Below are 72,089 nucleotides of genomic sequence, written 5' to 3'. Positions count from 1 at the left end.
TACCTCAGGCTTCCCTGGTGATTCAGTGGTAAAAAATTCACCTGCAATGCAGGAGGCTTGCAGGAGATGAGGGTTCAATCCCTGGGTCAGGAATATACCCTGGAGGAGGAAATGGCAACCCACTGCAGTATTCTTGCCTGGAAAATTCCAAGGACAGAGGAGCCTGGTGGGCTACAGTCCATTGGGTTGTAAAGAATTGAACATGCCTGAGTGACTAAGCATACACAGTTTTCTACTTCAGAGTTTGGGGAAATGACTGACAATAAAACCTGATTTAGAACTTCATTCTTGATAGATTTTTAAAATAGTTTATTAAGACTGAAGATTTTAATGGAGGGTGATAGTTAAAGGACAAGAGTCTCAAAATCAAAAAGTCAGACTGATTTCAAATCTGGCTCCAACTGTAAGCTATGTGATAGCAGGTCATTTACCATCTCTGAGCCTCTGTTTCCTTGGTTGTGAACACAGATGACATGAATATCAACATCAGGTAACACATGTCAAAAATAGACAAGCCCTAGTACACTATAAAAACTAAGTAAATGTACTTGCTATTATTATTAAAAATAAAAGTATTTCATTAGAAAATCTTTGCCATTTTTCTTAATGTCAATCTTTTCCCCATTCTTACAACTTGTCAAATTCGAATTATTAAATTCAACTAGCCTTTAAAAAACGGAGAAGGCAATGGCAACCCACTCCAGTACTCTTGCTTGGAAAATCCCATGGATGGAGGAGCCTGGTAGGCTGCAGTCCATGGGGTCGCTAAGAGTTGGACACGACTGAGCGACTTCACTTTCACTTTTCACTTTCCTGCATTGGAGAAGGAAATGGCAACCCACTCCAGTGTTCTTGCCTGGAGAATCCCAGGGACAGGGGAGCCTAATGGGCTGCCGTCTATGGGGTCGCACAGAGTCGGACATGACTGAAGCGACTTAGCAGCTTAGCAGCAGCAGCCTTTAATTTGTGTGAAAAGATTATTTGCCTTTTAAATTTCCCAATTTCCTGGACTCACTTCTCACTGGCTAGAAAAATATTTCTTTGGCTTCCAAACCAAGAAAGTAAATGTTTTACTAATATGTGTCGAAAGAATCTAACGTGCACCAAGATTGTCTTCAAATATATACCTCATTCATTTATATTTCTTGTAAAGTTGTCCTTCACGTGTTCTCTCCCAGCACCTAGAGTGTAGCTTTACCACTGTAGTTATCTCTTGCTTTGAAATTGTCTGAAACAAAATTTTTAATTATCTGCCTCCCTGTAAAGTTCTTAGTGTCAGTGACTATGAATCCCCAGCCTGCAGTCCAGTGCCTCATAGGTACTGAATCATGGCCACATGAGCCACAGCAAGGGATTTCAACCTAATCCAAAACATAGTCAAGAGCTCCATATTATGGCTAGTAATAGAAGAGAGGTGGTAAAGATCCCTGTCCTGGGACAGGTTGGTTCCTTTGGGGACCATATCTGAGCTGAAGAGAAGCAATGAGGAAGTTTATTAGGAAGTGCTCTTGGAATCAGTGCCTGTCCGAGGGAAATAAAAGAACAAAGCTGGGCAGAGTGAGACGTTGGGCTGTGAAACAGTCTCAACTTTGGCTGACCCTACAGTGAGCTCTGAACTGGGACAACCCTTGGGAGATGTCCCAAGTTTTGAGTGAGAGAGCAAGGTTTTATATCCCTATGTGCATCTTGGGAACATAGGTCTTGTCAGCCCAGGTAATCTCCCAAAGAGACCTGACAGCTGAGACCACGACAACACCCCCAGCGCCTAAGAGAACTCTGGATGGCAGTCACAGTGGCCACCCCAACCCCTATCCACTGCTTAGTAGCAAGCTATTTGAATTCTCGCAGCCTGTGCTGACCCTGGATAGTCAACTGCCTTCATTTATTGGTTGAGTAAAATATCTATGGAAATTCTTGCAGGTGCCAGGCAAAGAAACATTAATTAAGTCACAGACCCTTTCCTCTAGATGTACATAGACTGAAACAGAAGACAGGCAAGTAGAGAGAAATTTTTGCCTCCCCACTCTCAGTGACAAGCAAGCAATTTTCATAAAAGAAGCTTTGAAAGATTCTCCTAGTAGCCACAGTTACCTGCCTTCCATTCATTTCTCTGCTTTTCTTAACTCTCTTCTCCAACTTATAATAAAGTTTTGAGAGTTTATAAAAAAGCAGGCTGGTGGACTGAAAATTAAGAAATCACCAATAATCTTGGAACAAGTAATACAGGCTACTACTGTTGACAAGAGTGATTTAGCAAAAGAGAGGCAACAACAGCCCTACTTAACAGCTTCTATAAAAGACCTCAGTCACATTGTAGATGTGGTATTAGAGTCAACAGCTGGGGAGTTACGGCACCCAGCTCTGAAATTTGAATATTGATTCATATGCTTTCCCCAGTGGTCCATTGATTAGGACTAAGTGCTTTCACTGCCAAGGGTCTGGGTTCAATCCCTGGTCCAGGAACTAAGATCCCACAAACCACATGACATGGCAAAAAATACTCAAAAGATGATTTGTTATGTTATCTGTTTGTTGTGAAGGGGCTTCCCTCATAGCTCAGTCAGTAAAGAGTCTGCCTGCAATGTGGGAGACTGGGGTTTGATCCCTGGGTTGGGAAGATCCCCTGGAGAAGGAAATGGCAACCCACTCCAGTATTCTTGTCTGGAGAATCCCACGAGGAGTCTGGCGGGCTACAGTCCATGGGGTTGCAGAGAGTCAGACACAACTTAGAAACTGAGCACATAGCCACATCCTCTCTACACATACTTACTTCTTTCTTAGTGGCTGGTTTGTCTTCTGACAGTGTTTTATGTGTTTAAGACTCATTACTAACATCTATAAAATATGATGGTACTATATTGAATTTAACATTAACAGTTCAATTAAGTTAAAAGATTGACTATGTTGCATGTAGATATAATATGTATTTTATTATAATTAAACCAAGTAGGACCAAAATAGTGGGTGAAGAAATATACATTTATACTAAACATAAAAAGCAATTTTGCCATCTCTATATTGGACATTCTTAGAGACCTCTGAACTTCATGCAAGTTACGTAAAGTTTGATTTTTGAAACAAAAGAGGTTAAAATTTCCCTACTTTTACATGTGGTCATTGCTTGCTAGCTCAGTCTTCTAGTTTTTCGGTTCTTATCTATTTCGTGGGTTTTGATAAATAGATTTTTAAATAAAAATTATTATTTTGTTCAAAACAATGTACAGTAATTTTGAAAATCCAAGCAATATAGAAAATCACAACAAAGATAAAAAATATGCTCACTACAAATCATGTTAAGTAGGTACTTTTAATGAAGTAAAATTATTAACCAAATCCAAACATTTATGTCAAGCACCTAACATGTTGAGTACCACACTAAGTATTCAGGGGATGCAGACAAAGAATAGTCTTTGCCCTCCTGAAATGGGTGGGTTATGGGTAGGTCTACCAATAGCTTACAATGAGGTATCTGACAATTTACATACCAGTAAAGAAAGAGTTGGCATTGGCTATTTTCTGTTTCCTAAATTAATGCTTGCATTAATGCATAACCATACTATTGACCTTTGGAAATAAGAAAATGTTTTCTGATAGTCATACCAAACATCCTAATAAGATATCTGGCTCTGCCCCTTCATTTCATCCCATTATTAGTGCCTGAATGATTCTAATTTGAAATATTATTTCAAAGATCTAAAAATAAGATGTTAAAGGACATATACAGCATAAAGAAGCTGAGGTTACTTGCATATAAGATAGAATGATACATTTTATATTTAAAATTTTTAAATGGACCTAAAAGGACAATATGGTTTTTTTAAGTGTGAGTCTGTTCTATAATTTGGTAGACTTTTGGCATTTATGCTGACCTAAAGGTTAATCTAGACCACGGGTTTTTTAGTTTAAAATTCACAGATGAGGGTCCCTGCCTGTACTTCAGGGATTCATCAACTTCTGGAAATTAGATGAAATATAGTGTTTAGGTTCATTCTTTAATGGTGAAGACACAGTGATTCTAACAGATTCTCAAAGTCATTTTGAACCCAACACATTTAAGAGACACTGGTTTCTATTTCAACTCCTCATTTTAAGTGATGAGCATGCTAAGTTCCAGAAATGGCTGAGGGAGTTGCTGGGGACCACAGCTAATTAGCAGCTGCCCAGGAATAGAGCACACACCTTCATTAGGACATCAGTCCAGCTCCCACATTCCCTGCGCACAATAGATAGATTGTATTCGTCCTAAAATGGGATCTGGAGTCCTTCTTTCCACCAAAAAAAAAGGAGCATTGAAGTTACAAAATGAGATCTTAGGAGAAATGTCATCGGGTCATTCAAGGGAGATCATCAAATAAAATTTAAGCCCTGGACTCAAGCAACAGATGTCCTTTTAGCAGACACCAAACATTTGAGAACTGATATTCCCTATTACCATTCAGTTTCCACTGTTCCCTGTAAAGTGTCCTTTTCCATCTCTCTTCCTCTTGTTTTACAATTGTCCTTAGTTTATATTCCATTGCATCTCTTAATAAGCTTTCTCCTTCGACTTTCAGAATTCATTTTTTGCCTTCTGTCCTCTCTGCTACATTCATATCTCTCAGCTTCTTCTCTTATGAAATGTATGGCCCCACGTGTGCCATCTTCTGGGCCTTCACAGGAAAAGACCTGATCTGGGGCACAGGAAAGATGCAGGGGTCGAGCCAGCGGCATGAGTCTGCTTGTGTGTCTAGCAGACGAGAAGTGTCAGTCACCCTTCCCTGCACTCCCTAGGCATGCTTGCTGCAGCCTCCTCCCTGACCTGAGAACCGGTCCCTCAAAGGGCAGCAAGCCCTGCAAAACACGATGGCACTTTGTAGGGACAAAGTATCCGAAAGGGAAAATCGATTGCCATGTTTCTCCTCTCCTAGTTTTCTGGGTAATAAAATCATGGTCAAGCACAACTAAGAGCAGGAAATGAGAGAGACTTGCTTTCAAGCTCCTCACACCAGCTTCTTCGATCTTTTCCAGTTGGCTCATGTGTTACCCACAGAAGAGAACTTCCTGCTGCTTTTCCGATGCCAGCAGCTAAAGTCCTGTGAGGAATTCATGAAGGTATAGGAAACCTTTGTCACTGAGTGATATCTTCAGATATCTGAAAGTGGGGGAATTGTGACCTTTTCTAATGTGTTTGGTCTTCCTTATCCAAAATTACTTACAGACATGGAGAAAATATGATACTGATCACAGTGGCTTCATAGAAACTGAGGAGCTTAAGGTAAGCAAAGAAAAATGTGTACATTTTTCCCTTTCAAATGCAATTATGAGTTTTGTGGGTTTTTAAAAAAAAAAACTTCCCACAAAAGAAACTAACGTTAAGCAATGGCACATTTTCATCCACTCTTCCACGTGGTTAATAAAGTACCACATCAAAAAAGAGACTTCAAGTACCTTTTGAAATTCTGTTCAGCAGCTGGCATTTTCTGTGGTGTGTACCAATTGTTAATAAGGGATAGATAGATGATAGATAGATATATAATGGTACACTAAGCCAAATAAGTCAGATTATTTTCATTAAAATTTGACATTTTACCTTATAAATTAAACAACTATATAGATTTCCCTTTAAAGATAAAGAAACAACTATTGGACACCAGTTGTATGCCAGGCACTTTATACACATCTTATTTAACCTTTATGTGAGTTCTGTGGGATTAATGTTACTGCAGTAAGGAAAAAAGTGAAGAGAAGTTAAGTGATGAACTGAAGTCTACACGGAAACAGGACATTGAGCTGTGATCTCTGAACTAGTTTGCTTCCAAGACTCCAGGCTTACAAAGTCCTAATATAATCAAACTTCTGAAAAACTGTAACTTTGGAAATGAATTTATCAATTCGTATCTCAGAAGCGTACATAGGAGCTGGTAGGAGAGGAGGAAGATAGGAAGGAAAAGGTAAAGAGATCTGAAATCAAGTCTTGTCTATGGACAAATGTCTTTATCATTCTGCCTCACTTTTTCATTCTTTATATGAGGGTAATAACACCTACCTTTCAATTTATTGTGAGGCTCAAGTAAGATGTTGCATCTGAGAGGTTTTGTGAAATACAGGTACAATATAAATTATATTATTCATGAACTCAATAATTTACTAGCCTTTCAGAAATACAAAACCATCTCTCATTTTTTTAAATTGACCTCAACACTTCTCAGTTTGAAAGACTCTATTTTCTCTATCTTTAGGATATAGAGTAACTAGAAGGGAAACAAATTAATAATTAATGAGCACCTGCTATGTGGCAGGCATAATACTAGATGCTTAACATGTATTTTAACATTTAATCCTCAAATAAAATTTGCAGGGGAGGTATTATAATTCCCATTATACAAACAAACACACTGAAATTGAGAGAAATTAGATAATTTCTCAAGAGTACTCAGCTGCTCGGGAAGAGAACCTGGCTTTGGCCACAGAATATCTGATAATAGCAATGATTTTCTTTCCCACAACATCAAAAGTTTTCAGCTTTAGTCACTAAGAGTTACCTCTTCTGCTGTTCTGTAGGGAAACAGGAATATCAAACATAGTTTCCCGGTCGTAATTGAACATCGTCTGAGTTACGCGTATTTGTATAATGGAGGGCTTCCCAGGTGGCACTCGTGGTAAGGAACCTGCCTGCCAGTGCAGGAGGCTCAAGAGATGTGGGTTCAGTACCTGGGTTGGGAGGACCCCCTGGAGGCGGCCACAGCAACCCACTCCAGTATTCTTGTCTGGAGAATTCCATGGACAGAGGAGCCTGGCAGGTTACAGTCCATAGGGTCACAAAGGCTGAAGCTACTTAGCACACATGTATAATTGCAAAATCGTTAAAGCACGTGGGACTAACAACACTTAGAAATGTAAACATTTTTCACGTGAAATCAACAAAAACTATATTTTTCACAAATTTGTAATTCAGCAACCCACAAGGTGACAGTTAAATTATTGTGTTTTTATTCTACTGGACCAAAAAAATTCTTTTAAAAATCATTTCAAGTTTATAAAGAAACTTTAGCTCATTTCCAATACTGACCTTCTTTGTTCTAAATTTTATTCTCAGAAGAGATTCTAAATAGAAGTACTTCTGTCTGGGGAATTTTGAAGATAAGTTGGCATTCTTTTTTAATGGATCTTTCAAGAAAGCTAATTTTAAGATTCCATAATGGAGTAAAACATTGCTTGCTCTCAGACATGACTTTGAATCTCAGCGTCCTGAAGTTTCTCCCAGGCTATTTTTGTGACCACCATTTTAGTCTCTGATGAGGATTTTTAACCCAATTAGTCTCTGACAAAAGCCTCATATGGTTCAAAAATAAAATTCATCCCCAACATTTAACTTTGAATTTTTCATGCTTCACTTTGAATTTTAAGTGGAATGTTTGAAGTGAAAATAAAATTATGAAACCAAGAAAAAAGTCTCCATTGAAAATAATGAAGTTAAATCATCCCAGCAGAACTAGAAAATTTGGGAGGGAGATATATGACAGCAAAGCTGAAGAAACCCAATCCTTCAATAATGTCTTAACATATCAGCTCAGTTTTCCATAATTGCAGTAATTCATTTTTCTGAACAAATAAAGAAGTTGCAAATGAACAGCACTAGACAAAGTGAAAAACTATTATATTCTTAAGTACTTACATTGTCATTTATATGGCAAGGTTTTGAAAGCTTTTATTTGATTTATTTCTGTGGTAGAAAAATTAAAATCACTCCTAAACTTCAACTGTCAAATTAATAATGATCTTTTTTTTCATCCTTCCCATATTAATTTCTACTTTGGTGTGATTCATATCCTTCAAGAATTAGGTAACGCCTGCAGCCAACTATTTTAGTTTGAACAGTCAGGTGAAACATTCTAACCAAGGTGCTTTGGACTGCATCAAACCTAAAAGTTAACCCAGTCTCTAGTGAAATGTGCTTCATACTGGCTATACACTGATATGGAAATACAGATTGTAAGGGCAGAAAATGCACTTGAAATTAAGGGTAGATCTCCACCTTGTATACTAATAATCATTCACATACCTCAAAAAGGTATAAGGGGGTCCATTCTGTTTCTTGGGATTCCCAAGTGGCTCATAAGCAAAGAACCTGCCTGCCAATGCAGGAGACATTAGAGACGCAGGACCGATCCCTGGAGGAGGGCATGGCAACCCACTCCAGTATTCTTGCCTGGAGAATCAATCCCATGGACAGAGGAGCCTGGCAGGCTACAGTCCATGGGCTTACAAAAGAGTCGGACATGACTGAAATGACTTAGCACACACACATGCACAGTGTTTCTTATTTCTTGGAGAAGAATCGCATGAGTATCTGTGAAGATACCATTGGGAAGAAATGCATCCATTGGGCTGGCTGGCTTTATAAGTTTTTACTCTGATTCCTACATGGTGCACAATCTAACTTCTCTTTTAATTGAAATCATAAAAGCATAGCATACCATAGCATGGTCTGACAGATCAGTTCTCAGTAAAAGGCAGATATCACACCCGTCAAAGGCAGCGTCACTGCTGGAATGCCAAGAGGACCTCTCTTCTAATGTCCTCCTTTTATCCAGTCCTAGTCTCAAAAAGAGACTTTCGTTGTATTCCTGGGGTGTTCCATCTCAAGGCAGGCTGTGAAGAAAGCAGATTGTTATTGATGAAATTTATGTTTTTTTGTCTTAACAGAACTTTCTAAAGGACTTGCTGGAAAAAGCAAACAAGACTGTTGATGATACAAAACTAGCTGAGTATACAGACCTAATGGTAAGACTGATCTTGAAAAGATTATAGCCAAGAGCCTATGAAATATTACTGTGTTCTGGCTAATTCCCAAGACTACACAGGATGAAATGAATAAACCATGGTGTGGGCATCGTATGCACACATGAATCATTTCACTTGAAAAGTGAAATACCTACAAAGCTTCTACCTTGTAAGGCTAGCTTCAGGGCTCCGTGTATGAGCTTTTCCTTTCTTGTGGAGTTAGGTAATTTTCATCTATCAAAAGATCACTTACTCAAAAATTTATTCTGTAAGGATTTATTCATATTATCTGCTTTACTCTTTGATGCTCTAAAAGAGGAAAACAAATATTTATTTTCCTACTATTATTTGGAAAGTTTCAGGATGTGTACTGCCAGACACCATATCTCCCACATCTTGATACATATAAACACATATTTGCAAGAAAAATAAACAATGATGTTCCAGAAGTCTAGTGTAAGATCACTCTTACTCTGTTTTATATTGTTGTGATAAACTTTTGTAATTGACAAGTCATAGAATTGAAATTTTTCACTGAAAGTTTAATAAATGCTAGTTTCTAGAATTTTGCCATCTATATAGGTAATTGATTACTCAGACTTCTTTATTTTGAATTTCCTTCTCTATGCAACAAGTACTTTTTTTCAATACAAATAATGCCTTCTGTCTTTCAGTTGAAATTGTTTGATTCAAATAATGATGGGAAGCTGGAATTAACTGAGATGGCCAGGTGAGTTTAGGAGCTATGCAAATATAACCATTATAAGCTGACCTTTGTCAAAAATCTAATGCAATTATATAATGTTTTTCTCTCAAAAGATTACTACCCGTGCAGGAGAATTTTCTTCTTAAATTTCAGGTATTTCTCTTTTTCTCTACCATACATAATATTTCTCAAAAGGGTAAAATGTGGGATATCTGCCAAGGGAAGCACAATGAAATGTAATTGTAGCATTTTAATCTTTGCCCTCTTCTCTATCATCTAGGGAGTCAAAATGTGTGGGAAAGAGTTCAATAAAGCTTTTGAGTTATACGATCAGGTAAAAAAAAAAAGTGTTTCTTATCTGTAATTTGATTTTTTAGAAAAATTCAGAAAAAGGGAAAAAAAGCCTCAATCTCAAGGTTATATTTAAAGAAACATGAGCTATTAAAATTACTCAGCCAATTTATTCTTGTCATAGGAAATGAATTACGTTATATCCCAAATTAGACGAATTTGATTCAAATCCCATGCTACAATTTATCTCCTGTGAACTGTGAATAAGATACCAAACTCCACTGACCCTTAATTTCCTCATTTGTAACCAAGAGATAATAATACTCACTCCGCAGGGTGGAATGAAGATTGAGCTGGATGAAAATATCCGGCGGGGATTCTCCCACAAAGGGTATAGTGAGATCACGTGTGTGAGGAAAGGTTGGGTATGACGTCAGTAGTCAACATGCTCTGTTTCTGCTCATTTCTTTCCTCCTGGACCAAGCCAGTCCTCTGGAGACCCTAGTACAGCTCTCCCACTGCATGATGTGATAACGGCCCGCCTCTATTACAGGCCGGGAATATACTTCCCCCATGCCTATGTCCTCCCTCCATCAAAACATTTGTGATTAATTTCTTACTTCAACAAGAGGTAGTGATATTGTTAACATACAGGGAAATAGTAAATGTAAAATCACTTTGAAAATTTCGAAGCATTTTACAAATATAAGGTCTGAATGAGAGGAAATTCGTATCTGTTTTGGGACTTTGGAGCAGTTCAAAATTTGAGGGTCTGACCTACAAGGTTAGTATATCTGCCAAATTTGCAGTAGGCAGATTTTCTGAGGATTTCAATTATTTCCATTTTACTACCTTTGCCTTTTTTGTGGATGAGGTTGCTTATATATTGTTTTATTACCCCTCCCGTAGGATGGCAATGGATACATAGATGAAAATGAACTGGATGCTTTACTGAAGGATCTGTGTGAGAAAAATAAACAGGTAATGTCATTACCTTGCCATTTCCTTCTTAAGCAGACTTGATGGATCCATCCAGATGCAACCACACATCTACTTTGGAGAATCTACTTTAAAACTTTATAGAGGAGAAGAAGTAGATTTCAGTTCTTAACTTGATTTCATACTGGTCTGAATCAGTGCTTAACTGAGATAAATAGATTTTAAAAACAACCTTGTGATTTATTCACATTTGTATAAGAATTTAATCCAACTCTTCTTAATGGATTGGTATAACAAGCAGTTTTGTCTCATATTTTATTACTTGAGAGTGGTTAATTCACTTCCATGTTTAACTGGATTATAATACCATCTATGTCCTATTTAGGATCTGGATATTAATAATATTCCAACATACAAGAAAAGTATAATGGCTTTATCGGATGGAGGGAAGCTATACCGAACGGATCTTGCTCTCATTCTCTCTGCTGGTGACAACTAGGGTTGATGACCATGACACTTGTTAGTGATACATTGTATCTAAAAAATACTTGTGCACCATAAGGATGTAGGCTGTATTTTCTTTTCTATCTGTAAATTTAACTGCATATAGATAACTATCCAAGATCTGTGGCACTCTTTTCAGTTTGCTTCTATACTCTTCGTAATGTACAGTTTTTGTAACCATATGACTGAAAAGGAAGATGTCTATGCTTAGGCCAGTCAATACACTCAATTAAAAAAAAAATAACCCAACATATTCTTCCTTCCATACATGTCATTGGACAAGATTTCCCTCAAAAATCCACCAGGATTAGTCTCTAAAATCCTAGTCTCTGATGTTTGTCACTATTGAATAGAAGGATTATAAATAACAAGCTAAGTATTCTTATTTCAGACAATCTGAAGTCTGCCCAACAAAATAGTTCTGAGCTGTATTTCCAATTAGAAGAAATGTGCTTTTGCATCTAAAATACCAAACTATTAATCCATAGTTAATCGCGGCTCTATGAGGTTAATAGTCTCACTTCACTGGGCAAGATATAGTGAATCAGCAATACATCTACTGCTTGAATTCTTATCAGTCTACTGGTTCAAGTTGATTTGATGACAAGGAAAAGCAGACAATGCATAGATCTACCTAATTCTACATTTGTATTTATAAGTCTACTGTCAAAGAGTATGACCTCAACCCATTTTCTAACTGGTTTCATGTCTTGCAGCCTATAATTATTCTAGGAAACTGCTGTTTTATGTCATAGTCTATGTACTATCTGATTAAATTATATATATCACGTATCCTGGTGTTTACTTTGCATACTTCTTGGATTTTCTTTCTATGTAGAACTGTTCTTTTCCGCCCAGGGTAACTGCTGTCTCTGAAAATAATTTTTTCTAGCTATGACAGCTCTATTTTTACTACATAAGTGAATTTTAATGTAAAATTCATAGCACCCTGATTATTGAATGTTACATCAACAATTTTGTCTATTCTGTGAATTCTGTATTTCATATTGAGATCAGCATTCAAACTAGTTCTATTTCTATCTGCAGATAGTTTCAAATGAGTTAACAAGAACATCTGAAAAGAAATGCTAATGCAGTCATTTATCTTATTTAGCAAGGGTAATTCTAAAACATTCTCTTGACACACATTCAAGCCACAGTTTCATATATTTGTAGCTAGAATATACTATACTGGTTATAGTTGACATGTAATGCTTGGTGATTTCTCATTTTTTGATTGTGAAGCAGGGAACTATGAGAGATGTGTCTCTGAAATTTATAGTTACTACCAAAGAGTTAATGGTTCTGGGTCACTTTGAATGTTGCCATTCTATAAATTCAGCACTGATTTCCTCAATTCATATAAGTAACAAAAAGTGAGGTATTTCTTTCCCCCAAGAATGAACAGAAAAGAGATTGCCAAAAAATAAAATTTATCATGTGATTTCAGTGGTAGACTGGCTTTGCTTTTAGTGTGTAAATGGAAGCACTGGTCTTAGGCTGAATTTAACTACTAAGAATAAATAAAAACAGAAATAACTTTAATAATTTCTTGTACTTCTCTTTTCTTCCTCAAAAAAGTCAATGAACACGTAACCCATGATCAATCCATGGGAAATGTAGGTTATCAAAATTATTACATGGGCTTCCCTGGTGGCTCAGATGGTAAAAAATCTGCCTGCAACATGGGAGACCTGGGTTCGATCCCTGAGTTGGGAAGATCCCCTAGAGAAGAATGGCAACCCATTCCAGTATTCTTGCCTGGAGAATCTCATGGACAGAAGAGCCTGGTGGGCTACAGTCCATGGGGGTGCAAAGAGTTGGACGTGACTGAGCGACTAAGCACAGCACAAGACATTTAAATAAATGTAAACCTGCTTGACCCGTTATTATCAAATTATGGGATGCCTCATTGAATTAATAGGTGTCTCTGACATTAAGATTTACAAAGAAATCTCAACAAACATAATCAAATATTTCTTTATGAAGGATATTCTCCAGAGGCATAGAAACAATATACAGAATTTGCCAGGGTCCAGCCCCAGTGGATCCAGGGAAATTCGAAGGGGAGACGGCTTCAGCAATCACGATACGATAGCTTTAATTAAATATTAATTAGAGATATAAAGAGTAATAGAATAAGGATAGCTCAGCAGGAAAATTCAGTGGAGAAAAGAGGCTGAATAACTTGGTTTACGTGGAAAGCTAATAAAATTCCAAAATAAGGAATTTATGTCACCTATGTAGGCCACAGGCGTCCTCCCATTCTCCAGAAGGAGACACTAAGGCCTCCCTGGTCAGATCTTAGAAGCCCAGGCATAATAAGTAGGCTTGACGAGCCTCCACGTTCCAGATGGGGATTCAGCCAGAAGGTGAGAGAAAGAATGACATGGGAAGACCAGTCTTTCGAGGAATTTATCCCATTTTTTATTTTTCCAGGGTCTGTTTTTATACACTGAGATGTTATACAAAAGTCACGCGGGGTCAGCAGTCCTGACTTTTATTAAAGTCAGGTGCTTCATACAAATGAATACAGAGGTCTTAGGGGTGTTACATCATCTTCTGGCCAGGGGGCCTGCTGACAATTTATGACCCTCTCCTTGTGACAGCAGTCAGTCAACCAGAGCACTTATTTCTCCAGGGGTGATTATTCTTAAAACAGACGCCACCTTCTGAAGGTACCAGGTAAAGTTACATTCCTATAGGGTGAGGGTGTAGTGGGTTTTAATTAAGGAAAGAATTTGCTTAGCCTAAGGTCTAACGTGATTCATATCAAAGGTTAATACTTATTTCTTCTATGTATTCATTAATGTGTATAAGGGCAGGGGATGTGGAGACTTAGCAGCAAACATTGGCTCAACAAATGAAAAACCCTTCACCAGTACAATTTCTAATCAGCCCACTAAACTATACTAATAGTTTTCTAACTTCTCTAAAGAACCTGTTTTTATAAGGTTTAAAGCATCTCATGCCTCTCACAGTTGGGAGGCTGTGAACAATCACATGTGGCAGGACAAGCCTGTCAGGCAGGCTAGAGAACCTTCAGAGGAGTTTGTAGGTTGAAACACTTCTATCATGCCCAGGAATTATTATTAACTGGAGCTGTAAGTTAACTCCTTCTCCAAAAGAGGTGGTGGGGGACAGCCCCCCGTGAAGTCAGAGGTGTAGGTGAGAGCACAAAGCAGTAAAGTAGGCAGACTCTGGTTTTGGGGGTAGATGCTCGAGAATTTCCAGGGGGACTCCTGAGGCTCGATCCCGCCTTTGTGTATGCCAAGCCTCCTTCTTCATGACCTTTGCCATGGGCAGAGTTCCTCACGCTGGCTCCCGGCAAGAATTTCCCTACATTTCATCCGTGGGTGAACAGGTGTTTATTATGAAGTATAAACCATAACTAGACCAGGTTTGGTACTCTTACAATAATAGCAAGGAAAAAGAAAGAAAAGCAACAGCAAAACCTTTTTTTTTTTTTTTGTCTTTATCTATTGCTTTAATAATTGAATGTAACCAGAAGGTCTTTTCATATCTATTAAGTATTTATGAGGATTGGCGATAAGCTAATAAAACAGATTTTTAAAAATTTAAATAAATAACTATTCCAGAGACAGGCATTCAAATAAATGAGCCATTTGGAACTGACACTTGGACATCCTTAGGGATGCTCTGAATGTTTTAGAACATCTTTTTCAAGAAATGCCTTTCTAATTCTTGGAAACTGCCTTTCAGTTCAGTTCAGTTTAGTCGCTCAGTTGTGTCCGACTCTTTGCAACCCCATGAATCGCAGCACGCCAGGCCTCCCTGTCCATCACCAACTCCCAGAGTTCACCCAAACTCACATCCATGGAGTCGGTGATGCCATGCAGCCATCTCATCCTCTGTCGTACCCTTCTCCTCCTGCTCCCAATCCCTCCCAGCATCAGAGTCTTTTCCAATGAGTCAACTCTTCGCATGAGGTGGCCAAAGTATTGGAGTTTCAGCTTTAGCATCATTCCTTCCAAAGAAATCCCAGGACAGATCTCCTTTAGAATGGACTGGTTGGATCTCCTTGCAGTCCAAGGGACTCTCAAGAGTCTTCTCCAACACCACAGTTCAAAAGCATCAATTCTTCGGCGCTCAGCTTTCTTCACAGTCCAACTCTCACATCCATATATGACCACTGGAAAAACCATAGCCCTGACAAAACTTCTTATAGAAGGATGTCTGAGGGAACTTCCTAGAGTGCTGACAGTTATAAGGGCCACAAATTGAGCACCTGGCCGATCAGGGTGGACTTGAACTCCTAAGCACTCCCAGGGAAAATTCTTACAACTCAGCTAAATTAGTCACAATTGCATATAGGTGACAGGCCAGCCTCCTGGAGCAGAGAACAGAACAAAGAATGGAAAATGAATCTGAAAGAACAAATGTAAGATAGCTCATATAGCACCTTCCTCATATCACGAAATCCATTCCAAGTATGTTACCAGTCTAAATGGGAAGTGTACGCAGACAGCAAGAGAATATCTCTAATACTTCAAGCATGGAAAAATTCCTTAACCAATTTTGAAAAAGCAGACTGAAAAATTGGGCTGTATTAAAATTAGGAACTCTGTTCCCAAAAATATGCTATTAAGAGAACAAAGTTGCTTGTAGCTTGAAAACCAAACACCAGCATGTGAAAAGGTATTTGTGTTGGCTCACAATCTTGAGAGTTTCCCAGGTGAAACCTGAAACTGGCCCCAGTGCACAGAGGGCCTGGAGAGACCTAAGAAAGAGGCAGACCACTCCAGACTGGTAGGTGGCAGTTTTAGTAAGGAAGGAAATTGACATACAAGGTTTGGCTTGGGTGTTAAGTGACTAGACCTCCACACTTACCCACCTGAATCTGAGAGTTTCTATAGAGCATTGACCCTGGGTTCAGTCATGCATTCAACCCAGGTGGTCTCACAGTACCTTACGTACTCGTGGCTGAAATAGCTCTGGTGGTAGGAAGGGTAGGTCAAATGGACATTCGAGGAAGGAGGGAGTGAGGAGCCCAGACTCAGCTCCTGGGTCAACCTGCACTTACGTCCACTTGATGACCGCCTTCAATGACTTGTAACACTGACAAAGGTACAAATATATAAACATTATTTCTGAAAACAATGTTTATATTCAACACAACATAAATATGTATAAGAAGGCTGAACAGGCATTTCACAAATAAAAGGATATCTAACTATCCAAAATAAAAATAAAATAATCAGTGGTATTAGTAATCAGGAGAAATCATATTAAAATAAGTGGAATACTAGCATGCACTCACCAGAGAAGCTAAATTAGAGAGATTTTTGAATGCCAAGTATTGGTGAGGTTGTGGCACAGTGAACATGTTTATGCACTGCTTGGTGGGCAGTTAAGTTGTGAAGACCTTGAAAAGCCATTTGGCAGTATCTACTAAATTTGAATGCATGTACACTTCATGGGCTTCCCAGGTGGCTCAGTGGTAAAGAATCTGCCTGATGATGCAAGAGATGCACGTTCAATCCCTGGGTCAGGAAGATTCCCTGGAGTAGGAAATGACAACACGCTCCAGCTCCAGTATTCTTGCCTGGAAAATTCCATGAACAGAGCCTGGCGGGCTACAGTTTATTGGGTTGCAAAGAGACACGACTGAGTGACAAAGCACACACACACACTTCACAATTCAGAAATTTCACTTTTAGGCTTAGCAGCCTGACAGAGAAAGGTGCATGTATCTTCCAAAAAAAAAAAAAAAAGGATGCTTTATAGCAAACAGCATTGTATTTGACATAACCCAAACTAGAAATAATCCAATGTCTACCAACAGTAGAGCAAATAAACTGGTATATTCATACAGTGAAATGTTATATAACTATGAGAATGAACACAGGAAGGAGACTGGCCTACACATGGACACCACCAGATGGTCAACACCAAAATCAAACTGATTATACTCTTTGCAGCCAAAGATGGAAAAGCTCTATAGAGTCAGAAAAAACAAGACCGAGAACTGACTGTGGTTCCACCATCAACTCATTATTGCAAAATTCAGGCTCAATTTGAAGAAAGTAGGGAAAAACACTAGGCCATTCAGGTATGACCTAAATCAAATCCCTTATGACTATACAGTGGAAGTGAGAAATAGATTCAAGGGATTAGATCTGACAGAGTGCCTGAAGAATAATGGACAGAGATTCGCCACATTATACAGGAGGTGGTGTCCAAAACCATTCTCAAGAAAAAGAAATATAAGAAGCCAAAGTGGTTGTCTGAGGAGGCCTTACAAATAGCTGAGAAAAGACAATAAATGAAAGGCAAAGAAGAAAAGGAAAGATATACCCATATGAATGCAGTGTTCCAGAGAATAGCAAGGAGAGATAAGAAAGCCTTCCTCAGTGATCAGTACAAAGAAATAGAGGAAAACAATAGAATGGGAAAGACTAGAGATCTCTTCAAGAAAATTAGAGATACCAAGGGAATATTTCATGCAAAGATGGGCTCAATAAAGGACAGAAATGGTATGGACTTAACAGAAGCAAAAGATATTAAGAAAAGGTGGCAAGAATACACAGAAGAACTATACAAAAAAGATCTTCATGACCCCGATAACCATGATGGTTCAATCACTCACCTAGAGTCAGACATCCTGGGGTGAGAAGTCAAGTGGGCCTTAGGAAGCATCACTACAAACAAAGCTAGTGGAGGTGATGAATTCCAGCTGAGCTATTTCAAATCCTAAAAGATGATCCTGTTGAAGTGCTGCACTCAATATGTCAGCAAATTTGGAAAACTCAGCAGTGGCCACACAACTGGAAAAGTCAGTTTCCTTCCCAAAGAAAGGCAATGCCACAGAATGTTCAAACTACTGCACAATTGCACTCATCTCACACTAGTAAAGTAATGCTTAAAATTCTCCAAGTGAGGCTTCAACAGTACATGAACTGAGAACCTCCAGATATTCAAGCTGGGTTTAGAAAAGGCAGAGGAACCAGAGATCAAATTGTCAACATCCATTGGATTATAGAAAAAGCAAGAGAGTTCCAGAAAAACATCTACTTCTGCTTCATTGGCTATGCCAAAGCTTTTGACTGTGTGGATCACAACAAACTGTGGAAAATTCTTAAAAGAGATAGGAATATCAGACCACCTTACCTGCCTCATGAGAAATCTGTTTGCAGGTCAGGAACAACAGTTAGAACTGGACATGGAACAACAGACGGGTTTCAAATTGGGAAAGGAACATGAAGGCTGTATATTGTCACCCTGGTTATTTAACTTATATGCAGAGTAATTATGAGAAATGCTGGGCTGGAGGAAGCACAAGCTAGAATCAAGATTGCTGGGAGAAATATCAATAACCTCAGACATGCAGATGACACCACTCTTATGGCAGAAAGTGAAGAAGAACTGAAGAGCCTCTTGATGAAAGTGAAAGAGGAGAGTGAAAAAGCTGGCTTAAAACTCAACATTCAAAAAATGAAGATCATGGCATCCAGTTCCATCACTTCATGGCAAAGAGATGGGGAAACAGTGGAAACAGTGACAGACTTTATTTTCTTGTGCTCCAGAGTCACTTCAGATGGTGACTGCAGCTGTGGAATTAAAAGACACTTGCTCCTTGGAAGAAAAGTTATGACAAACCTAGACAGCATATTAAAAAGCAGAGACATTACTTTACCAACAAAATCCATCCAGCCAAAGCAATGGTTTTTCCAGTGGTCATGTATGGATGTGGGAGTTGGACTACAAAGAAAGCTGAGTGCTGAAGAATTGATGATTTTGAACTGTGGTGTTGGAGAAGACTCTTGAGAGTCCCTTGGACTGCAAGGAGATCCAACCAGTCCATCCTAAAGGAAATCAGTCCTGAATATTCATTGAAAGGACGAATGCTGAAGCTGAAGCTCCAAAACTTTGGTCAACTGGTGGGAAGAGCTGACTCATTGGAAAAGACTCTGATGCTGGGAAAGACTGAGGGCAAGATGAGAAAAGGGTAATAGAGGATGAGATGGTTGGATGGCATCACTGACTCAATGGACATGAGTTTGAACAAACCCAGGGAGATGGTGAAGGTAGGGGAACCTGGCATTCTGTAGTTGATAGGGTTGCAGAGAATTGGGCCCAACTTGGCAACTGAACAATGACAAAGCAATTGCTATGTAGATAAAAATCCAAAAATATAAGAATACATGTTTTATAATTCTAAATAGAAACTTCAAATCAGCTTAACTTAGATGTTGGAAGTCGAGATACCGGTTAGTTTTAGGGAGAAAAATGGAGTGACAGCGGGGAACATAAGCAAGGGTTCTGAACCCCTGGTGATATTTTGTTTCTTACCTGCTTAGTGGTTATACAACCAAATTCTCTTTGTAAAATTCATGATCTGAGTATTTTTAGCGATCATAGGTCAGCTAAAATTATTTTTGAAAAATTAATGGTGTCCAAAGCATCCCTGAAAAAGCCAGATATATAAAGATAAGGAAAAGCACATTCATAGGATTAATAAACAGCAAGTGCAAAGGCCCTAGGCCGAATAATTCTGAGGAATAGAAAGAAAGCTGCAGTGAGCCTGGGTGAGGGGAGATGGTGTATAAGATAGAGCAGGCAAGATCACAGCGTAAGGAGTTGAGATTTTGTATTAAGCACCATGTTTTCTGTCTCCAGACCCAAGGGTTATTTTACTGTACACTTGAGAACTGCAAGACCTTGGAAGGAAATTGAAGTTAAAGGGACTGAGGCTGTGAATGAATTTATGAAAATACAACAAATATTTTTATGTTCAGTTACAACAAAATAAAATTGATCAAGAACCAATTCCCCCATTCCGAAAAATTAATGGGCCTTTTTCTTTTCAAAGCTTTTGTGATAGAACTGTATCTCATAAAGACCTTATTGTTGTCTCCTGGTTTAAATGATGATCCCACAAAACTGGTCCAATTGAGCAGGAAACATAAGCTTAGCTTAATCATACGACCTGCAGTTCAGTTCAGTCGCTCAGTTGTGTCCGACTCTTTGCGACCCCATGAACCACAGCACGCCAGGCCTCCCTGTCCATCACCATCTCCCGGAGTTCACTCAGACTCACGTCCATTGAGTCAGTGATGCCATCCAGCCATCTCATCCTCTGGCGTCCCCTTCTCCTCCTGTCCCCCCTCCTCCTCCCAGCATCAGAGTCTTTTCCAGGGAGTCAACTCTTTGCATGAAGTGGCCAAAGTACTGGAGTTTCAGCTTTAGCATCATTCCTTCCAAAGAACACCCAGGACTGATCTCTAGAATGGACTGGTTGGATCTCCCTGCAGTCCAAGGGACTCTCAAGAGTCTTCTCCAACACCACAGTTCAAAAGCATCAATTCTTCAGTGCTCAGCTTTCTTCACTGTCCAACACTCACATCCATACATGACCTTGGTCAAGTCCTAACTTCCTTGAGCTTCAGCTCTCTTTATAAAATGAAGGGGTGAAAGGGGAAGAGTCCAGATGGAGGAGAGGGAGCACATGGAGTCAACATCTCTGCACAGCCAAGACACTGCCAGATGCTTGTGGGGACCTCAACACCCAGGCGGATGGAATGAATCCCTGAGCAACAGGGCAGGACTTTGTGGGGAGGGAGGGGGAAGAAGGGGAGGCCGAAGGTGGTCAGCACCCCTGGGGGCAGCTGGAGGAGCGGAGGTATCCATACACCTGAAGAGGCACACTTACCTTGAGGGGCCAGCGGGGTCAGGAAGGGTATGGGGGTTGGAGGACCAGAGAGGAACATGGCTCACATCCCCGCACCAACTTGGCCTGGGGGACCTGCTGAGGCCCTGCACGTGGTCCTCCACCTTCCAAGGCCCCCTCTGCTCACAGAGGAGGAAGAGACAAGCTGGATGGGGAGGGACCCTCAGGGAACAGATATCAGAAGTTACTGGCAGTCCCCCAAGCACTCAGCCCAGGGCAGCCTGCGGAGGCCCCAAGCCTGATACTCCAAGGACAGAAGCAGTTTTTTGTTTTTGTTATTGGGGTTCAGTTTTACCTTCCAGTTGTTTCATATATATATTTTCTAATGTTAACCTTCTCAATTTATTTGGTATTCTTTGTTACTGCTATTTATTATTATTTTTGCCACACTGCACAACCTGCAGGATCTTGGTTCTTAGGCCAGAGGTCAGGCCTGAGTTCCTGTACTGGGAGTGCCAAGTCCAAACTCCTGGATTAACAGAAAACATCAGCACCCAGGGGCTATTAATCAAAGTAAGGTCTCCTGGAGGTCCACGTCTCACACTAAGACCCAGCTCTACCCAACCGCCTGCAATTCCCAGTGCTAGAAACTTCAGGCCAAACAACCAGAAGACAGGAATCTATCAAAAAAAAAACAAAAATGACATGACAAAAAAATACGTTACAGATGAAAGACCAAGGTAAAAATCTATAGGACTAAATACATGAAGAGGAAATAGGCAACCTGCCTGAAAAAGAATTTAGACTAATAATATTAATGTTTGAAAATCTTAGAAATAGAATGGAGGCACAGACTGAGAAAATAAAAGAAATGTTTAACAAAGACCTAGAAGAACTAAAGAACAAACAGAGATGAACAGCAAATGAAATAAAAAATACAGTAGAAGGAATTAATAGCAGAATAAATGAGACAAAGGAACAGATAAATGAGTTGGAAAATAGAATGGTGGAAATAACTGCCAAAGAGTGGAATAAAAAAAAGGGGGGGGGGGAATTGAAGACTGTCTTAGAGAACTCTGGGACAACACTAAATGCACTAACATTCGAATTAGAGGAATCTCAGAAGAAGAGAAAAGGAAAGGATGTGAGAAACTATTTGAAGATATTACAGAAAAAAATTTCCTAGCATGGGAAATAAAATAGCCACCCAAGTCTAGGAAGACCAATGAGTCCCATAAAGGATAAACCCTAGGAGAATCACATCAAGACACATATTAATCAAACTAACAAAAATTAATTCAAAATTGAATTCAGAGAAAAAATGCAGCAAGGGAAAAGCAAAAATAATATACAAGGAAATCCCCATAAGGTTCTGCAGAAGCTCTGCAGGAGAGAAGGGGGTAGGTAGCAGGATATATTTAAAGTGATGAAAAGGAAAAACATACAACCAAGATTACTCTACCCAGCAAGAATCTCATTCCGATTTGATAGGGAAATTGAAAGCTTTACAGATAAGCAAAAGCTAAGAGAATTCAACCCAACCAAACCAGCCTGAAAAACAATGCTAAAGGAACTTCTCTAGGTAGGAAACACAAAAGAAGAAAAAGAATCACATAAACAAAACAATTAACAAAACGGTAGTAAGTACATATTAATAATTACCTTATATGTAAACAGATTAAATGCTCCAGCCAAAAGACACACACTGGCTGAATGGATTAAAAAACAAGATCTGTGTATATGCTGCCTACAAGAGACCCACTTCAGACCTAGGGACACATACAGACTGAAAGTGTAGTGATGGAAAACGCTATTCCATGCAACTGGAAATCAAAAGAAATCTGGAGTTGTTTAGTTGTTAAGTCATGTCCAAGTCCTCGTGACCCCATGGACAGCAGGACACAAGGCTTCTATGTCTTCTACGGTCTCCCATAGTTTGTTCAGATTCATGTCCATCAAGTTGGTGATGCTACCTGACTATCTCATCCTCTGCCCCCGCTTCTCCTTTTGCCTTATATCTTTCCCAGCATCAGGGTCTTTTCCAATGAGTCAGCCCTTTGCATCAGGTGGCTAAAGTATTGGAGCTTCAGCTTCAGTATCAGTCCTTCCAATGAATACTCAGGATTGATTTCCTTTAGGATTGATTTACTGCTTTGATCTCCTTGCTGTCCAAGGGACTGCAGTCCAAGAAGACTCCCCAGCACCATAATTTGAAAGTATCAGTTCATCTGCACTCAGCCTTCTTTCTGGTCCAACTCTTACATCCATACATGACTACTGGGAAAACCATAGCTTTGACTAGACAGACTTTTGTGGGCAAATTGATGTGTCTACTTTTTAATACACTGTCTAGGTTTGTCATAGCCTTCCGTCCAAGGAGCAAGCATCTTTCGGTTTCATGGCTCCAGTCACTGTCCACAGTGATTTTGGAGTCCAAGAAAATAAAATCTGTCACTGTTCCCACTTTTTGCCCTTCTATTTTCCATTTTTTTTTAATGTAGAGTTTCAAGTCAGCTTATTTACTCTCCTCTTTCACCTTCACCTTCATCAAGAGGTGATGTTCCTCTTCCCTTTCTGCCATCAAAGTGGTATCATCCGCATATCTGAGGTTGTTGATATTTCTCCTGAGAACTGTGATTCCAGCTTGTGATTCATCTAGTCTAGCATTTCGTATGATGTACTCTGCATAAGTTAAAAAGACTGACAATATACAGCCTTGACATACTTCTTTCCCAATTTGGAACCAGTCCATTGTTCAATGTCCACTTCTAACTGTTGCTTCTTGACCTGCACACAGGTTTCTCAGCAGGCATGTAAGATGGTCTGGTATTTCCATCTCTTGAAGAATTTTCCACAGTTTGTTGTGACCCCACATTCAAAAGCTTTAGTATAGCCAATGAAGCAGAAGTGAAAGTCAGTCATGTCTGACTCTTTGTGACCCCATGGACTATACAATTCATTGAATTCTCCAGAATACTGGAGCAGGTAGCCTTTCCCTTCTCCAGTGGATCTTCCCAAACCAGGAATTGAACTGGGGTCTCCTGCATTGCAGGTGGATTCTTTACCAGCTGAGCCACAAGGGAAGCCCAAGACATGTTAGTCATTCAGTCATGTCCAGCTCTTTGCAACCCCAGGTATATTCCAGAAAAAAAAAACTAAAAGAACTGAAGATAGTTACATGGGAAGACAGCTTTGGAGTGGGGATTTCAGTGTACTCCTTCCTGTACAAATTATATAAACAAATTACTTTCATAAAAAATAAAGATTAAATGAAAAAAAGGCAAAATGTTGAAAATAAATATACCAAAATGTTAACAGAAGTTTTCTTTAGGAAGTTAGCTTTCAAATTTTTATTCTTTTCTATTCTCACATTTTCTACAATAATAGTTTCTTAAAAATCAAAGAGCAGAAAAACAGAAGGGCCTTATCTTTCATTTGTGTGCTTGACACTTAACATGGTGTTTTTAGTTATCTCACTTAATCCTCATCACAGCCCCGTGAAGCAGATACTGCAATTTTGAATTTTATCATGAAGAAAATGAGTGATGAAACTTACAAAAGGTCATTTATGTAACTACTGTCACTTTTTTTTCCTACACCATAATAAGTATCGATAATTTAAAAATAAAGAAGAAAGATGTGGATAGAAGAGAGAAAATGGTTATTTTTAAAGGTAAATGGAGATAGGTATGGGGTCCCAGTAAAAGGCAAAATTATCATACATGTGAAGGATACTCATTCTAAACCATTTATGTACACAATTTAATGTAATTAATGCATATAATTAACTGCCAATGTAATAAGGATTTGTATATCAGGCTTATAGTATATAAGTTCAAACAGGAAAACTAGATGCTTTTGCAGGAGGTAAGATGGAAGCTGCTGGTGCCCTCTCTTAGTAACTTAGGCAATGGAGAAAGTCAGTCTGGTGAGCATATAATGAATGATTCCTAAATGGCAAGCCACTCCAGTATTCTTGCCTGGAAAATCTTGTGGACGGGGAGTCTGGAGGGCTATGCAGTCCATGGAATCACAAAAGAGTCAGTCATGACTTAATGACTAAACAACAATAATGAAAGCAAACTACTTTTTTTAATATAAACTCAAAATTATATCTATTAAACTTGAAACTGTGGATTTTTTGCTATTTGATTCTTAGGATGACAAATTAGTCAAATTAAATATGGAATAAAATGAAATTATACACAAAAAGTTTTTATAAGCTTTGTTCATCTTTTCTACACAGAGAATACACACAATTTTTTTTAGCATTTCCTAGTCTAGTAATTTTATTTTTTTCAAAATAAGCATTTTATTAAAAATTTTTTTTTCTATTCTTTTCCAAATTCTTTTCCCATTTAGGTTATTACAGAATACTGAGCAGAGTTCCCTGTGCTATCCATCCTAAATACTGCAGTGTATACATGTCAATCCCAAACTCCCAGTCTATTCCTCCCCACCCCATCCTTCCCTTCTGATAATTGTAAGTCATAGAGAATATATACTTTAAACGCTGAGATGAAATGCTATCTACTAGGCGTTACTTTCTCTAAACTCTAGAAACAGAATGAATTACTTCCCCCTCCATAACCCTGCTGGAACCTTGTGATTCATTTATCACAATGAATCATAAATAATTATTTACAAGTTTATTTATCCTGTTAGATAATGAGTTTTAAGAGTACAAATGCTGTAGATTATTCATGGTTTATTTTTACTGCCAAATAAAACTTCTGGTTACAAAATAGGTCCTGGCAAAAACTTGTTTGAATCAATACTAAGTTAATGGAGTTAAAACTGAATTAATACTGAGTTAAAGAAGACAATTCCTAAGTACAATGAAAAGGAAATACCTTGAAAGGACAGAGTCCATTATTAGGTTTATTGTAAATCCCCTGTTTTCTTTTAGACACTGTCCCCATGTCACTGTGTCACTGAAGACAAAGGTTTAACATGTAACTTAAATGCTACTTCCACCATTAGGTTTCTCCTGATTTTCTCCAGTTACAAATATCTGTCCCTTTGTCTGCACTTCTAAGCACTTTTCAGTTCTATTAATAGCCTTTCACTTTCCTGTTTTTATTGTTTAAAAATTCTTTGAAGAGACAATATCCCATCTTATTCATCTTTTAATGTACAAGATCTACCTACCATTGGCCTAGCATATAATACACATTCCAGGAATGCGTGCTAATTAACAATTTATTAGACCTGAAAATATTCAAATCATTATAGATTGTCTGCATAATTTCCATTATAACCAAGATGAGGCCAGAGTAGTCTTAGGAGCCTTTGGTCTTCCTGATAAGTCCTTCTATTATGTCCCACTGATCCTTGGTGACCTACCACAAAAAGAAAAAGTCAATTTAATGAGGTTCTTGTGTGTTTTTAAAGCTTAGTATCCTCACTGTTAATATTGTATTATATTCACAAAATGGCATTACCTTCCTCAGACTGTTGAATTCCCCTGAAATAAGTACTTCCTCTCCACCATCAAATCTAATTACCTAAAAAATGATAATAAAAGCTGTGAAATTAACTTCTTTTAAAAAGTTTTCTGAACCATTAGCCACTTCTCCCTCCTAACTGGTTGGAATATCTCTTTGACACTTTCAATCCAAGCACAAGTTTTAAAGACAAAACTGACAATTAAACCTAAATTGATTTACCCTCCTAAAAATCCTCTCTCCATCATTTCTATGATTTCAAATTCTACCCAATTTTAAAGATCAGCTTAAAGGCACGTCTACCAGAGTTATTTGCATTTAATAAAATTAATTTATTAATGAATCAACTCCATAAGCTTAAACTATATTAGTATTTCTATATTATAAATAACATACTAAATACAGCTAATTAAATACTTTAAATCATATTTACATTCAACATCATAAGGATTGGTTCTACAATCCACCTTCCCACCCCAAATCCACCTCCCCACCCCAAATCCACCTCCCAAAAGTGTTGAGAAAGAAAACTATGCTTACAGCTCCATTAATCCAAGAAGCATAATCACTACAAAGGAAAGCAGCAAGATTTGCAAGTTCTTCTACAGTTCCCAGCCGACCACAGGGAATTCTGTCAATTATTTCTTTTTCAAATGCTCCGGTTGGGTCCAGACGGCTAAAGGCACCCTTAGAAATTAAGAAAATAGTTAGGTAACTTAAAAAAAAAAAATCCTATTTAAGAAATAAATTTGCAATAAATGGAATGTTACTAAGGCAGCCCTGTTCATATCTTACTCCCTATAAGCAAAAAGTTTTGCCAAATTCTTCCATATTCATTTTGCCTAATGCTGCTGCTGCTGCTGCTGCTAAGTCGCTTCAGTCGTGTCCAACTCTGTGCGACCCCATAGATGGAAGGCCACCAGGCTCCCCCGTCCCTGGGATTCTCCAGGCAAGAATACTGGAGTGGGTTGCCATTTCCTTCTCCAATGTATAACAGTGAAAAGTGAAAGTGAAGTCGCTCAGTCGTGTCCGACTCTTAGCGACCCCATGGACTGCAGCCCACCAGGTTCTTCATTCCATGGGATTTTCCTAAGACAGGTATAAAGAAAATCATAGACAAAGGTCTCAAACCTGGTTCTATCAGTTCTGGCTACAGAGTTTCCATACTTCAATTTTCTTTTAATTTCTTTAAAATTATATGCTTGTCGTTTGCATAAAACTCATACCTAGACTGCTAGACTAAAGCTCCTTGATGGCAAGCATCTTGTCACAACTGTTTTTATATCTTTCTCAGCACCTTTGCACACAGAAGGCACTCGGTAAATATACGTTAAATAAATAATAAAATGCAGATGACTTTCCTAGATACTGACGTCCTAGAATGAAGTTTTGATGACTGTTTAGTCCTTTTCAGACAGTGCTTAACACAGTGATACTCTGAATCAAGTATTTTAATATGTGCATTTGGATTATTTTTCCATTAATTTTATCATTTTTTATAATTTAAGTGCCAAATAAGATATTCAGTCAAGTTTCACTTAGGCAGTGTTTCTATTTTCCACCCTTCAAACTACTTAATTAATACAACCATCTTCATGTTAATATTTAACAACCCAGAACCACCTATAAGGCCAATGTTCCTTAGCATTATTTTCCATTTATATAACAATACTGGAGTGGGTAGCTATTCCATTCTCCAGGGGATCTTCCTGATCCAGGGATCAAACCCAGGTCTCCTGCATTGCAGGTGGATTCTTTACCATTTGAGGCACTAAGGAAGCCCCCTCAGTTTATTAAGTTAAAGTTAGCAAATTTCACTTGGGCCTTCAAAGCAACATTCCAGGTGGGATTAAAAATTCCTGCTTTACATGAAAACAAAAAGATGTGAGAATGAAGTTATTTGGGATAATGTGAGAGAACAGAGAGCCTGTGAACTTTTGAGCAATGTCTGTAACAGCATAAGTGATAATTATGAATTGCAATGAATATCTGATTACATGTAAAATGTATGCCATCAGAAGAATTTTTAATCCCAGAGACATGGGACTTAGATAACATACGTAACTGAGAGTTTAAAGTGAAAAGGCACAGATATGACTCAAAGAAAATGCTACCTATTTTCTACATATAAGACCAAGCTTATATGATCAATTTAGAAAGCATCTCTTAAATTTAAAATATAGTTACATTTCCATGATTTTTTAAAAAAGGACGTCGAAGTAAGAACCTGTAAAATATAGTAAAAAATAAGAAATATAATAACAGATCATTAAAGCAAATCAGACAAAATACCAAAATTCAAGGCATAGAAGATCCCAAAAATATTATATTAAGACACTGAAATAGACCTTATGAAGGAGTTGTGTAACTACTATTTTCTTTCCCAGCTCCTTATTTCTTATGTTGGATAATAGCAAAACCCTCTTCCCTTCTACCAGGGCTCCAAACTCCGGTATCCTTGGAAAATGCTGCATATTTCAGAATGTATCTATTAGTCGTCCACTTCTTAATCACTCAAAATGTGATCATAAGCAAACCAAAACTTACTTTGGTTTTTATAGGCCCCGGCTGAATCACATTGAATCTCATTCCATATTTACCCCATTCAGCTGCAAGAGACCTAAAAATTAAAACAAACAGTACAGATTTCTAAAATACTATACTATAAATTACAAATACTATTAACCAAGACTTAATACATGCTTACTACATGCCAGAGACTACAGCTCCAGTAGGTAAATACTACTATTATTCCCTATGTTACAGACAAGGAAACTGAGGCACAGAGAAAATAAATCATTTGCTCTGGGTCGTATGGCTAGTGAGTCAACTTCTAGCAGTCTAGCGCAAGAGTTTGTGCCCTTAATCACACTCTTCTGTACTACGTAATATTTACATTTTAGTGTCCTAAGCACTATGCTAGACTACCTACCATTCACATTTTAGTATGAAGACCAATATCAGTATACATATTTTAAAAGGGTATCATTATTTAGCATAAAGAACTGAAAGGATCATGTCTCTTCCTCACATTTTCTGGAGTTCAGTCCTGCACCTATAACGTTCAATGCAACTTTACTTACAGTACATTAGATCACAGTGTCTGCAACATTACAAGTGCCTTCATCAAGTAAAAGATGGAAACTGTGCAATATGTGCCAATATGACTCAGAGGAAGAAGTACCCATCTCTACCAGGAGTAAGAGGGAAGCCTTCCTTCAGGAGGTGGTAATTGAGCTGACACTTGAAGAAGGATTAGGAGGTTTTTGTGGGAGTACGGGGAAAAGAGAAGAGGATGGAAAATATTGGAAGGGAGGGTGGAGAAAAGAAGACTGCCCAGGTATGTGGGCCAGTGGGTATGCAGGACAAAGGCATAACAACACGCAGTCTCCAGGACCTAAAAGACCTTATCTGGTGTGACTGTGCTACAAGGTATGGAAGACGGCTGAAGGGAACTCAGGCTGGGGAAGAACATACAGAGTTATTGAGCATCTATTATGTGCAATTCACTGTGTAGTAATATAATATCAAAAAAGCAGCACAGGCTCATGGCCCTTAAAGAACAGGAAATTGAAATATCTAATAAGATCTAGACAAAACAAATATAGATATTGTACAAATGGTGTCAAAATAGTCAAGTTCTAAGCTCTTATTTCCACTATCATTTGACCTTAAAAATGGTAATTATCTCTATTCAGACTAAGTTTAAACTGCTGAGTAAAGTACAATTTTGTCTCCCAAAGAAATGTGTATTATTAGTTTATATGTTACAAAGTACCTTAAAACTACTCAAAAGAGAGAATTGTGTAGCTCAGCAGGAACTGAGCATTGGTTATGTACCAGATCTTGCTGAGCAATGAGCAAGATGAATAAGATCTGCTTTCTTCTCTCACAGTACACAGATCCTCGTGGGGAAGTTATACAGCTTTAATAATATATTAAAAATGGTCTACCATGCCCTTTTCTGTGCACCTTCATTTTAGAATCTATAACACAAGATGGCATTTATTAATGTGTTACTCTTCTCATTAGATTAGCATAAACATGCAAAGGGTTATTGTTGTTCAGTCACTAAGTCCTATCTGACTCTTTGAGACCCCATGGACTGCAGAACACCAGGCTTCCCTGTCCTTCACTATCTCTCAGAGTTTGCTCAAATTTATGTCCATTGAGTCAGTGATGCCATCCAACCACCTCATCCTCTGCCACCCCTCTTCTCCTTTTGCCTTCAATATTCCCCAGCATCAGAATCTCTTCCAATGAGTCAGCTCTTCCCATCAGGTGATCAAAGTATTGGAGTTTCAGCTTCAAAACCAGTCCTGCCAATAATGGGTTGATTATCTTTAGGACTGACTGGTTTGATCTCCACACAGTCCAAGAGACTCTCATGAGTCTTCTCCAGCACCACAGTTTGAAAGCATCAATTCTTTAGTGCTCAGCCTTCTTTATGGTCCAACTCTCACATCTGTACATGACTACTGGAAAAACCATAGCTTTTCTATATTGACCTAAATCAGCAAAGTGATGTCTTTGCTTTTAATTTTGTGCCTGCAGTCACCATCTGCAATGATTCTGGAGCCCAAGAAAATAAAGTTTGTCACAGCTCCCAATTTTCCCTATTTGTCATAAAGTGATGGGACCAGATGCCATGATCTTTGTTTATTGAATGTTGAATTTCAAGACAGCTTTTTCACTCTCCTCTTTCACCTTCATCAAGAGGTTCTTTAGTTCCTTTTCACTTTCTACCATTAGAGTGGTATCATCTGCATATCTGAGGCTGTTGTTATTTCTTTCAGTAATCTTGATTCCAGCTTCTGATTCATCTAGTCTGGCATTTTGCATGAGTATTCTGCATCGAAGTTAAACAAACAGGGTGACAATATACAGCCTTGTCGTACTCCTTTTCCAATTGTAAACCAGTTACTTGTTCCATGTAAGGTTCTAACTGTTGGTTCTTGACCCTCATACGGGTTTCGCAGGAGATAAGTAAGGCGGTCTGGTAGCCCCATCTCTTTAAGAATTTTCCAGTTTGTTGTGATCCACACAGTCAAAGGCTTTAGCACAGACAATGAAGCAGAAGTAGATGTTTTTCTGGAACTCTCTTGCTTTTGCTATGATCCATTGAATGCTGTCAATTTGATCTCTGGTTGCTCTGCCTTTTCTAAACCCATCTTGTACATCTGGAAGTTCCCAGTTCATGTACTGCTGAAGCCTAGCTTGGAGAATTTTGAGCATCACTTACTACCATGTGAAATGAGCACAATTGTGTGGTAGTTTGAGCATTCTTTGGCATCACCCTTCTTTGGGTTTGGAATGAAAACACATTTTCCAGTCCTGTGGCCACTGCTAAGTTTTCCATATTTGCTGATATACTGAGTGTGGTACTTTAACAACATCAACTTTAAGGATTTGAAATAGTTCAGCTGGAATTCCATTGCTTCCACCAGCTTTGTTTATAGGAATACTTCCTAAGGCCCATTTGACTTCACACTGCAGAATGTCGAGCTCTACGTGAGTGACACCATCATGGTTATCCCGGCCATTAAGACCTTTTTTGTATAGTTCTTCTGTGTATTCTTTCGCCCTCTTCTTAATCTCTTCTGCTACTGTTAGGTCCTTACTGTTTCCATCATCTGCCGTGCCCAACCTAACATGAAATGTTCCCTTGATATCTCCAATTTTCTTGAAGAGATCTCTAGTCACTTCCATTCTATTGTTTTCCTCATCTACTTCTTTGCATTGTTCATTTAAGAAGGGCTTCTTATCTCTCCTTCCTCTTCTCTAAAACTTTGCATTCAGTTGGGTGTATCCTCGGAGAAGGCGATGGCACCCCACTCCAGTACTCTTGCCTGGAAAATCCCATGGACAGAGGAGCCTGGTGGGCTGCAGTCCAGGAGGTCACTAAGAGTCGGACATGACTGAGCGACTTCACTTTCACTTTTCACTTTCATGCATTGGAGAAGGAAATGGCAACCCACTCCAGTGTTCTTGCCTGGAGAATCCCAGGGATCGGGGAGCCTGGTGGGCTGCCGTCTATGGGGTCGCACAGAGTCGGACATGACTGAAGTGACTTAGCAGCAGCAGTAGGGTGTGTCCTTCCCCTTCTCCCTTGCTTTTTGCTTCTCTTCTTTCCTCAGCTATTTATAAGCCCTCCTCAGACAACCATTTTGCCTTCTTGCATTTCTTTTCTTGGGGAATGGTTTTGGTCACTTCATCACATGCAATGTTATAAACCTCCGTCCATAATTCTTCAGACACTCTGTCTACCAGATCTAGTCCCTCAAATCCATTCGTCACCTCCGCTGTATAATCATAAATGATTTGATTTAGGTCATACCTGAATGGCCTAGTGGTTTTCCCTACTTTCTTCAATTTAAGTCTGAATTCTGCAATAAGGAGCTGATGATCTGAGTCACAATCATCTCCAGGTCTTGTTTTTGCTAACTGCATAGAGCTTCTTCATCTTTGGCTGCAAAGTATATAATCAATCTAATTTTGGTATTGACCATTTGGTGGCATCCATGTGTAGAGTGGTCTCTTGTGTTGTTGGAAGAGGGTGTTTGCTATGACCAGTGCGTTCTCTTGACAAAAATTATGTTAGCCTTTGTCCTGCTTCCTTTTGTGCTCCAAGGCCAAGCTTGCCTGTTACTCCAAGAAATGAGAAAAAATATCCCAGAAGAGGTGGGATATGAGAGCTCTGAAGGGAGGTGAAATCTATTATAGCAAATTCTAACAACAGCACAATCTAGGCATAGATATATGAAAGTGCATGATGTGTTTAAGTAAGTATAGAGCTCAGAAATATCAGTGATTAAAGCAGAGGAAAAATGGTAAAAGAATACAAGCTCGGTGAGAATGAGGATTGTTCTATTTCCATTACTACCATATCCCTCTACCTGGTAGAAGTGCCATGTACACAAAAGGTACACGATAGATATTGATCTAACAAGCCAATGAATACAGAAAGGCCAAAGGCAAGTCCATTTAGAATATCATACTGAGTTTTGGCTTTTATTCCAAAGATGAATAGAAATATGATATAAGGTTTTTAGCTAGGGAATTGTAACAGCAGACATACATTGTTAGAAAGATGAATCTGGTGGGAACATGAATAAAAAATAAACTGGCAGCAGAGAAGCATATTATGGGGCTATTACAATAAGAAGAAAAGCAATGATAAGAACTTACATTAAAACAAAGACATTGGGAAGTCCAATGGGGAACAGATTCAAAAAGCAATCATATACTGCTGAGAAAAAGCTGAAAGACCTGATAAGTGGTCACTGTCTATGCTAGTCTATTAATCCTGTATAATAGTATAGTCAGTACAATAGAAGGATGAAAGCATATTTAAGGGAGGTCAGAGAGGGTACAAGTAGAGATACATGGACACTCCAGTCTAAGTTCCTATCAGCCCTTTTCTCAAACTTTATAATATAGTCGTACTGGATCAGTGATTAAAATTAAGTAATAATTAGTTTCTCAGTCTCAGTAACCACAATGCAAGGGTTCAATGGCCGCTTGTAGCTCCTGAAGAGTACAGATCTACAGAATAGTTTAATCACTACAGAGAATTCTAATGGACAGTGCAGCTAATAGAAAAATAAGACCTATTCATGAGACCCAGTGTCTCCTGGCAAATCCAAATTAGTCATTGTTTTAGTTTTCTCTGGAAAGAAACAAAAAAGCAGGAATTTAGTTGCACAGGCTTTCAAAGCATGTCATCTTCAGGGACAAGATTAACCTGAAAGTACTTATTAGATTACTATATACCCAGTAATAGAAGATTAACAAGATAGTACTCACTTGTTCAAGGCCTCCACTCCTGCCTTGGCAGAAGCACTTGGTACTACAAAACCTGATCCAGTCTCAGCATAGATGGTGGTAATAGCAAGAAATGATGCTCCTAATATTTTTAAATGATACAGTAATTAACAATACAGCTAAACCAATTCACATCAGGAAAACATTTAAAATAACGGGATCTGGTTCAAGAGGGTATAACCAAAACAGAAGAATTTTTTAAAACTTTACTAAGGCTAAATTAATGAAACAGTAATCTAATAAAAGTGTCTCATCTTTCTTTGCTAGTAATTTTGCTGTCATTCAGGATGGCCCAATCTTAATCAAAATTCTATACCAGCTGAGTCAATACCTAGGCTCAAATCTCAGAGGCCCTGCATACAGCTGGATAGGATTTCCATTAGCTATCCTCCCATTTGCTGCTGCTGCTGCTAAGTCACCTCAGTCGTGTCCGACTCTGTGTGACCCCAGAGACGGCAGCCCACCAGGCTCCCCCGTCCCTGGGATTCTCCAGGCAAGAACACTGGAGTGCGTTGCCATTTCCTTCTCCAATGCATGAAAGTGAAAAGTGAAAGTGAAGTCACTCAGTCGTGTCCGACTCTTAGCAACCCCATGGACTGCAGCCTACCAGGCTCCTCCATCCATGGGATTTTCCAGGCAAGAGTACTGGAGTGGGGTGCCATTGCCTTCTCCGATCCACCCATTTAAACAGGAATAAATCAGAACTAAAACTAAATTAGCAGGGACTTCTGCCTTCAGCACCATGGACTTGCCTTCCTCCTGAAACATAAAGAAACTGTAGCAAGTATATGATACAACTATTTTCAGATACTGTTTAGCAGGGAGGGAAGACAGCAATTTCTGAGAGAAGAAAAACAAATGAAATGAGCCCTAAGATCACATTTTACATAAAGGTACTATACATATACTACAGTATGTACTCCATATATATATACATATTATAGTGTATATTACAATCTATGTAGTATATATCATATATACATATGTCATATAGACTGTGGCATGCTGCTGCTGCTGACTCGCTTCAGTTGTGTCTGACTCTGTGCGACCGCATAGATGGCAGCCTACCAGGCTCTGCTGTCCCTGGGATTCTCCAGGCAAGAACACTGGAGTGGGTTGCCATTTCTTTCTCCAGTGCATGAAAGTGAAAAGTGAAAGTGAAGTCACTCAGTTGTGTCCAACTCTTCCCGACCCCAAGGACTGCAGCCCACCAGGCTCCTCTGATCCATGGAATTTTCCAGGCAAAAGTACTGGAGTGGGTTGCCATTGCCTTCTCCAGACTGTGGCATAAGGAGTGGGAAAACAGTAAAATATAGCATTATCACTGTGTTTAGGAGACAGACTGGAGTTTGGGGAGAATGAGGAAGTTTGAATTTGTGAGGAGATTAACCCCAAAGAGAAAAGTATGTAAAGACAGAGCCTCATAAATCGGCATAGTCTATCCTTGAGTCTGGTCAGACACCAAAATGTACTTGTTAGGCTGAGCGTCCATAAGGCCAGGCGAAGAGTAGCTACCTGGGAGTCATAAACGGAACAATTCCCTGAGTACACATAGGCTGGGAGATAAGCGAGTCCACGTAGCCTTGTTGAGTATCAGAGCTTTCAGTGGAAAGTTCAGAAGGGCTGTGCATCAGTAGGAGGGTGTTTGTTGTTCAGCTGCTAAGTTGTGTCCGACTCTTTGCAACCCCATGGACTGCAGCACCCCAGGCTTCCCTATCCTTTACCAACTCCTAGAGTCTGCTCAAATTCATGTCCACTGAGTCAGTGACACCATCCAACCATCTCATTCTCTGTTGCCCCCTTCTCCTCCTGCCTGCAATCCTTCCCACCATCAGGATCTTTTCCAGTGAGTTGCCTCTTCATATCAGGTGGCCAAAGTAGGAGGATTTAATTAGCCCAAAATAAAGCCTACTCTAGACTCACCTGATCCACAAGCTTTTAATTCAAAAGGAAATAGAAGTGCATACACATATGGACATACCACATACACACACACACATGCACACAGCTCAATGACATAAGATTTATAGCACACAACCCAAAATCACTACACACGAAAAGACACAGAAACAACCAGGGAAAAAATCAGATAATAGACAGTCTCTCAGAAACGACACAAAGGAGAGAATCAGCAGATGAAGACCTTTCAGATGATATTGTACACTGAACAGCTACATGCAAAAAAAAAGATTAGAACATATCCTCACATTGTATTCAAAAATAAACCAAAAATGAATTAAAGGTCTAAATGTAAGACCTAAAACTATAACAGTCCTAGAAGAGAATAAGGGAGAACACTCTCTGACATAAATCATAGCAATATTTTTTTAGATCTGTTTCCTTAGACAAAAGAATAAAGGCAAAAATTAACAAATGGGACATAATTAAACTTAAAAGCTTTTGTACAACAAAGAAAACCATGAACAAAATGAAAGAAAAACCTACTAAATGGGAAAAAATACTGACAAATAAGATAACCAATAAGGGGCTAATAACCAAAATAAGTAAATAACACATACAACTCAATATTAAATAAACCAAACAACTCAATTAAAGAATGGGCAAAAGACCTGAATAATCTATTTCCAACGAAGATATACAGATCTCCAGCAGGCATAAGAAAAATGCTCAACATTACTAATCATCAGAGAAATATAAATCAAAACCACAATGAGATATCACCTCACACCTGTAAGAATGGCTATCACCAAAAGTCTACAAATAACAAATGTTGGCAAGGATGTAGAGAAAAAGAAACCCTAATATGTTGTTGATGGGACTATAAATTGGTGCAGCCATTATTGAAAACAGTATGGAGTCCTCAAAAAATTAAAAGTAGAATTACCACATGATCCAGTAATTCCATTGTTGGAAAGAAATGAAATGAAGAAAAGGAATATACTAATTAGAAAAGATACCTGCACCCCAATGTTCATAGTGGCATTATTTACAATTGGCAAGATATGGAAGCAATCTTAAGCATTCCTCAACAGATGAATGAATAAAGAAAATGTGATGTATATATACACAATGGAATATCACTCAGCCATAAAAAAGAACAAAATTGTGACATCGGCAACAACATGAATGGTCCGAAAGAGTATCATGCTTAAGGAAATAAGTCAGAGAAAGACAAATGCTGTACGTTATTGCATATATTTGGAACCTAAAATCTAACATGGACCGTACCGTGTGCTCAGTTGTGTCTGACTCTCTGCGACCCCATGGACTGATGCCCACCAGGCTCCCCTGTCCAGGGAATTTTCCAGGCAAGAATCCTGGAGTGGGTTGCCATTTCCTTCTCCAAAATCTAAAATAAATGAATATATATGACAAAACAGAAGCAGGCCCATGGATATAGAGACCAAACTAGTGGTCACCAGTGAGGTGAAAAAGAAGGGAGTGGTGAGATAGGAATACAGGGTTGAGACACAAACTGCTGGGTATAAAATAAGCAATGAGGACACATTGCACAGCACAGGAAAACACAGCCACTATTTTGTAGTAACTTTAAATGGAGTATAATCCGTAACAATATTGAATCACTATGTTATACACCTGAAACTAACAGAATATTTTAAATCAACTATACTTACAATTTTTTTTTAAAGATAGTAGAAAAGACTTCTGTTCAAGACGTCAGAATAGAAGTATGTGCGCTCATCTCCTCCTGCGAGACCACCATAATCACAACTAGTAATTGCACAACCCTCAACAGAAGGACACTGGAGCCCACCAGAAAAAGATACTCCAAAGCATATTCTTTGTCTTTGGACAAAGCTGCAGGGAGGTGGTAGGAGGGGCACAATCATGATAAAATCAAATCACAACCCCACTGGATGGGCAACCCAGAAACTGGAGAAAAATAATACCAAAGAAGTTCTCCTACTGTAGTGACGGTTCTAAACCCCACGTCAGGCTTCCAACCTGGGGATCCAACAGAGGGACTGGAATCCCCAGGGAATCTGACCTTGAAGGCCAGAGGGATCTGATTACAAGACTTCCACAGGACTGGGGGAAACGGAGACTCCAGTCTTGAAGGTCACAAACAAAATCTTGTGTGAACCAAGACTCAGAGAAATGCAGCAGTAACCACCACCCCCCACGCCCCAACACAGGAGACTGAAGCAAAACTACCTGCCAGTGTTGGAGGGTCTCCTGTGCATGTGTGGGTCAGCAGAAGCTCACGACAGGAGGCAGGGAAGAGGCAGCAGCAGTCTCAGAAGGTCCCCCTTGATGTAAACCCTCTTGAAGGTCACCAGTAACCAGACCAAGAGCCCATGACCCAAGGGTTGGATTGGCTCAGGCCAAAACACGACCAGGGAGGGGACGCAATCCCACTCATCAGCAGATAATTGGATTAAAGCTGTTCTGAGCAAGGCTCTGCCCACTAGAGCAAGACCAGTTTTTCCCACCACCAGTCCCTCCCATCAGGAAGCTTACACAAGACTCTCCATCAGCGGGCAGACAGAGGAAACAAGAAGAACCACAGTCCCACTGTGACTAAAACAAAAGCCACATTACAGAAAGTTAATCAGCATGAAAAAGCAGGAAGTTGTGTCCAGATGAAGGGACAAGATCAAACCCCAGGAAAACAACTAAATGAAGTGGAGATAGGTAACCTCCCAGAAAAAGAATTCAGAATGATAGTGAATATGATTCAGAATCTTGGAAAAAGAACAGAAGACCTACAAGAACTAAAGAACAAACAAACAGAGATGAATAATACACTAGAAGGAATCCACAGCAGAATAACTGAGGCTGAAGAACAGATAAATGACCTGGAAGACAGAACGGTAGAAATCACTGCCACAGAACAAAATATAGAAAATAGAATGAAAAGAAATGAAGACTGCCTAAGAGACCTTAAGGACAACATTAAACACATCAACATTTGCATTACAGGGGTCCCAGAAGAAGAGAGACAGAAAGGATCTAAGAAAATATTTGAAGAACTAATAGCTGAAAACTTCTCTAACATGGGAAAAGAAGTAGTCAGCCAAGTCCAGGAAGCACAGAAAGTCCCAGGCAGGATAAACCCCAGGAGGAACACACCAAGACACAGTAATCAAACTGACAAAAATTAAAGACAGAGATAAAATGTTAAAAGCAACAAGGGGGAAATGACAAATAACCTACAAGGAAACTCCCATTAGGCTATCAGCTGATTTCTTAACTAAACTTGTAAACCAGAAGAGAGTGGCATGATATATTTAAAGTGATGAAAGGGAAGCAACTACCATCAAGAATACTCTACCAAGCAAAACTCTCCTTCGTGTTTGATGGAGAAATCAAAAGCTTTCCAGACAAGCAAAAGTTAAGAGAACTCAGCACCACCAAATCAACTTTACAACAAATGCTAAAGGAACTTGTCTAGGCAGAAAACAAGAAAAGGAAAAGATCTACCTATAGAAAATAAACCCAAAACAAGAAAACAGTAATAGGATCATATATATTGATAATTAACTTAAATGTAAATGGAGTAAATGTACCAACCAAAAGACATAGACTGGCTGAGCAGATGAAAACATGTGCATGTAGGCACTTCCACTCACCACATCACTCTGCTTGATCCCCCAAATTGTATGTAATTATTTTATATTCTTAGGTTAATCATGTTCCCATTATGGCTTGCAACAGTAATTATCTTTCATTTTTTATTTGGCTACTGATTGTGAAAACTGATCAACATCTTTTACTATTGTGACTATGTAACCATTACTCACTTAGTACCATGGTATCACGACTGGTCAACAGAAAATAGAAATCTGTATCACCAAAAGTAGCATTTAATAGAAAAACCTGTAATCATTTTTAAAAATCCAGATGCATATCAGTATTACCTTGGAATTCTTTGAAAAATACAAATGTCCAGGTGTTACTTGTTTTTTTTTTTTTTTTGCCAGTTTCAGATATGTGTCTAATGAGCAGCCATGTTTAAAGACAACTGAACTCTATGAGGATCTTTTACTTTTATCTAGCTTGTTTCACATTCTCTATTGTACATTCAGTGCTCCCATTTCATTTAGTTTATGTTTTCCAGTTTCTCCACCTTCTCTTTTTTTTTCTAATGTTCTTTCTCAAGCCTTTAACAAGCATAGTAGAAAATCTTTTGTATACAAGGCTTCCCCGATAGCTCAGTTGGTAAAGAATCCACCTGCAATGCAGGAGACCCTGGTTCAATTCCTGGGTCAGAAAGATCCCCTGAAGAAGGGAAAGGCTACCCAATCCAGTATTCTGGCCTGGAGAATTCCATGGATTATAGAGTCCATGGGGTCGCAAAGAGTTGGCCACAACTGAGTGACTTTCACTTTCAGATATGTATAATATATATATTTTTGAAGATTTATGAATTTTTGCCTAACTAAAAAATTTATGACATTTTGATTTCACCTGATTGACTTAGTGTGAATAGAATGCTAGATTTCTAATTTTAAAAATAGATATGCAACAAGAAACAAAGGTTTACTACATAGCACAGGGAACAAAGTCAATATCTTATTATAACCTATAATGGAAAATAATTTCCAAAATAATATATGTGTATATGTATAACTGAATCACACAAGAAAGGAATTCTACTTCTTGAAATTTAGTAATGTTTACCTTTTTGTCAGTTTTTCTAAATGTCCTATGGAAACCAAATAACAAATGAAATACAAAATTTTAAATATAGTTCTGTAGGATATAAGATTAATATAAATATAAAACTATTATATTTAAATTATTAATGACATCATTCAAGACACATCTATTCTTATTTTTTCTGTAACTGATAAAATATTCTCAGAGAAATATTAATATGTCTCACTATGATTATATATTTTTTCCTTTTCCCTTACATTTCTTCTCAGCTTTGCTTTATATATCTTTGTTTCTCTGTTGTTAGGTGTGTAATGATTTATGATGTCTATCTCCTTTGTGAATTGTACCTTTTATCATTAAAAATATCATTTTTGTTTAAAAAAACAAAAGATGGAAGAAAAAATGATATTGTAAGTATTCTAAAATATTTCAAGGAAAACATGAGTATAATTAGAAATACAAAAGTAGAACCAAATAGAACTTCTAACACTAAAAAACATCTGAAATGAAAAATCAAATAAATGGTCTTAGTTGCAGAAGAAAAGATCCATGCTCTTGAAGATACCACAAATATCAAGCATGGAAAATAAAGGACAAAGAAGGGATAAAAATTGAGGGGAAAAAAAAGGCAGAACGTCAATGAGCTGTGGCAGTATCTAGCATGTTAACATATATATAATTGAAGTCCCAGAATAAAGGAACAGAAAAATCATTTGGAGAAATAAAGACTGCAAATGTGCTATATTTGGTAAAAACTACAACCTCTAGAGACCAGATGGAGAAGACAATGGCACCCCACTCCAGTACTCTTGCCTGGAAAATCCCATGGATGGAGGAGCCTGGTGGGCTACATCCATGGGGTCGCTAAGAATCGGACACGACTGAGCGATTTCACTTTCACTTTTCACTTTCACACATTGGAGAAGGATATGGCAACCCACTCCAGTGTTCTTGCCTGGAGAATCCCAGGGACGGGGGAGCCTAGTGGGCTGCCGTCTATGGGGTTGCACAGAGTCAGACACGACTGAAGCGACTTAGCAGCAGCAGCAGCTAGAGACCTGATAACCTACTCTTTTATCGTTACTTCTGTTATTACCTAGAAAGGGTCTATGATCCTCTGGATCATAGAAAAAGCCAGAAAATTCCAAAAGACATCTGCTTCACTGACTATGCTAACACATTTGACTGTGGATCACGACAAACTGGAAAATTCTGAAATTCTGAAAGAGATAGGAATACCAGACCATCTTACCTGTCTCCTGAGAAACCTGTATGTAGGGCCAGAAGCAGCCGTTAGAACAGGACATGGAACAATGGACTAGTTTGAAATTGGGAAAGGAGTACATCAAGACCATATATTGTCACCCTGCTTATTTAACCTATATGCTGGGTTCATCATGCAAAATGCTGGGCTGTATACTCACAAGCTGGAATCAAGACTGCTGGGACAAATAGCAACAACCTCAGATATGCAGATGATACCACTTTAATGGTAGAAAGTGAAGAGGAACCAAAGAGTTTCTTCATGAAGGTGAAACAGGAGAGTGAAAAAGCTGGCTTAAAAACTCAACTTTTAAAAAATGAAGACCATGGCATCTGGTCCCATCACATCATGGCAAATAGATGGGGTAAAATTGGAAACAATGAAAGATTTTACTTTCTTGAGCTTCAAAATCACTGTGGACAGTGACTACAGCCACAAAATTAAAAGATGCTTGCTGCTTGGAATAAAAGCTATTAAAAAACCTAGACAGCATATTAAAAAGCAGAGACACTACTTTGCCAACAAAGGTCTCTATTGTCAAAGCTATGGTTTTTCCAGTAGTCATGTACAAATATAAGAGTTAGACCATAAAGAAGACTGAGAGCCACAAAATTGATGTTTTTGAACTGTGGTGTTGGAGAAGACTCTTGAGAGTCCCTTGGACTGCAAGGAGATCAAACCTATCAATCCTAAAGGATATCAACCTTGAAGGTTGATATTCATTGGAAGGACTGATGCTGAAACTGAAGCTCCAGTACTTTGGTCACCTAATGTGAAGAGCTGACTCATTGGAAAAGACCCTGATGCAGAGAAAGATTGAGGGCAAAAGGAGAAGGGGGTGACAGAGGATGAGACAGTTGGATGGTATCACTGACTCAATGGACATGACTTTGAGTAAACTCCAGGAGATAGTGAAGGACAGGGAAGCCTGGCATTCTGCAGTTCGTGGGGTCGCAAAGTGTCAGACACAATTAAGTGACTGAACAACAACAGACTAGGAGGAGATATTCTAAATACATACTATATCTCACAAAGTACTCAGTACAGAGTCTATGAAAATTTTCTACAAATCAATAATAAAAAGGTAGAGCAAAATGGAACAACAGACTGGTTCCAAATAGGAAAAGGAGTACGTCAAGGCTGTATATCATCACCCTGCTTATTTAATTTATATTCAGAGCACATCATGAGAAACACTGGGCTGGAGGAAGCACAAGCTGGAATCAAGATCCCGGGAAAAATATCAATAATCTCAGATATGCAAATAATACCACCCTTATGGCAGAAAGTGAAGAAGAACTAAAGAGCTTCTTGATGAAAGTGAAAGAGGAGAGTGAAAAAGTTGGCTTAAAGCTCACCATTCAGAAAACTAAGATCATGGCATCCAGTCCCATCACTTCATGGCAAATAGATGGGGAGACAGTGGCAGACTTTATTATTTTGGGCTCCAAAATCACTGCAGATGGTGATTGCAGCCATGAATTAAAAGACGCTTACTCCTTGGAAGGAAAGTCATGGCCAGCCTACACAGCATATTAAAAAGCAGAGACATTACTTTGTCAATAAAGGTCCATTTAGTCAAGGCTATGGTTTTTCCAGTGGTCATTGATGGATGTGAGAGTTGGACTATAAAGAAAGCTGAGTGCAGAAGAATTGATGCTTTTGAACTGTGGTGTTGGAGAAGACCCTTGAGAGTCGCTTGGACTGCAAGGAGATCCAACCAGTCCATCCTAAAGGAGATCAGTCCTGGGTGTTCATTGGAAGGACTGAAGCTGAAGGTGAAACTCCAATACTTTGGCCACCTGATGCAAAGAGCTGACTCATTTGAAAAGACTCTGATGCTGGGAAAGACTGAAGGTGAGAGGAGAAGGGGGTGACACAGGAGATGGTTGGATGGCATCACTGACTCAATGGACATGAGTTTGGGTAAACTCCGGGAGTTGGTGATGGACAGGGAGGCCTGCCGTGCTGTGGTCCATGGGGTCACAAAGAGTTGGACACCACTGAGCGACTGAACTGAACTGAACTGAAAACTGTCAGGTTACAGCATCTATAACTGACAGGAATTTTGGCAGAAAAAAACTGGCTCCATCTTTTAAGAAGCCTGAGCTAATATAATTTTAATGAAGTCCATAGAATTTTAATTTTAATCCAATGTGATGAGTAAAAATAGATCAAAGTCTATATTACAATGAAAGACAATAATGAGAAAAGAAAGGAGAGTCAGACGGAAATCAAGAATAACAAAGACGGGCAGGGGATGAAAGAAAACAGACAAGACAGGGAAATACCAAGTGATGAGAGAGACCAAGATGAAGAAATAAACAGAGAAACAAAAGTGAAGAGTTGATAGAGAGTGAGAGAGAGACAGACATATGGAGAGAAACAGAGAAATGAGTAAGAGGTATGGAGAGAGAAAATCAGACACAGTGTGGTTAATTCTCAAATACACTTGAAAAAGGATATAGTAAGAAGACATATAAAAGAGATACAAGGATCCTGGGAGAGAGAAAAGAGAGGTCAGCCCACACTTCTCTATCTCCCCACTCAATCATCCTTCTTTAAAAAAATTTTTTTAAAAAGCAAATTCCCTATCTCAATCATATTCACTTTGCTATAATAGGAATTAAAACATAGGGTTTCAACTTCAATAAGAGAACAGGGAAAAGATGGAAGTTGTTAGCACACGTGTAGAAAAAAGGCTAATGCCCCTCTAGAATCCTTCTGTCTGTTCCTAGATCCTTTCTCAAGCTGATTTGAGAATTATCCACGCTGTACAGAAGAAGAAATTGAATCTAATGAGACAAAAGCTTTGAACCAACAGAAGGAAACTGATCAGCTCCATGCCACTCCCCTCAAGCCCCAAAGGGCATCCTTCAAGTAACACAAGGATACTTCCTCCTTGTCCTGGTTCGCAATACTCTATCACCTCTCTGAGAAAATACCTGCACCCTTCAAGTCCCAGCCACAGTCTGATCAGGGACAGTGTCTTATTCACCTCTGTCATTTGGACATGCAGCACAGGGTATGGTACACAAAAGTCATCAGTGAGTGTTAAGTGAGTAACTGTACACTGATTCTAGACATACTCGTTTTTCCAGTGGTCGTGTATGGATGTGAGAGGTGGACTGTAAAGAAAGCTGAGCACCAAAGAATTGATGCTTTTGAACTGTGGTGTTGGAGAAGATTCTTGAGAGTCCCTTGGACTGCAAGGAGATCCAACCAGTCCTTCCTAAAGGAAATCAGTCCTGAATGTTCATTGGAAGGACTGATGCTGAAGCTGAAACTCCAATACTTTGGCCACCTGAGGTGAAGAACTGACTCATTGGAAAAGACCCTGATGCTGGGAGGGATTGGGGCAGGAGGAGAAGGGGACAACAGAGGATGAGATGGCTGGATGGCATCACTGACTTGATGGACATGAGTTTGAGCGAACTCCGGGAGTTGATGAAGGACAGGGAGGCCTGGCGTGCTGCGGTTCATGGGGTCGCAAAGAGTCGGACACAACTGAGCGACTGAACTGAACTGACTCACTTGATACCATTGCATCATGACTGGTCAACAGAAAATAGAAATCCATATCACCAAAAGTAGCATTTAATAGAAAAACCTGTAATCAGGTTTTTCTGAGTGACTGAACTGACTGTACAAGTACAGACATTGCATCATTGAGTATCCCAGGGCTTAGCACAGAACCTGCACACAGTAGGGATCCAATTAATATGTGAAAAATAAATAAACATACCTTTCTGTGCTTTGATTAGTTCCTTCCCAATTGCTAGAGTCACAAAGGCTGTGCCATTCAGAACTATGTCAGTTATTGTCTTCCAAGCATTAGGAGAGAGTCTTTCAGAGGGAGAAATAAAATTCCCTGCTGCATTGTTTATCACAATCTAACAAGTGAATAAGGCAAGTTATAGAAACTTAGATGAGGAGGAATATTTTTCCTAAAGAGCTTTTATTTCTGAAACTTAAAGCTAAAGTCCATAGTCTGTTAGGAACAATACTGTGAGATTTGGTTCAGTTTTACTTTCTGTGAGCCTTTGAAAATTTCCTATTATTGTTTACCAAATTTTGGAATTCTAATCCGTGTCTCAAAATTAGGGTAGAGTCTATTACTAAAAATATACATATAGATTAAGCATGTCTAGGATGTGATTATTTATTTCAAGGAATCTCAATTAAAGTGCCTTTAATTTCTGATATCATTTTGGCTTAACTTAGCTAATGAAATTCTTGGTTGATGACCAACTTCTTCAATAACAATAAAAATTCCACTTAGTTCTATAGTAGATATTGATTTGTCCAAAAATATCTTTAACATAGAAAAGTGCTCTCTTTGAGACTACTGGAGAAAAGGCTTCTTTCCAATATGCGAACCAAACAAAAGCAAAACATCCATGTATATCTCAGGTCTTATAAGGAGAAATCTGGAGCTTTTTTGTCCGTTTCCTTGTTTGTATTATTTTCCTCCATGGACAGAGATAATCCAAAATTATAAAGAAAAGCAAAGAGCATGAATCATTTAAACTAAATATTGTGCTCTTGGATAGCTACTCTTATTTCATAATCTTATTAAATATAGTGAAATAAAGTTTGTTCTATATGATTATAAATGTATTTTTAAAGTGTTCCTGAAAGGAAATAGTATAGCAGTCTACCTACTCTACTCCCTAGCAAAAAGAGCTGGCTTTTTGCTAGCAGAGGAAAACAGGGGCTTCTTAACACAGCACTTGCTCAGCATCAATATTTTATTTCATTAATACACCTTGGTAGGTGCTATCAACATCAAACACCTCATACTGTCGCCTCATCACCATCACACTTACATCAGGATGTCCGATGACTTTGATGGTTTCTGACACAGCGTTTTGCACCATATCAGGGTCCCTCACATCACACTGAATTGCATGAACCTGCAAAACAACAAAAACAAAAAGAGTTCTACATTTTTCAGACTTCTTAATCCAGAAGCATGAGTCACTTACTTAAGCATGTTATCATTCCGAAATCTGATTTAAATAACTTTTTAATGTACCTTATTTCCAGTTTGAGAAGATATCTGCTCTGCAGTTGCTTTCAAAACATCAATTTTTCTAGAAAGAAACACATGGTACTTTGCATGAGTTCTGAAATAACTTCATGTTATATTTTTCTTTTTAATTTCATAAATTAAGAAAGAATTTACAGTTTAAAGACATGTATTTTGAGGACAATAGAAAAGCTAAATCTATAAACAAGTTAGTTTGAGTGCATTTATTTTCCAGAAGTTAAATTTAAGCAATTTTCATATATCTGACATTAATTGATAGAATTACTTTTAAGCCAGTTAAATTTTAAATTATTTCTTTAATTATATTCTTTTCTATGTGTTTTGTTGTCCAGGCATGCTTTAGAAGGAAAATACATTCCTGGAATGATGTAAGCTTAGGTTAAACTATTTTTAAAAAATCTATGTTCTATATAAATCTATGTTACCAGATTTTATACCAAATTGATGGGTTTGGACAACCTAGATGTACTCAGAATCTTACACGCTTCAGAAAAACAAACACACAAAAGCAATGTAAATCACATAGTATTACAAAGAAAATAATATATTAACACACTTAAAAACATTGCAACATAAAAAAAAAATGTTCTGGCCAATTTGCATTAAAAGAAACATCTGAAAGAAACTCCTTTGGGCCCTTATAAATTATACAGTGACTTATCATTCAGACTATTATTTAGCCTATCTAAAAATTTTACAGTATTCCAAACTGAAAGAAAGGATAGATTTTTTGGCCAGTCTCTAAACCTCTAACTTGAATAGCTATAAGATACCAGGACATGCCTAAATAAATTCTTTCCACAAGGCCTCCCCCTTCCTATATTCATCACAATCGATGTTTTGAAATATTTGCCCGTCTTATAGGAAATGGAAGCATTCTATCCATTATCCTGGTGCAAGGTTAACTATCTACTGAATCAGTAATTATAACCACTCTCACTGAAAACAAAGGAGCCTCAATATAGTACTTTATTACTTCATACACAGAAAAAATTCTGTCGCTGAATTTGTGAAGTATATTATCAGTTCCATCATCAATCATTACTTCTATCATCACAAATAATAACTGACTTTTTCCAAGGAGATTTAAATCATCTAAAGACTATTTCATAGAGATTAAGATGCAAATCAAACAAATCTGGCAAAAAGTGTTTTCAACATTGTAGCACAGACTTATTCCATCAATAGACTCTCGCCAGGCAACTTACTGAGACTCACTCACCGGCTGGCTATCACGCACTGTGCACCCAGGCTGGACAGACAAGTTGTCATTCCTTTTCCAAGGCCAGTGCCTCCCCCGGTAATAAATGCTACTTTTCCTTGAAAACTATTGGCTGGTAGCATCACTTTTGGAAAAGGTGGAAAGAATTTAGACTGCAAAGCTTCATTGTTTTGATATAATGTTTTTGTTCCATAACTGAAAAACTAATAGAAGAAAAAAAACTGAAATAGGCATACTTGTGTTCCCACAAAAGACATGAGATTTTAAACTTATTCTTTAATATTGGTCAAATTCGTGGATTAACACAAACACTGTAAACATATTGGTACTGTATTTAACCAATTTTTGTACTTTTTCTGTTGGAATGTTAAGTAGCATAGTAGAATGGTTTATAGCAAGGGCTTTGGGGCTAGACTAGGAGAGAACTTTCTCCCTAGTCATACAACCTTCAGCAAGTTATTTAATCTCCATTTGCCTCAATTTCTTCTATAATTGGAAATAATGACGGAACCTTCCTCATGGTCATTATAAGGGTTTCACGAGACAATATAAATAATATACTTAGGAAATTGGATAGCACATAGAAAACACTCTATAAATGCTGGCATTGTTAGTTCATGTGTTTAGCTTAAATTTAACTTAAAAAAGCTTAAAGCATGTTTGTCTTTTAACAAGAACAACTTGGAAAAAAATCACATTCCATCTTTTGAATCACTTAAGAACACTATAAAAATCCTTTATAAGGTTTATCAAATCAAATGCCTCTTCTCATGTTGTCTTTGAATAATAAATTTCAAACACGAAAAAAATACTTGTTATAATTAAAATGGGGGAAACTATAAAACCATTTTCAACTAAAAAAGTATTTGGACTGCCCTATTTTGTATTTTACAGCTTACCCTCATATTACTTATCGAAAACACTGCTATTCTCTCTTTTTTAATTATGAAGACAAACTTTTAAGTGTTAAACACAGAAACAAATAAAGAGCTAACAATATTCATCAAGTGTTTACCACGTATCAGGATTAGAAACTAATTGTCACCACCCCATGAAATAGGTATTAATTCTACCCCATTGTACAGGAGGGGCCCAGAGAAGTTAAATATGTTGCCCAAGTTGCAAAACCAAGATTATAAAACCTTGCATGTTGTCTCTTTATATTCACTGAGATACTACTGAGTTTAATGATCACACTATTCGGGTATCTGATATTCCCCATCAGGTCATGGTTGTAAGATTAAAACTTCAGAATATATAATTTCCCACTAGAGCATTCTTATACATTAAATGGGCTGTCATTATTTGTCTTGAGATATCTAGAAGTTTACTGTAAGGAAACAGAAATGTAGTCAATAACTTCAGTTCAGTTGCTCATTCGTGTCCGACTCTTCGCAACCCCATGAATCAAGCACGCCAGGCCTCCCTGTCCATCACCAACTCCCAGAGTTCACTCAGATTCACGTCCATCAAGTCAGTGATGCCATCCAGCCATCTCATCCTCTGTCGTCCCCTTCTCCTCCTGCCCCCAATCCCTCCCAGCATCAGAGTCTTTTTCAATGAGTCAACCCTTCACATGAGGTGGCCAAAGTACTGGAGTTTCAGCTTCAGCATCATTCCCTCCAAAGAAATCCCAGGGCTGATCTCCTTCAGAATGGACTGGTTGCGTCTTCTCCAACACCACAGTTCAAAAGCATCAATTCTTCAGTGCTCAGCCTTCTTCACAGTCCAACTCTAACATTCATACATGACCACAGGAAAAATCATAGCCTTGACTAGACGGACCTTTGTTGGCAAAGTAATGTCTCTGCTTTTGAATATGCTATCTAGGTTGGTCATAACTTTCCTTCCAAGGAGTAAGCGTCTTTTAATTCATGGCTGCAGTCACTATCTGCAGTGATTTTGGAGCCCCCCAAAATAAAGTCTGACACTGTTTCCACTGTTTCCCCATCTATTTCCCATGAAGTGATGGGACCGGATGCCATGATCTTCGTTTTCTGAATGTTGAGCTTTAAGCCAACTTTTTCACTCTCCACTTTCACTTTCATCAAGAGGCTTTTTAGTTCCTCTACTCTTTCTGCCATAAGGGTGGTGTCATCTGCATATCTAAGGTTATTGATATTTCTCCAAGCAATCTTGATTCCAGCGTGTGTTTCTTCCAGTCCAGCGTTTCTCATGATGTACTCTGCATATAAGTTAAATAAGCAGGGTGATAATATACAGCCTTGACGTACTCCTTTTCCTATTTGGAACCAGTCTGTTGTTCCATGTCCAGTTCTAACTGTTGCTTCTTGACCTGCATACAGATTTCTCGAGAGGCAGGTCAGGTGATCTGGTATTCCCATCTCTTTCAGAATTTTCCACAGTTTATTGTGATCCACACAGTCAAAGGCTTTGGCATAGTCAATAAAGCAGAAATAGATGTTTTTCTGGAACTCTCTTGCTTTTTCCATGATCCAGCGGATGTTGGTATTTGATCTCTGGTTCCTCTCCCTTTTCTAAAACCAGCTTGAACACATGGAAGTTCACGGTTCACATACTGCTGAAGCCTGGCTTGGAGAATTTTGAGCATTACTTTAATAGCATGTGAGATGAGAGCAATTGTGTGGTAGTTTGAGCATTCTTTGGCATTGCCTTTCTTTGGGATTGGAATGAAAACTGACCTTTTCCAGTCCTGTGGCCACTGCTGAGTTTTCCAAATTTGCTAGCATATTGAGTGCAGCACTTTCACAGCATCATCTTTCAGGATTTGAAAGAGCTCAACTAGAGTTCCATCACCTCCACTAGCTTTGTTCGTAGTGATGCTTTCTAAGGCCCACTTGACTTCACATTCCAGGATGTCTGGCTCTAGGTCAGTGATGACACCATCGTGATTATCTGGGTCATGAAGATCTTTTTTGTACAGTTCTGTGTATTCTTGCCACCTCTTCTTAATATCTTCTGCTTCTGTTAGGTCCCTACCATTTCTGTCCTTTATCAAGCCCATCTTTGCATGAAATGCCCCCTTGGTATCTCTAATTTTCTTGAAGAGATCTCGTCTTTCCCATTCTGTTGTTTTCCTCTATTTCTTTGCATTGATCACTGAGTAAGGCTTTCTTATCTCTTCTTGCTATTCTTTGGAACTCTGCATTCAGATGCTTATATCTTTCCTTTTCTCTTTTGCTTTTTGCTTCTCTTCTTTTCACAGCTATTTGTAAGGCCTCCCCAGACAGCCATTTTGCTTTTTTGCATTTCTTTTCCATGGGGATGGTCTTGATCCCTGTCTCTTGTACAATGTCATGAACCTCTGTCCATAGTTCATCAGGCCCTCTATCTATCAGATCTAGGCCCTTAAATCTATTTCTCACTTCCACTGTATAATCAATAACTTAGGATAAGGCTATTCACAAGTAGAAATTGAATAAGAAAATGCTTATAATATGATGTAAAAAAAAAAAAGAGAGAGAAATATACAGGATGTCCTGAACTATAAATAAAAATACATGCTTAGAAAAAATGACTGGAAGGAAATAACAACAGTAAGTAGTGGATTCGATATTTGCCAAGTGCCAGGTCTACTTAGGACTTTCTACAACCCTATAAGGTAAACTGTATTGTCACAATAGAGTGGGAAAGACTAGAGATCCCTTCAAGAAAATTGCAGATATCAAAGGTACATTTCATGCATGGATGATCATGATAAAGGACAGAAACAGCAAGGACCTAACAGAAGCAGAAGAGATTAAGAAGTGGAAAGAATACAGAAAAAAGAATTATACTAAAAAGGTCTTAATGACCCAGATAACCATGATGGTGTGGTCATTCACCTAGAGTCATACATCCTAGAATGTGAAGTCAAGCTGGCCTTAGGAAGCATTACTATGAACAAAGCTAGTGGAGGTAATGGAATTCCAGCTGAGTGATTTCAAATCCTAAAAGATGATGCAGCTAAAGTGCTGCATTCAGTATGTCAGTGAACTTGGAAAACTCAGCAGTAGCCACACAGCTGGAAAAGGTCAGTTCTCATTGCAATCCCAAAGAAGGGCAATGCCAAAGAATGTTCAAACTATGTACAATTTCACTAATTTCACATGTTAGTAAGGTTAAGGTTAAAAATCCTTAAAGCTAGGCTTCAGCAGTACGTGAACCAAGAACTTCCAGATGTACAAGCTGGTTTAGAATGGCAGAGGAACCAGAGATCAAATTGACAATATTTGTTGGATTATGGAGAAAGCAAGGGAATTCCAGAAAAACATCTGCTTCATTGACTATGCGAAAGGATGGACTGGATCACAACAAACTGTAGAAAATTCTTAAAGAGATGGGAGTACCAACTACCTTACCTGACCCCTGAGAAAACTGTATGTGGGTCAAGAAGCTATAGTTAGAACTGGGTATGAAACAACTGACTTGTTCATGGAGTTCTCCACTGCTTCAATGGAGAAAGGAGTATGACAAGGCTGTATATTGTCACTCTACATATTTAAGTCTATGCAGAGTACATCATGAGAAATGCCAGGCTGGATGAATCACAAGCTGGAATCAAGATCTCCAGGAGAAATTACAACAACCTGAGATATGCGGACCGTAACACTATAAAAAGAGGAACTGAAGAGCCTCTTGATAAGGGTGAAAGAGGAGAGTGAAAAGCTGGCTTGAAACTCAACATTAAAAAAAACTAAGATCATGGCATCCAGTCCCATCACTTCATGGCAAATACAAGGAGAAAAAGTGGATGCAATGACAGATTTTATTTTCTTGGGCTCCAAAATCACCAGGGATAGTGACTGCAGCCATGAAATTAAAAGACACTTGCTCCTTGGAATGGAAGTTATGCCAAACCTAGACAGTGTATTAAAAAGCAGAGACATTACTTTGCTGACAAAGGTTCATCTAGTCAAAGCTACGGTTTGTCCAGTAGTCATGTATGAATGTGACAGTTGGACCATAAAGAAAGCTGAGAGTCAAAGAACTGATGCTTTTGAATTGTGGTGCTAGAGAAGGCTCTTGAGAATCTCTTGGACTGCAAGGAGATCAAACTAGTCAATCCTAAAGGAAATCAACCATGAATATTTATTGGACGGACTGATGCTTAAGCTGAAGCTCCAATACTTTGGCCACCTGATGTAAAGAGATTGGAAAAGCCTTGATCCTGGGAAAGACTGAAGGCAAAAGGAGATGTGGGCAACTGAGGATGAGATGGTTAGATAGCATCACCAACTCAATGGCCATGAATTTGAGCAAATTCCAGGGGATAGTTGAGGACAGAGGAGCTTGGCATGCTGCAGTCCATGGGGTCACAAAGAGTTGGAGACAACTTAGGGGACAAAAACAACAACAACACTGTTACTCCAACTTTATAGATGAGAAAACTGAAGCAAACAGGTAGGTCAAGTAACTAACTTTTAGAGGCAAATAATGAAAGTAGTAAAGATTCAAATCTAAGATGTATCTGACTTCATTCATTACCTTTCACAGTCATTATGTATGACTAGGTAATGGGATAATAGAAGATTACTTGTTCTTTTTGTTAGGTTGGTTGATTTTGAGTAATTTCAAATTTTATTCAATAAATATTAGTCTGATTTGATTTTTAAACCAGGGGGAAAAAGTTACTGAAGGATAAAATTTGAAAATGTGATAAATGATAAAGAAAAATGTGCAGATCTGGTCATCTTCCAAGCTGGTCATTATATTTCCTTTAGTTTCATGTTGACAAAGCCTTGAAGGACTTCTTATCTCTCCTTGTTATTCTCTGGAACTCTGCATTCACTTGGATATATATTTTCCTTTCTCCTTTGCCTCTCGCTTCTCTTTTTCCTCAGCTATTTGTTAAGGCCTTCTCAAACAACCACTTTGCCTTCTTGCATTTCTTTTTTGGGGGGATGGTTTTGGTCATCACCTCCTATACAATGTTACAAACCTCTATCCATAGTTCTTCAGCCACTCTGTCTACCAGATCTAGTCCCCTGAATCTATTCGTCACCTCCACTGTATAATCATAAGCAATTTGAATGTCCTAATGGCTTTCCAGTACTTTGGCCACCTCATGCGAAGAGCTGACTCATTGGAAAAGACTCTGATGCTGGGAGGGATTGGGGGCAGGAGGAAAAGGGGACGACAGAGGATGAGATGGCTGGATGGCATCACAGACTCGAGGACGTGAGTTTGAGTGAACTCCAGGAGTTGGTGATGGACAGGGAGGCCTGGCGTGCTGTGATTCATGGGGTCGCAAAGAGTCGGACACGACTGAGCAACTGAACTGAACTGAACTGAACTGAATGGCTTTCCCTACTTTCTTCAAATTGAGTTTGAATTTTACAATAAGGAGCTGATGATCTGAGCCACAGTCAGCTCCAGGTCTTGTTTTGCTGACTCTATAGGGCTTCTCCATCTACCGCTACAAAGAATATAATCAATCTGATTTTGGTATTGACCATCTGGTGATGTCTATGTGAAGAGTTGTCTCTTGTGTCATTGGAAAAGGGTGTTTACTATGACAAGTGTGTTTTCTTGGCAAAACTCTGTTAGCCTATGCCCTGCTTCATTTTGCACTCCAAGGGCAAATTTGCCTGTTATTCCAGGTATCTCTTTACCTTCTACTTTTGTATCCTAGTCCACTATGATGAAAAGGACATCTTTTGTGTGTGTGTGTGTGTTAGTTCTAGGAGATCTTGTAGGTCTTCAAAGAACCATTCAACTTCAGCTTCTTCGGCATTAGTGGCTGGGGCATAGACTTTATTTACTGTGACGTTGAATGGTTTGCCTTGGAAACAAACTGAGATCATTCTGTCATTTTTGAGATTGCATTCAAGTACTCTTTTGTTGACTATGATGGCTACTCCATTCCTTGTAAGATTCTTGCCCACAGTAGTAGATATAATGGTCACTTGAATTAAAATTAATTAAAATTCTCCCATTCCTGTCCATTTTGTTCACTGATACCTAAAATACTGATGTTCACTCTTGCCATCTCCTATTTGACCACATCCGATTTACCCTGATTAGCATGCATGCACACAAAAGGTGGAGTAACACCTGAGTCTGAGTTGACTCAACACTGCCCACAACAAGTCCAGAGACCTTCCTACAAATATTGGATGACTTTCTGAGCAGGGAGATTGACTGAAGAAAACTGTGGGCAGAGGAAAATGAAGGAATCACAAGGATATTCTTCATACTGCCACTCTCCATATATTTCTCTCTTTTTTCTCATACGTTCTTATGTTGTCCTTTCTTTATTATTCCCTTAACTTTCACTTTTTAACCTACTTTTTCCAGTTTTAAAACATCTTATTTTTTTTTTAATTCATTTCATTTTTTTCCTGTTTTGAGGGTACTATGTAGTTATATTGCATTTTCCCCCATGCTTTCATTTTGCATTTTTGCTAGTCATGTTTTTACTACACATTTTCACTTAGGGGCTTGTTTATTAGCTTGATTGCTCTCTTCTGTTTTGACTCTAGTTTTTATCCTTTTCTCTGTTTTCTCTCTTCTTTTTATAAGTGTGCGAGTTTCTTTGGGTGTTACTGGCTACTGAGTGTTGCTTTCACCATTAGTCTTGGAGTTTTGTCCCACATGGCCTATGAAGTCTTGCTGCTACAGTTAGGGGTCGAGCCTGAGCCCCCGAGGTGGGAGACCCGAGTCTAGGACCTGGGACCACCAGAGAACTCCCAACTTCATGGAACATTAATCGTGAGCGCTCTGCCAAAGGCCTCCCATCTCAACACTAAGACCAAGCCCACCCAAAAGCTAGCAAGCCCGTGTCATGCCAGTACTTTAGCAAAACAGGAACGCAACTTTGTTCATGAGCAGAAAGGCTGCCCAAAGCCGCACCAAGGCACAGACACCCAAAAAACACGACTGGAAACGGCACTACCCTTCAGAGAGACAAGATCCAGCTCCATGCACCAGAACACAGACACACATTCCCCCAACCAACAGACTTTCATAAGGCACTAGTCCAACTCCACCCACAAGGGGCAGATTTCACAACTGAGATGAACTATGACCTACCACCAGGCAGAAAGGAGACTCCAAACTCAGTAAGCTAAATAAAATAAAAAGACAGAAACATGCAGCAAATTTAAGGGCCATGGTAAAAACAAAAACAGAAAAACAAGGCCAAACAAATGAGGAGGAAATAAACAGCTTACCTGAAAAAGAATTCAGAGTAATGAAAGTAAAGATGATCCAAAATCTTGGAAATAAAATGAAGGCACAGATAAATAGACTCGAGGCAGGGATTGAGAAGATACAAGACAAAGTTAAAGAGGACCTAGAAGAATTAAAGAATAGACAATCAGCAATGAACAATACAATAACTGAGAGCAGGAACCAACAGCAGAATAACTGAGGCAGAAGAACAGACAAGTGAATCAGAAAGTAGAACGGTAAAAATCAGTGAAGCAAAGCAGAATAAAGGGAAAAGAATAAAAAGAAATGAGGAAGTCTCAGAGATATCTGGGACAACATTAAGTGGACCAACATTCGAATTATAGGGGTTCCAGAAGAAGAAGAAGAAAAGAAAAGGCATGAAAAAAATATTTGAGATTAGAGTTGAAAACTTCCCTAACATTGGAAAGGAACTAGCCTACCAAGACAGGTAGGCTAGGTAGGCTCTCTCCTACCAAGAGAGCCCATACAGGCTAAACCCAAGGAGAAAAACCCAAGACACATATTAATTGAACTAATGAAAATTAAATACAAAGAACAAGTACTAAAAGCAGCAAGGGAGAAGCCACAAATAACTTACAAGGGGATCCTCCTAAGGCTAACAGTTGATTTTTCAACAGAAACTCTGCAGGCTAGAAGGGAATGGGAGGCTATACTTCAAGTGATAAAAGGAAAAAAAACCTACAACCAAGATTACTCTTTTTAGCAAGGATCTCATTCAGATTTGAAGGAGAAAGCAAAAGCTTTACAGCCAAGCCAAAGTTAAGAAAATTCAGCACCACCAAACCAACGTTACAGCAAATGCTCAAGGAACTTTTCTAGACAGGAAATACAAGAGAAAGAAAAGGTCTACAAAAGCAAATACAATACAGTAAATGGTAATAGGATCATGGGTGTGCATACTCAGTCACTTCAGTCATGTCTGACTCTTTGCAACCCTGTGGACTATAGCCTGCCAGGCTTCGCTATCTATGGGATTCTCCAGGCAAGAACACTAGAGTGGGTCCCCATGCCCTCCTTACAGGGGATCCTCCCAACCCAGGGACCAAACCTATGTCTCCTGCATCTCTTGCACTGCAGGCAGATTCTTTACTGCTCATTCACCAAGGGAGCACAGACATAACAATAATTATCTTAAACGTAAATGGACTAAATGCTACAACCAAAAGACACAGACTAGCTAAATGGATACAAAAAACAAGACCCCTATATACGCTATCTACAAGAGATTCACTTTAGACCTAAGCACAAATACAGACTGAAAGCGAAGGGCTAGAAAAAGATATTCCATACAAACAGAAATCAAAAGAAAGCAGGTGCAGCAACACTCACGTCAGCTAAAGTAGATTCATGTTGATGTACGGCAGAAACCAACACAGTACAGTAAGCGGTTATCCTCCAATCAGAAATAAGTAATTCTTTAAATGTCAATTTCGTGAAGACCAAACAATCTTATTTGTCAAGCAACTTTGAAAGTGCACACTTTTGCATTTCTAAAGGAATTCATATAGTGCACAAACAGAGTAAGCCTACAATAACTACTTTGGAATTTATTTTATCCAGTTGCTAGAAGGCATAAGCCTGTGACATGCATGCATTCTTTTCAGTGCCCAGACCCTACTGTCACTTCCACATAATTGACATGGTTCATAGTGTCTGGAAATATAAGGGGCAGACAGGACATTATTTCCTGCAGAATAAAGAGATCATCCCACCTGCTAATGCCAATAGTGTCAGTATACTAAAAACTTTAACAAAATTGAAGAGCCCAAATTCTACCCATTCCATTCTTGCCACAGGCTTTATTAAACTCAAACTCCACACCTGTGTGGTTTGCTTGAGCACCTCTACCTGCTCCTTCTCTTAAACCGGGCACTGCACAGAGGCCTCTGATATTCTAATCTTCTGCAGAACACAGATCTCATTGCCACAGCAACATGAAGGTAAGGCTAAGCAAATATAAAAGAAAGTTAGCTGACTCCAAGCTTCAGTGGCTAGGCTGAATTATGTGGTTGTTACCAGTTACAAAACAAAAATTACATTTTTGCGTGATGATATGTCTCATAGTGATGAACATCAGTCCTTGAAAAAGTAGCTGCTCTGTGTTACAGGGTGTACTTGCTAATTTTTATTACAGTTCTTATCTGTATGCAATTAGATGTAGACTAAATAGATGTTTCACCCACACTATGCAATCAAGGAAGATGAAATCAAAGAGATAAGTTAATAGGCACTTTGAAATTTTCAAGTGGAGTTTTCACTCCTGCTTGCCTCTCATTCAAGTCATCTCCTGTTGATCCCTATCACATTAGCCAAAACTAATATGACTAACTTTTTTGAACCAAGAAATATAAACCCTGCGCTTGAAAGAGATTTGTTGTGATTTGGGAATTTGCTTCTATGAAAAAGTACTAGAGACAAATATGATATTATAATTAGGTATACTGTTAACTCATTTTATTTTTAGCAAGTTTTTACTGAGCATATGCTATACCCAAGACACTCTTCCAACCAATGGCAATATAGTGGTGAGCAAAACAGATACACTATTCCATCCACAGAGAGATTATCTTTGGGACGAGGGCAGATAAATTAAGTGAAATATATAGTATAGTAAAAGCTAATGTGTTGCTGTGGGAAAAAAATAAGGCATAGAATATGGGTAGAATGTTGCTATTTTAAATAGAGTGGTCAGCAAAGGTCTCACTGCAGTGACATCTGAACAAAGACCCAAAAGGAGTGAGGGAATGAGTCACATGGTTCTTTCAGGCAAAGGAAAAGCTAAAGGCAAAGCCCCTGAGAAGGAAGCCTACCGAGCACATGAAGAGTCAGAGGGCCAGCATGGCTGAAGAAGATGGAGGAAGGAGAAAGAGGGAGAGAGGTGAAGTCAGTGAGGCATAGAGGACGGGATCACAAAGGCTGAGTCAGCCACGACACGGACTCACATTCTTACTCAAGTTGTGTGGGAAACTTTCCAAAGTTTTGAGCACAGGACTGTCATGAGCTGCCTTAGGTTTGTAGAGATTTGTTCTGGTTACTAAATTGAGAAGAAAATGTAGGAGGCAAAATGGAAAGCAGGGAACGTAGGTGTAATGTTTTGTAGCTGGCCAGGCAAGAGATGACGACCTTGACTGAATGCCACCATAGGAGGAGTGGGAAGTCAACAAATAAAATTACTTGTGGGTGAGAAGGTCCCAGAAAAAGAAGATGCAGTGAATTACTATTTCCTCTTGCCTTAAAGTCCAACCTCAGCACACCTTGATCCATATCACTAAAAGAAGACAAAGAGGGCTCTCTCTTTAATCAAGGCTATTTGGTGGACCAAAATTTTCTGCTTCTCCCACCTTCATCTCAGTATCTGAAGCTACTTTGTGCATTGCCTTTGTGTTTTAGAAAGAATAAGATTTAACGGTGAACTAGAAGGAAGTGGGGATGAGTCAGACAAAAGTCATTAGTCTGGGTGAGAAACAATGAGGACAGCAGAAATCAAGGCAAGACAACACTTTCCACACATTTAACACGTTGGTTAGCCTGAATTCAGAAGCCAGCCAACTGGAAATGGGAAGCAAGAAGGGGAGAGCTGAAGATGACAGAGTTTAAATAGTATAAATAGCAACTGAAATGACTCAGTTGATCTGAGAAGACTCAAGTTGGAGAATTGAAAATAACCAGTTCTGTATCAGAAATGTTTCACTTGGCATTCCTGTGGAATATTCAGGTGGAGATATCTAATCTGGAGTTAAAAATATAATTTTAAAGCATAAGCAAAATAAATCAGGGCTAAAGGTGAATGGCAACATCATTTCACAAATTGTGAAAGCCTACAGTTCTATCACAGCTTTTGATGCAAGATAGCACGGGAGTTTTCCCATTCTGGAAGGGATCACAGTACAGTTGTCCCCTTACTCTTAACTTACTTAACTTACCCAGGCATTTCTACTGTCAAAGTAAGTTATCATTTTAGGAAGAGAATATAGGACAGTTAAGTTTGCTGACTATTTTCCACCTGGAATTTTCTTTACAAACTAAGGGCTAGGGCTGGGTTTCCCTGGTGGCTCAGTGGTAAAGAGTCTGCCTGCCAATGCAGTAGACACAGCTTCAATCCCTGGCCCACGAAGATCCCACATGCCAGGGAGCAGCTAAACCCATGCGCCACAACTATTGAGCCTGTGCTCTGGAGCCCAGGAGCCACAACTCCTGAGCCCATGTGCTGCAGCTACTGACTCCCATGCACCCTAGAACCGGCGCTCTGTAACAAGAGAAGCCACTGCAAGGAGAAGCCTGAGCACCTTAACAAGGAGTAGACCCTGCTCTCTGCAACTAGAGAAAGCCTGTATTCAGCAATGAAGATCCAGTGCAGCCATAAATAAATAAAACTAAAAAAAACAAAACAAAACAAAACTAAGGGTTGCCAAGTATTAATGAAATGCCTTCTAATTGCCCGTATTCTACCTCCCTAGTCAGTATCCTTCCTCTCTGCTTACTGTCTGACTTCAAAGACTCCTATCTTCCACCATTCACAAATACTAAGGGTCAGTGCTACATCATCTCTTAGGTGGTCTCTGCCCTCCAGTCCCCCTTTACCCAGCACATCTGCGATACTGCTGTCCAGAGTACTACAAACCTGCTTGTAGCACTTCTCTCTTTGGGATTCCCTGCATCAAGTTCAGATTCCTCAGCTTCACCCAGCACAGCAAGTCATCATGACCTGGCTCTTCTCCATCTATCCAGCCTTATCTCCCTTTGTTTTCCCCTCCTTAAAATTTATACTCAGATAAACAAAATATTCAGGGTTCCCCAAATACCAACTGTGTCCACCTCTCTATCTTTACACAAACGGATCTCCACCAACACTCAACATGCATCATTCAAAGGCTAAGGCCTTCGTTAACACTCCTGACAGACTTATCATTCTCCCCACCACCTCTACAACTTAATCAAATCACCTGTATACCAGTTTAGAAGTCCTAGAGGCCACCCTTACGGCAGAAAGTGAAGAAGAACTAAAGAGCCTCTTGATGAAAGTCAAAGAGGAGAGTGAAAAAGTTGGTTTAAAGCTCAACATTCAGAAAACTAAGATCATGGCATCCAGTCCCATAACTTCATGGGAAATAGATGGGGAAACAGTGGAAACAGTATCAGACTGTACTTTTCTGGGCTCCAAAATCACTGCAGATGGTGATTGCAGCCATGAAATTAAAAGATTCTTCTCCTTGGAAGGAAAGTTATGATCAACCTAGACAACATATTAAAATGCAGAGATATTACTTTGTCAACAAAGGTCCGTCTAGTCAAGGCTATGGTTTTTCCAGTGGTCATGTATGGATGTGGACTATAAAGAAAGCTGAGCACCGAAGAATTGATGGTTTTGAACTAGTGTTGGAGAAGACTCTTGAGAGTCCCTTGGACTGCAAGGAGATACAACCAGTCCATCCTAAAGGAGATCAGTCCTGGGTGTTCATTGGAAGGACTGAAGCTGAAGCTGAAACTCCAATACTTGGGCCACCTGATGCAAAACGCTGACTCATTTGAAAAGACCCTGATGATGGGAAAGATTGAGGGTAGAAGGAGAAGGGGACAACAGAGGAGGAGATGGTTGGATGGCATCACCGACTCAATGGACTTGGGTTTGGGTAAACTCTGGGAGTTGGTGATGGACAGGGAGGCCTGGCATGCTGTGGTTCATGGGGTCGCAAAGAGTCAAACACGACTGGGCAACTGAAATGAACTGAGAGGCCACTTAACATTTTCCAGATACATCATTTACCCCTCTCTTCTCTCTGGCTCTTCTTGTAAATTCTCTCAGAGAGGAACATTTTCCTTAGCTCAGGGGCCAATGATAGAAATTTGGACTTCATCACACACCATGCACCCAATCCACTGAGTTCATTTTAGTCCTAAATAGCAACAAAAACTGCCCTTAGGTCAGACCCCTGTCACTTTTACTTATACTCTAGGATCCCTATCTCAAGTCCCACCTGATGACATTACTTTCCTGCTTCCACTTCTGATGGTGCCATTTGCCTCCTCAGCCTGGCCCAGTCTTCCTTTCTCACCTCCTACCATGGACCAAGCAGCAAGGACTCTCCAGTTACCACTTGAATATCACCAGACTTCAGGCCTCTCATGTACAGCCATTCCCCGGTTGAGGCCACCACGGTCTCTTATCCAGAGAGAGTCTTGCCCAAGTTTCCTCCATTCTCACCCTGCTCTCAGGCCTTCAGGACAAAGCTCTGACTCCTTCCTGGGGCTCACAGGCCTCCCCCGCCTGTCTCTCACAACCCGCCTCCTTACTTGGGACCTATAACTCTAGTCTGGGTCTTCACGAAGGTCACTCTGCTGCCTAGAACTTTCTTACTCTTATTCCTTCCCCTGGCTAACTTCCACTGATCCTTCAGGTTCTAGTTTAAATGTAAAACTCCAAAATGATACACCTAAAAACTGTACACTTCCCCCTCTGTGAGTGGGAATGTCTTCTTCCCCAGTCCTGATGCTTCACTTCCCCCCAGGAGGGAAGATGTCTTCCCTCCTTAACTCCAGGCTTCTTTTGCCCCTTTATTCACTCTGTCCCCCTACAAATAGTTTATCTGACCAGAAAATTTTGAGAGAATAATAGGGCATGAGTAGTCCTTCTTAAACCTTCTCCCTCTTGAAACCAGAATTGAAAGAGACACGTTCAGAATTGAAAGAGATACCCCAATGTTCATCACAGGACTGTTTACAATAGCCAGGACATGGAAGCAACCTAGATGTCCATCAGCAAACCAACAGATAAGAAAGCTGTGGTATATATACACAATGGAATATTACTCAGCTACTAAAGCGAATGCATTTGAATCAGTTCTAATGAGGTGGATGAAACTGGAACCTATTATACAGAGTAAAGTAAGTCAAAAAGAAAAACACCAATACGGTATATTAATGCATATATATGGAATTTAGAATGATGGTGATGATGACCCTAAATGCGAGATAGAAAAAGAGACACAGATGTAAAGAACAGACTTTTGGACTCTGTGGGAGAAGGCGAGGGTGGGATGATTTGAGAGAATAGCATTGAAACATGTACATTACCATATGTGAAACAGATCGCCAGTCCAGCTTCTTTGCATGAGACAGGGCACTCAGGGCTGGTGCACTGGGATGACCCTGAGGGATGGGATGGGGAGGGGGGTGGAGAGGGGTTCGGGATGGGGAACACATGTACACCCATGGCTGATTCATGTCAATGTATGGCAAAAACCACCACAATATTGTAAAGTAATTAGCCTCCAATTAAAATAAAAAAAAAAAAAACTTAGCAAGTGAACAATAATCACCTTAGGGAGCTAGCTGCCCTCAGCAAGCAAATGTTCCCCCTAAGGTGATTATTGCTAAGTCCTATATGATGCTTTGCAACCTCATGGACTGTAGCACACCAGGCTCCTCTGTCCTCCACCATCTCCCAGTTTGCTTAGATTCATGCCCATTGAGTCAGTGATACAACCTAACCATCTCATCCTCTGCCACCCACTTCTTTTGCCTTCAACGTTTCCCAGAATCAGGGTCTTTACCAATGAGTAGCTCTTCATATCAGGCGGCCAAAGTATTGGAGCTTCAGCTTCAGTCCTTCCAATGAATGTTCAGGTCTGATTTCCTTTAGGATGGACTGATTTGATCTCCTCGTAGTCCAAGGGACTCTCAAGAATATTCTCCAGCACAGTTTGAAAGCATCAATTCTTTGGTGCTCAGCCTTTTTTGTGGTCCAAATCTCACATCAGTACATGACTACTGGAAATAACCATGGCTTTGGCTACATGGTCTTCTGTCAGCAAAGCGACGTCTCTGCTTTGTAATACACCGTCTACATCTGTCACAGCCTTCCTTCCAAGGAGCAAGCATCTTTTCATTTCATGGCTACAGTCACTGTCCCCAGTAATTTTGGAGCCCAAGAAAATAAATTCTATCACTGCTTCCACATTTCCCCCTTCTTTGTGCCATATTATATCATAATGTTACTAGACTGTTAAGCTTTGTGAGCAAGAATCAGTTCTTTCTTATGCTTGGATGGCTTAGTATAGTGCCTAATATATAGCAAATGTTCAATCTGCCACATAAATAAGTGAAGCCCAGCATGCCTTGGGCCCTCGGCAATCTGTTCAGCCTCATCATCTCCATGCACTTCTCTCTGACTCCAAAACTTCACAAACTCCACAGTGCCAAACCACTTGGCTTTTTAAAAACAGGCCATGCTCCTTCACTTCTTGAAACATGCAATTCCTTGTATTAATATCTAGATTGTCTTTGGGGCTCCATATAACTCAATTCCAAAAGTGAGCTTGGAGCCACCTCCTTCATGAAGCCCTCCCTGTCTCCTTTAGCAACACACTGTTTCGTTCAGATGTCCATTCTAATAACACATCTGCATTTTCACAGTCTGCTGATGTCTCATGATGACCTACTGGAATACAGTATTTCAGACAGATTCTGGATGAGGACCTAGTACGAAATATGCCTTACACACAGCACAGTACATGTATTCTGTCGTGTAACAGATGTTAGTTATTTACTCTGTGCTAAATGGCAACTCACTCCACTATTGTTGCCTGGAGAATTCCATGGACAGAGGAGCCTGGCAGGCTACAGTCCATGGGGTCAAAAAGAGTCAGACATGACTAAGCTACTATCACTTCACTGGGCACTATTCTAGGCCTGCCTCCAAGAAACCTATATTCTGAAATTTTGAGTTGGGTAAAGAAAGATTTCTTAGGCTTTCTGGATAGAAAAAAATAAAATAAAGAAAACTCGAAACATAAACAAGGGGGAAAAAATCTAGCTGGCTTTATACTTCTCACTGACAATATTCAGCATCAGAATAAAATGAAACAATGTTGATTAAATTCAATGTGAAAAACAAATGTGATACAGCCAAGCAAAAACATGGCTAGTCAGCCGTCTCTTTGCCAGTACAAACAGATGCCTGGGATGAAGTTGGTCAAACATTAACCCTGGTTATTTCTGACTGGCCAGTTTGCAGACATGTATTATTTTGTTTAATTTAACTATTAATATATTACTTGAATTCATATTGGCCCAGTATCATTTTTATAAAAATACTAATTACTCTTTATTTTTTTAAAAAAAGTGAAAGTCCCTCAGTTGTGTCTGACTCTTTGTGACCCCCATGGACTATACAGTCCATGGAATTCTCCAGGTCAGAATATTGGAGTGGGTAGCAGTTCCCCCTGGAAAATTTCCAGGGGATCTTCCCAACCCAGGGATCAAATCCAGGTCTCCTGCATTGCAGGTGGATTCTTTACCAGCTGAGCCACAAGAGAAGCCCCCCAAAACAGGGAGGAGGCAAAGGATGGCAATGTGCATCAGAGATATCAAAGAACTGTAAATTTTTAAAAGTTCCACAAATTGTATGCTTAACCTTACTATATAAGATGAATTCTTGTATTTTCTATTCTATTCCATTTTGCTTTTCTTAAACTCATTTTGTTCCACTAAATTATTTGACGGTCCAATCATGAGTTATTATTCATAACTTTAAAAATATACAAGAAGCTATTAATTCAAGGATGGTAGTGATAGTTTCCAAGTAAAGATTGTCAAAGAATGCCCAACACTTTGTAGGCACTTAATTAGCATTTTCTGATAAACTACTGAATGAGTGAATGTTTTCCTCAGTAAAACTGAAAGCAACTTGAGAGCAAGTTTTGTATTTTTTTAACCTTTGCATTCCCATAGCCAAGCAAAGAGCTAGTTCTCATTAAATGCTGTACTGAACTGAGCCCTAGTAGCCCATAGCACAATATTGGTTAGTTAGTTAGTTCAGTCGCTCAGTCGTGTCCGACTCTTTGCGATCCCATGAATCACAGCACGCCAGGCCTCCCTGTCCATCACCAACTCCCGGAGTTTATTCAAACTCATGCCCATTGAGTTGGTGATGCCATTCAGCCATCTCAGCCTCTATCGTCCCCTTTTCTTCCTGCCCCCAAGCACCCCCAGCATCAGGGTCTTTTACAATGAGTCAACTCTTCGCATGAGGTGGCCAAAGTACTGAAGTTTCAGCTTTAGCATCAGTCCTTCCAATGAACACGCAGGACTGATCTCCTTTAGAATGGACTGGTTGGATTTCCTTGCAGACCAAGGGACTCTCAAGAGTCTTCTCCAACACCACAGTTCAAAAGCATCAATTCTTCGGTGCTCAGCTTTCTTCACAGTCCAACTCTCACATCCATACATGACCACTGGAAAAACCATAGCCTTGACTAGACAGACCTTTGTTGGCAAAGTAATGTCTCTGCTTTTGAATATGCTATCTAGGTTGGTCATAACTTTCCTTCCAAGGAGTAAGAGTCTTTTAATTTCATGGCTGCAATCACCATATTCATAAACAGTGAAAGTCATTCAGTCATGTCCATCTCTTTGGAACCCCACGGACTGTGACCTGCCAGGCTCCTCTGTCCATGGAATTCTCCAGGCCAGAATACTGGAGTGGGTAGCCAGTCCCTTCTCCAAGGGATCTTCCCAACCCAGGGATCGAACCCAGGCCTGCTTGCATTGCAGGTGGATTCTTTATCATCTGAGCCACCAGGGAAGCTCACTTCATAAATAGATATATGAGGGATGAAACATTTCTCAGATTCTTGATAACTAAAATATTTAAATCGGGGGCTTTAATTGTAACAACTTGTATTTGCCCACAAAATCATGTTTCCAGGAACAACCTGCCACTTCACAGATGTGAAAACTTTTCTACACCCAGGAATTCACACCGAAGCTTGTGTGGGCCAGGAAAGGGAGACACACCACTTACAAGGAACTCTCTTGCCTTCAAACCTCCATCCTCAAAACTTCCATTTTTCTTAAGCAAAGGAACTTCAAACTGTCAGGTTACAATTAATTTTTAGTTCATTTTCTCCCTCTCATGCTATATTGCGTAATGACATCAGAAGATCGTGGACACAGTCTGTGTGACCTTATTACTACAATTCTAACAATTTGTGTTCTTTAAAAAATCTCTGAAGATTTCTCTACTTTACAGAGCCATTATAGGATCCAAATGAAGAGTTCTTTAAGAAGCATCAGACAGTGTAGCCTTCTTTTACAACCTACAACCCAAATCTTTGTAAGAGAAAATACTATCAACAACACCCTGGCCTTGAACAAATCTCACTTTTTAAAAGGAAGTTCTCTCTTACGTCATAGACTCATAGTATTCCCTTGTGTTCAGAACTGGAATTTGAAATTTGTCCATGTTTTTCAAAAAAGATAAAAACATGGCTACTCATTCTAACTGAAAAAAGTTTTTTTCACAATTGGCACACTGATTTTTCTACTTGGCTAAGGAAATTGTGAATTCAGGTTTAGTTTCGCTTAGCTCACTAAGGTTTCTTTTCATTTGATTGAGGAAAGGGGTTGTCTTGGATATCATTAGTCTCTTTTTCCTTTCTCTTTCTTTCCCTCTTTAGCTGTTTCCTCTTGACCACTTTAGACTATCAGTCTAGTGGAGAGATGTTGACAAAACCAAACAAAATTAGGAGAGAAAAAGCTGTGGAAGCCAGCCTGAGATGCAGCGCTCCCAGCATTAACTGCAGGCAGGGAAATTTAAACAGCTCGATTTGCTTTCTATTTTTTTTTATGTGAATACGTTCATATGGGCTTCCCAGGTGTAGTGCAGAGGTAAAGAATCCACCTGCCAATCCAGGAGGCAAAGGCTAAAGAGAGGCGAGTTCTGCTCCGCAGATGGGGAAGACCCCCTGGAGTAGGAAATGGCAACCCACTCAGGAAAGACCCTGGAAAATTCCCTGGACAGAGGCGCCTGGAAGGCCACGGTTCATGGGGCCCGCAACGAGTCCAACGGGACTTAGCACTCACGCACGCCAGGTTGGTATTGATCTTTGAACAACAAACAGGAGAACGAATTTCTTCGTTTAAAAAAAAAAGGACTCCAGCTAAGGCCAATGTTTCCTCTGGGCCCCGCTCCCCACCCCTCCTTCCCTTTCCCCCTCGTCCCCAGGCCGGCAGGTGTGTGCAGGGCCCTTCTCTCTATTTACATGCAACTTGGACTCTTTGCGACCTCATGGACTATATAGTCCATGCAATTCTCCATGCCAGAATACTGGAGTGGGTAGCCTTTCCCTTCTCCAGGGGATCTCCCTAAGCTAGGGATCGAACCCAGGTCTCCTGCATTGCAGGCGGATTCTTCACCAGCTGAGACACCAGGGAAGCCCGACTTTCACTGGAAACTCACAAGAATGTGCAACTTGTGAGAACCACGCAGGCGTTCAACGTGCCCCTCCACACGGGCACAAACGTACCCCAGGGCTTCTCCCGAGGGCAGCTTGGATGTGACCGCCCCTCTTCATCCCAGTCCCGGGAAGCCACAGCCCCCTACCCCGGCCCCGCGTCTGCAGGACGCCCGCGCCTAGCTCCCCGCACCGGGACCGCGGGGCCCCACGGCGCTCCTCCCCGCGCCCGGGACGCCGGGTCTGCGCTCCCTGGACGGGGATCTTGCAGGGGACACGCAGGGCTCCCGGCCCTTTCGGCGCTGCCTTACCCGCCGGGAACTGCGGCCCCAAGAAAAGAGAAGCTGGTTTAGCACCGCCATGTCTGGCCTCCCTAGGTCTGGCCGGAAATGCGCGCGCGAAGGGAGGCGGGTCAGAGAGCCCCAAGTTGGCAAGACTGGGCTGGCCAGGGAGCCGACCCGCCTGGGCGGCTGGGGCTCCCCGCCCCCCGGGTCAGAGCCCAGGCCTCAACTACGCTTTTTTCGTGCTCTAATTACCTTTATTTTCCCCATTGTTGTTGTTGTTTTAATAGGGTATTTAATGGAGGTTCATCTGTCCCTCTGAGTGCACGACTTACTGTGCCAGAAAAGTCCGAAGATTGCAGAAATGCAAGACATGGATACACGTGTATTTAGCGACTAAGTCCTCTCTGACTCTTTGGCACCCCTGTGCACTGTGGTGGTAGGGTAAGGGAGTTAGAGAAGGCTAGGTTCGGAAAAAAGAACCAGACAGGCACTTTACAGGAACAGATCACCTTAAATGAGGTGAGAAGGGGCAACTTGGTTGCAACTTCAAAAACGAAAGAATGGTCTCAATTCATTTCTAAGGCAAACCATTCAATATCACAGTAAATCAAGTCTATACCCCAACCACTAAGGCCACCGAAGCTAAAGCATAATTATTCTTAACAGAGTTTATCTAAAAACTCTTATCTCATTTACATTTTCTTTCCTTAAACATTTCTTCACATGGAAAAGTTTCCTTGCTGACAAATTTGTAACAGATATAACAAGATTTTATTTAGCTTATATTAAACCTAAGCAGGATGAAAATATTATGCTTAGTATTAATGACTCTTAGACATGTCTATAATAATTAGATCAAACATTAATACCCGGTATTAATTTAATACTGAACATTTCCCAGTTCATGTGAAGCTGAAAATCATTAATTATGACTTCAGTAATTCATAATTGCTAAATTTCTCTTGTATTTAGAATTGTTTCATTTGTAAGTGCTTACTTTTTTTAGGCCAATTAGATTAAAGCTCATTTACAAATTAACCCCCTGCAACATTATTCAAAGACAAAGACACATACTGAGGCATACATATATCCAAACAGACACAGCGAGAGATCTAGCTTCATTTTCTAAACTTAGTCATGAATCAGATATCACAATATTAAACTCACTAATTTGTAAATTAGTGAGCCTCTTGATGAAAGTGAAAGAGGATAGTGAAAAAGTTGGCTTAAAGCTCAACACTTAGAAAACTAAGTTCATAGCATCCGGTCCTATCACTTCATGGCAAAGAGATGGGGAAACAATAGAAACGGTGACAGAATGTGGTCCACTGGAGAAGGGAATGGCAACCACTTCAGTATTCTTGCCTTGAGAACCCCATGAACAGTATGAAAAGGCAAAATGGTAGGATACTGAAAGGGGAAGTCCCCGGGTCGGTAGGTGCCCAATATGCTATTGGAGATCAGTGGAGATATAACTCCAGAAAGAATGAAGGGATGGAGCCAAAGCAAAAACAATACCCAGTTGTGGATGTGACTGGTGATAGAAGCAAGGTCCAATGCTGTAAAGAGCAATATTGCATAGGAACCTGGAATGTTAGGTCCATGAATCAAGGCAAATCGGAAGTGGTCAAACAGGAGATGGCAAGATTTAAAGTCAACATTCTAGGAATCAGTGAACTAAAATGGACTGGAATGGGTGAATTTAACTCAGATGACCATTATATCTACTACTGCAGGCAGGAATCCCTTAGAAGAAATGGAGTAGCCATCACAGTCAACAAAAGAGTCCATTTTGGATGCAATCTCAAAAATGACAGAATGATCTCTGTTCGTTTCCAAGGCAAACCATTCAATATCATGGTGATCCAAGCCTATGCCCCAACCAGTAATGATGAAGAAGCTGACGTTGAATGGTTCTATGAAGGCCTACAAGACCTTTTAGAATTAACACCCAAAAAAGATGTCCTTTTCATTATAGGGGACTGGAATGCAAAAGTAGGAAGTCCAGAAACACCTGGAGTAACAGGCAAATTTGGCCTTGGAATACGGAATGAAGCAGGGCAAAGGCTAATAGAGTCTTGCCAAGAAAATGCACTGGTCATAGCAAACACCCTCTTCCAACAACACAAGAGAAGACTCTACACATGGACATCACCAGATGGTCAACACCGAAATCAGATTGATTATATTCTTTGCAGCCAAAGATGGAGAAGCTCTATACAGTCAGCAAAAAAAGAGACTCAGAGCTGACTGTGGCTCAGACCATGAACTCCTTATTGCCAAACTTAAATTGAAGAAAGTAGGGGAAACCACTAGACCATTCAGGTATGCCCTAAGTCAAATCCCTTATGATTATAGAGTGGGTGTGAGAAATAGATTTAAGGGACTAGATATGATAGACAAGAGTGCCTGATAAACTATGGACAGAGGTTCATGACACTGTAAAGGAAATAGGGATCAAGACCATCCCCATGGAAAAGAAATGCAAAAAAACAAAATGGCTGTCTGAGGAGGCCTTACAAATAGCTGTGAAAAGAAGAGAAGTGAAAAGCAAAGGAGAAAAGGAAAGATATAAGCATCTGAATGCTGAGTTCCAAAGAATAGCAAGAAGAGATAAGAAAGCCTTCCTCAGTGATCAATGCAAAGAAATAGAGGAAAACAACAGAATGGGAAAGACTAGAGATCTCTTCAAGAAAATTAGAGATACCAAGGGAACATTTCATGGAAAGATGGGCTTGATAAAGGACAGAAATGGTATGGACCTAACAGAAGCAGAAGATATTAAGAAGAGGTGGCAAGAAAACACAGAAGAACTGTACAAAAAAGAGCTTCATGACCCAGATAATCACGATGGTGTGATCACTCACCTAGAGCCAGACAACCTGGAATGTGAAGTCAAGTGGGCCTTAGAAAGCATCACTATGAACAAAGCTAGTGGAGGTGATGGAATTCCAGTGGAGCTATTTCAAATCCTGAAAGATGATGCTGTGAAAGTGCTGCACTCAATATGCTAGCAAATTTGGAAAACTCAGCAGTGGCCACAGGACTGGAAAAGGTCAGTTTTCATTCCAATCCCAAAGAAAGGCAATGCCAAAGAATGCTCAAACTACCGCACGATTGTGCTCATCTCACACGCTAGTGAAATACTGCTCAAAATTCTCCAAGCCAGGCTTCAGCAGTACGTGA

At 39.5% G+C, this 72,089-nt stretch overlaps 2 protein-coding genes across 5 annotated transcripts in view; one reads left to right on the top strand and one right to left on the bottom strand.

Moving 5' to 3' along the window:
* The window catches only part of CALB1 (calbindin 1), a 21,707-nt gene extending 8,956 nt beyond the window's left edge, over window positions 1-12,751 (top strand). Inside the window, exons 4-11 of the mRNA XM_086335882.1 lie at window positions 5,008-5,091; window positions 5,198-5,254; window positions 8,686-8,763; window positions 9,438-9,493; window positions 9,583-9,622; window positions 9,750-9,803; window positions 10,670-10,741; window positions 11,085-12,751. Of these exons, the coding sequence (XP_086192008.1) occupies window positions 5,008-5,091; window positions 5,198-5,254; window positions 8,686-8,763; window positions 9,438-9,493; window positions 9,583-9,622; window positions 9,750-9,803; window positions 10,670-10,741; window positions 11,085-11,198 (555 nt within the window). The 3' untranslated portion in view covers window positions 11,199-12,751. The remainder of the gene's footprint in view (window positions 1-5,007; window positions 5,092-5,197; window positions 5,255-8,685; window positions 8,764-9,437; window positions 9,494-9,582; window positions 9,623-9,749; window positions 9,804-10,669; window positions 10,742-11,084) is intronic.
* Window positions 12,752-25,468: 12,717 nt separating this feature from the next.
* Window positions 25,469-69,004, bottom strand: DECR1 (2,4-dienoyl-CoA reductase 1). 4 transcript variants are annotated; one of them, XM_086335880.1, is made up of 12 exons: window positions 68,931-69,004; window positions 63,458-63,532; window positions 62,151-62,280; window positions 48,230-48,432; window positions 46,993-47,050; window positions 46,784-46,870; window positions 45,700-45,847; window positions 34,088-34,187; window positions 28,829-28,901; window positions 26,822-26,968; window positions 26,279-26,341; window positions 25,469-26,176 (listed from the first exon to the last, which is right to left on the bottom strand). In XM_086335880.1, the coding sequence occupies exons 4-12, from the start codon at window positions 48,349-48,351 to the stop codon at window positions 26,117-26,119; spliced, it is 858 nt and encodes a 285-aa protein (XP_086192006.1). In that variant the 5' UTR covers window positions 48,352-48,432; window positions 62,151-62,280; window positions 63,458-63,532; window positions 68,931-69,004; the 3' UTR covers window positions 25,469-26,116. The 4 variants fall into 4 exon arrangements, with proteins under 4 accessions (XP_086192006.1, XP_086192004.1, XP_086192005.1 ...); XM_086335878.1 differs by lacking the exon at window positions 62,151-62,280; XM_086335879.1 differs by lacking the exons at window positions 62,151-62,280; window positions 63,458-63,532.
* Between the last annotated feature and the right edge of the window lie 3,085 nt (window positions 69,005-72,089).

This window comes from Bos grunniens, chromosome 14 (genome assembly GCF_055505025.1).
Source record: "Bos grunniens cultivar Pamir isolate PY7600 chromosome 14, Bosgru_T2T1.0, whole genome shotgun sequence".
Classification (NCBI taxonomy): Eukaryota; Metazoa; Chordata; class Mammalia; order Artiodactyla; family Bovidae; genus Bos; species Bos grunniens.
This window is presented reverse-complemented; position numbering and strand designations above follow the sequence as displayed.

What these genes read in the sequence shown, in the direction of transcription:
- DECR1 (XM_086335878.1), bottom strand. Translation starts at nt 68,981, where the DNA reads ATGGCGGTGCTAAACCAGCTTCTCTTTTCTTGGGGCCGCAGTTCCCGG. An exon ending in CGGGGCCTATAAAAACCAAA is followed by an intron (nt 26,969 to 28,828) that starts GTAAGTTTTGGT and finishes TTAATTTCTAAG; the next exon opens with GGTGCCTTTAGCCGTCTGGA. An exon ending in CTTCTTGGATTAATGGAGCT is followed by an intron (nt 26,342 to 26,821) that starts GTAAGCATAGTT and finishes ATCATTTTTTAG; the next exon opens with GTAATTAGATTTGATGGTGG.